A 72089-nucleotide genomic window follows, 5' to 3' on the forward strand; every position below is an offset into this window, starting at 1 on the left:
AACATACCAACTCTATGGCTTTTTCAACTGGGTTTCTATATTGGTATATCAAAGCATCACTATAAGCCGGGTGTGGAAGTGCACACTTTAACCCAGCATTTGGCTGAGACAGGAGGATGGAGGTTCAAGGCTGGCCTCAGCTTCTACTTAGTGAGGCCCTTTGCAACTCAGTGAGACCCTGTTTCAAAATAAAGAATAAAAAAATGGGGCTGGGGTGTAGCTCGGAGGTAGAAAGCCTCTGGGTTCCATCCCCAGTACTGGAAAAAAAAGCATCACTATAGACAGTATCTTTACTTCATTAGAGTGTATCAAACAAAGATTGTTATTGAGTCCTTGGACATGGTAGTGTATCAGACGATGACATTTTAGGAAGGTCTTGTGGGTACAAAACTTTTTTTTTTTTTGTGGTGGTGGTACTGGGGATGGAACCCTTTCTACCTCCGGGCTATACTCCCAGACCTATTTTATATTTTTTATTTGGAAACAGGGTCTCTTAAGCCAGTGAGGCTGGGTTTGAACCTGTGCGATCCTCCTGTTTTCCAGGGATTACAAGCGTGCGCCACCACTCCCGGCCAAAACCTTTTTTGTATGATAGGAATATTCTTTTTTTCCATTCTGCTTTTATATGGTATCCTGGCTTCTTTTAAAAGATTTTTTATATTTTATTATAGCAGAGCCTTTTTATTTTATTGTGATACCAGAGATTGAACCCAGGGACTCCTGCATGCTAAGTTAGTTTTGTAACAAATATTTTAATGCCTGTCTATTATCTTGAAGTAAAGCTAATAGATACATTTTTTCATTTATTTATTTATTTATTTATTTATTTATTTATTTATTGCGGGTCTGGGGATGGAACCCAGGGGCATTGGACCTCCGAGCTATACCCCTGCCCTATTTTTTATTCTTTATTTTGAAACCGGGTCTCACTGAGTTGCGGAGGGCCTCACTAAGTAGCTGAGGCTGTCCATGAACCGCGATCCTCCAGGTCTCAGCCTCCGGGATCACAAGTGTGTGCCACCACACCTGGCTAATAGATACATTTTAAATACCATAGACATTGCAATGAAATAGTTGAATGTGTGCATGTACTTATATCTTTTAAATCTAAATTTATTTATGATAAGAAAAAAGACATACCCTATTAAAAAGTGTGGACAAATAAAAAAGGTATGCTTATGGGTAGATACTAGAATGAAAACTGTTTGAGTAAAGAATGATTTGTATGTAGTAAGAGAAAGGACATCTTCCTTGACATAGGGATAGCATACAGACTGTCAACATAGAGAAATTAACGTAGTCTTACATAGTCAGCCAGTGCATTTGACCTTATTTGTAAGTGTAAAGTCAAAACAATTCCCTTTGAAATGACCTGACATGCGTAAAGAAATCTCACAGAGAACCATTGTCAACCTACATGCAGCTATAATATTTAAAACCTCCTTGAGAGTTCCCCATCCCTTTCCCTTTGGTACTAGGGATTGAACCCAGGGTCATTCTACCCCTGAGTTAAACCCCCAGCCCTTTTATTTTTTATTTTAAAACAGGTCATAAAGCCGGGCGTGGTGGCGCATGCTTGTAATCCTTGTGCTTGGGAGGCTGAGACAGGAGGATCGCACAGGTTCGAAGCCAGCCTCAGAGCTACTTGTTTCCAAATGTAATATAAAATAGGTCTGGGAGTATAGCCTGGAGGTAGAAAGCCCCTGGGTTCCACCCCCAGTACCACCAAAAAATAATAAATAAATAAATAAATAAATGAAACAGGTCATAACTAAGTTGGTCATAACTAACAGGTCATAACTAAGCCAACTGAGGTTGGTTTGAACCTGAGATTCTTCTGTAATCCTGGGATTACAGGCATGCACTGCCGTGCCAGGGTGAGAGCATATCTCTTGATAGGCATTTGGGAGTAGAGGGCGGATTGGAAAAAGGAGTGACAAGTTTGGTAGATGTTAGAGGACATTTTTAGAGTATAAAAGAAAAGTGATAGCAACTCTAAGATGAATAGATTTATAATTTTTACAACATAGATTTCTAATCATTGTGTCACAAGAAAATTAAATATAAATGGGATACATCGTTTTAATTTTTTAATGTTGCAAAATTTTTAGTAATAATCCTGTTTCATAAGTCCCTACTAGTTTAATAATATTTGATAATAAATGTATTCTATAGAGTCTCTGTTACATATTTGGGAGTTTTAATTATAAACATTCTGTATAGGTAATGTAACAGAAACTCAGCTACAACAGCTTTCTCATTGGATTTTTTTTGAATGCTAAATAATCTTTGGTAAGGTTCTAAGTAAAGCCAAACAGCCTTTTTAAATTTTTTATTTATTTATTTATTTATTTTTGCTGTACTGGGGATGGAACCCAGAGGCATTCTACCTCGGAGCTGCAACCCAGTCCTATTTTTATTCTTTATTTTGAAATGGGATCTCACTGAGTTGCAAACGGCCTACCTAAGTAGCTGAGACTGTCTTCAAACTGCGATCCTCCTGTCTCAGCCTCCTGAATGCAGGTATCACAAGTGTGCACCACCTCGCCCAATACAACCTGTTTTTAATTGACCTATAGTGGCTGTCAGTCAGGGTTCTCCAGAGACAGAAGCAGCAGGCTCACACAATGATGCAAGCTGAGATCTACTACAGGCCACCTGCCGGCTGTTGCTGGTAGTGTGGCCCAGTCTGTGTTCAAAGCCTTAGAATCAGGAAAGCCAGTGGTATAATTTACACTCTGAAAGCAAGAGCTTGGGAAATGGGGGCCCTCGTATAAGTTCCAGAGTCTCTAGGCTAGAGTTGTGAAGTCAGGGCAGGAGGAAGCAGAGTATCCCACCCGAAGGGAAGAGGAAATCTCTTTCTGTCTGTTTTTATTCCTACAGACTCCTAGCCAATCAGACGGAGCCCACTCACATCTAGGGATCTTCTTCACTCAGTGGGCTGACTCACAGGCCCATCTCCTCTGGAAACACCCTCACGAGGGCTGGGGGCTAGCTTGCCTAGCGTGTGTGAGGAAGCCCAGGGTTTGCTCTCCAAAAGAAAGAAATACTCATGAACACACTCAGAAATGATGCTCAGACAAGGTCTCTAGGTATTTCTTAATCTAGTCAAGCAGACACCTAAAATTAACCATCACAGTGGCATACCTGGACAGTAAGTGTTTACCAAAACTGCAGATAATGATTTTGTGCTTATGAAAAATGGGATTTGGTATTATGTTTAGATAATTTTTTTTGGTGGTACTGGGGATGGAACTCGGGGGTTTTCTACCTCCGGGCTATACTCCCAGACATATATATATTTTTAGAAACAGGGTCTCACTAAATTGCTGAGAGCCTCACTAAGTAGCTGAGGCTGGCTTTGAACCTGTGTGATCCTCCTGTCTCAGCCTCCCAAGTGCTGTGATTACAAGCGTGCACCACCACACCCGGCATGCTTAGATAATTTTAAAGTTTTGGTGTTTTTTTAATGGGGAGATATCAGGGATTGAACCCATGGGCGTTCTACCTTTGAGATATGCCTCCAGCCCTTTTTATTTTTTATTTTGAGTCAGGATCTTACTGAGTTGTTGAGGCTAGCCTTGAACCTACCATCCTCCTGATTCTACCTCCCAAGTATTGAGATTATAGGTGTTTGCCACCACACACAATTTAAAGTTTTAGTTTTTGGTTTCTTTCTTGAATATTGGGTAGGAGATTTAGAAAATCCTGTGGGATGCAATATGGTTCTTTATAATTTTTATTTAAAATTTTTTTGTATGTGTGCGTGGTACTGCTAGGGATTAGACTCGGGGTTCTGTGCCTATTAGGCAAGGATTCTAACACCAAGCCGTATCTCTAGCCATTGTGGTTTTCTGTATACTAGGCAGACATTCTACCACTTAGCTGCATCCCAGGCCTGGACAGTTCTTACTGCATTTCTTTTGTTCTGCAAGACACCTACCATCTTTGGCATTTTTCCTAACTAATGTTAGGGTCTGCAGTTTTTGTAACTACCCAAAAAGTCCCTGCAGAGTTGCACGATGCCACTTGGGAGTGGTACCTCCAGCTGAGAACTAGTGACTAAATTGATTTCACTACGTCATGGTTTATAGTTTGAAAAACACTGGTAGAAGGCTTTGAAACCCCCTCACATTTGTAGTTGATTGTAACATATATTGCACACGTAAGATTATTAATTTTCTAGTGTTGAGTTATCTGATTTCAGTTAGCTTTTTCTCTGCATTCTGGTTTTTAGACTTAAAGATAAATATTAATGGCTCTAGTAAATTATTTTAGCCTTTCTCTCTCTCTCTCCTTCCTTCCTTCCTTCCTTCCTTCCTTCCTTCCTTCCTTCCTTCCTTTTTGGTGGTACTGAGGGTAGAACTGGAGCCCAGAGCATGCTGTGCCGCCAGCCGTATTTTGCCCCATTTTGTTTTGAGATGGTCTCACTTTGGTGAGGGCCTCAATTTATTGCTCAAGCTGTGAACCCCCAAACCTGCGATCCTCCTCTCAGCCTTCTGAGTGTGGGATTGTAAGTGTGGCCACCACACCGGGCTCTTTGCTGACAGAGCATCTCCCTAGGTTACCGAGAGTGGATGAGTTGCTGAGGCTGTCCTCAAACCTGCAGTCTTCCTGTCTCAGCCTCCCAACTACTGGGATGACAGTGTCTGCCATGGTGTCTGTGTGATCAGTATTTTTTATTTGTGATAGTTGTGTTCTATAAAGATCACTTAATATAGCAAATACTGAACCTCTTGCTTCTAAAGGAAATACAGATTTAGGTTCCTCAGATCCTCTAGTCATACCCTTTATCAGTAGATCAATACATAATCTTGTTTTATGTGTATTTCTGTCAAAAGACACTTTAAAATACATCATTGATTTATTAACATTGAATTCATGGCCAAACAGGCTGTCTATCACTCATGTCTGAAATAAGCTCATCTAGACCATTTTAGAGCAGTGGGCAGCTCTTAATCATCATCGGGGGCTCTGGCCGGTGTGGGAGCAGTGGCACGCCTTGCGTGCGAGCGCACTTCTGTAGCGTGGCAGCAGGCGCGGCAGTGGTGCCCGCGGGTCTACCTGGTGCTGCCGGTGCCCGGGCGCGGCGCGCCGTGTGCGCGTTCGTGAGCAGCGCGGTGAGATGAGTCTGGGGCCGCGGGAGTCGGGAGAGCAGGACATGGGCGGCCCGCTGGGGCAGGCAGTGCTGTACTGATGCGGAGCGGCCGTTACACAGGACGTGTTCACCGTGTGAAAACCAGGCCGTACATGTATCATTTGCCACCCTTCTTTGTTATACTTTAATAAACAGTAGAAAACAACCAGCGACACCCTCCCTCCAGGGGAGTCTGAGCGCCCCTGCCCCGGTGCATGCCTCGTGGATGGCCTGGCACCCACTGCGCCTGCCCTCGCTGTCTCTTGAGCGGCTTCATCTCATCTCGAGCTCCTCCGCCCTCTCTCACTCTTCTGGTAGCACATGCTTCTGTAGTTTCGGAGAAAGGGTCCCTGGGGAGTGATTTTCTCACTTAACACATCTGAAAATGTTCTTACTACTCACATAGTTGACAACTTTCATTATTTCCTAGGTATAGAACTTCTTTTAACTTTTTTTCTCTTTGTGATACTGAGGATTAAATCCAAAGCCAAACTACCTTCAAGTCACACCCCTAACCCATTTTAAAATTTCTTGTTTTGAAACAGGGTCTTGCTAGGTTGCTGAGAGCCTCACTAAGTACTGAGGCTGTCCTTGAACCCGCAGTCCTTTTGCCTTAGCCTCCCAAGTACTGGGATTGGAGGCGTGCGCCACAACACCCAGTTTAGGTATAGACCTTTAATTTGTCAATTCTTTGGAACTTTGGTGGGTGCCATCCCTTTAGTGCCCACTGTTTCTGTTGTAAAAAACTAGGTTCTTGATCTTTGTGTGGGACCTCTACTCCTTTCCCTTGTTTCCTGGAAGCTAATAGAATCTCCTGTTTTGTACTGTTCTTCTGAGACATGATTGGTGTCTGTCCCTTTATTCTTGTGTGGAAGCTCCGTGGGCACTTTCATTCTGGCAATTTATAGCTTCATTTCTTGGGAAGTTTTCTTAAATTGTTGATTATTTTCTTTCTTTCAGAATAATGAAATTCCTAGGCGACTGTCCAGGTTTCTTCTCTTCTATGTTTTATCTTTTCTGCTTGTCTCTCTGTTTCTCTCCTTCCTTCCTTCCCTTCCCTTGCCTTCTTTTTCTTTTCCTTTTTTTAAATAAAGACCCTATCTTTTACTAAAGTATGTACTTTATCCCTTGGTCAGAATCCCTCTGTTTTGTCAACTCTTAAGTGAATAAACTTCTCATTTCCACTTAAAGAGGGGTATAATTTTGTAGAAACAGCTTATAGATTTAACTTTATTAGAGAGCTCTTACCCATCGTCTGTTTTTCAGCAGTTAACACTCTTTCTAGTTCTGATGGTACCCAGTAAGGACATTTTTAGAGATTTCGTTGAATCTGTATTGTTAATTGGGTCATTTCTTATCTGTCTCCTTTGCCCTTACTTGGATTCAGCTTTTTCCATTCATATGCTCATTCATTCCCTCTCCTTCTTGCTCTCTCCAAATGGTACTGGAGAGTGAACCCCCAGGGGCATTCTACCTCCTACCTATACCCGCCGGCTCCCCCCGACCTTTATTTTTGAAACAGGGTCTTGCTAGGTTGCTGAAAGTGTGGCTGTGCTACTGAGACTGTCCTTGAACTTGTGATCCTCCAGTCTCAGCATCCCAAGTACTGGGACTGCAGGTGTGTACACCATGCCTGGCCTTCGTTCTCTTAATTTGCCCAGTTTCACTTTTCATATTCTAAATTTTTGCTGCTGTTTACTTTTATTTTCCTTATCCTTGTGAAATTATCGTTTTCCCCAGTTTCACTAAAAGGTTTTAAGAATTTCAAAAAAGAGCAAGATCAAAGTCTTACCTTGAGCGTATTCTAGGCTTTTTTTTTCTTCTTTTTTACAAAGTTGTGGCTCAGTGTCTCAATTGCCATTCTCCAGTGTATCAGTGTTCAATGCAGTAGCCATTAGCCTCATGAGTACTTAAAATGTGCCCAGTGCAGTGCCAGGCCAGGTGGCACCAGCTTGTAATCCCCCTACTTGGGAGAGTGAGACAGGAGGATCACAGGTTTGAGGACTGCCTCAGCAACTTAGTGAAGCTCTGTGCAACTTTGTGAGACCTTGTTTTGAAATAAAAAATAAGATGGGATGGGGGGAGTAGCTTGGAGATAGAGTGCCCCTGTGGTACAATCCCCAGCATCACACGCACACACATGCACACACACACGCACACATAATGTGCATGTATGTCACTGTGATTCACATTATGATGTGAAACTTTTATAATGCACCAATATACATTCAAAAGTGACTAATGCCATTGAACTAAATTGTAATTTTACATAAGTTTAATAAATAACATTTATTTATTAAACTTGTTTATTTATGGTTGCATAGGGCAGTGGCTGCCATATTGGGCAGCAGGGTTCCAGTTCTAGTAAAGTTGTTGAAACCTGAAGTCCTAGTCGATATATGTTCCATAAGGAAGGGTTTTTTTTTTCATTCTCTCTAATGAATTGACTTTTTCATTTATATCCCATGGAATCATATGTTATTCAGTAGCTTATTCATATATTACCTCTGTTGCTTATTTTGATGCTCTCGTTGTCATCATTTTGGCCAATGAGAACTTTTTCAAGGCTTCTTTCATGTCCTTCTGACATGACCCCCTTCGTCTTTTTGTATCATCTTTGGATAATTCATTCCAGAACTGGATATTTAATGCTCATGCATTGCTCCTGCCCAAGCCCCTGGGATCAGCCATTTCTCCAAGGAACTGAGGTTCCTGCAGGTGGCGGGTGCCGTTTGGATGCGGGAATGCTTACTTGCTGCGCTTTTTGCTACTGGTGGGTCACTGCTTGTAGGCCTCCAGCTGCTGAGGCATTTTACTTGGACGGTGCAGATGTAGACTCTTCCATCATTGTAAAATGGGATGAGATGAGGTTAGTAGGGCTTGGAAGTTCAGAGGCCCGCTGGCTCATTACCACACAGTTGGTACTCGGCCTTCCAAGTGGGTTGCAGCTGTCTGGTGATGGGAGGGTCCAAAGAGGCCGGTGCTAGAGCCCCTGTGCTGATGGAGGAAGGCTGACCTCTGCAGGCTTTCTCTGTCCCTCTGGGCCATTGCTGACAGAACTGAAACCAGAAGACAGCTATTAAGGAGTTGGCAGATTCAAGACCTTGATTTATTCATTCGTTTGTTTATTTGTTTATTTATCTTTTGTGGTACTGGAGATTGAACCCAAGGGCCCTCTACCTCTGATCTACACCCTCAATTCTGTTTTATTTTTTAGTTTGAAACACAGCCTTAGTAAGTTGCTGAGGCTCCTCAAAGATCCTCCTGTTTCAGCCTCCCAAGTACTGGGATTACAGGCACGCACAACCATCCCCAGCAAGACCTTGACTTTTTAAGGTAGCATCACTGACCTTTGGGACCAGGGGGGAGCTTTGTAAGATATTTAGTAATATCTCCTGCCACTACAGAATTAATGCCAGTAGCCTTCCCCCTCCACCCAGTGTGACAACTGAGAATATCTTCTCCCATTGTTAAATGACTGGAGGGCCTGGAAGGGGGACAAAGTGGTGACCGAGCACTGCGAGCAGAATACAGAAGGGGGCTTTGGAGACACAGTCTACCAATAATCAACACCCTGCTCTACTTCAAATGTCCTTGGAAATGAAATTACTGTTAATGTGCCTGTGCAGCCCTGCAGTATAAAGAGCTTGTAATGTTTTTCCTTTTGCTTTTTTCTTTTTAATTGGTGAGGAAAATTAACACCAGTCAGGCAATTTCTTCACATTCTGTGCTCTATGTTAATTATTCCTAGTCCTGTTCAGAGCTTCATGGCTGCTATAGGTCTCTTCAGTTTAAAATCTGTGAACAGACATAAAGAAAAATGAACTAACAGTTGAAGGTAGAATTTTAGAGGTCTTGTTAGATTTTTAAATTGGTTAGCCGAGTAAAAGGCTTCTTGGTTTTGTGTGTGTGTGTGTGTGTGTGTGTGTGTGTGTGTGTGTGTGTGTGTAGTAACAGGAATTGAACCCAGGGCCCTTCTACCTCTGAGTTACACTCCCAGCCATCTTTATTTTTTGTTTTGAAAACAGGGTTTTGCTAGGTTGCTCAGAGTATTGATATTTTGTTGACGCTGTCCTTGAACCTGTGATCCTACTGACTCAGCCTTCCAAGTCCTGGAATCACAGGTGTGCACCACCACCTGTGACCAGATTTAAGCTAACTGCTCTCTGTAGGGAACATGGAACAAAGGGCCCTGGTGATGTGTTTCAGTGTTTGAGAGGTGGTACCAGGAACTGCTCTGTGTGAAGAGCTGTGTCAGGGTGAGTCTGGGACAAGTCAGTGCGTGATGTCTTCCAATATAGATCCAGGACAAATCTGTCTCCACTACAGTAGAAGAAGCTGCCGTGTGCCTCACTGGACTAGGACAAATATGCGTGGAGATATTCCTACTCAGATGTCTTTAAACAGTTATTTTCAAACTGTTTGCTGGTCCCGCTGATAACATTTTATGGTACGTTAAGGGTTTTCACCTATCTTCCTTTTTCCCTTAAGAGGTTGTAGAAACCGGGGGTGGAATCCAGGGGCTTTACTACCTCCGGGCTATCCTCCCAGACCTATTTTATACTAAGTTGCTGAGAGCCTCACTAAGTAGCTGAGGATGGCTTCGAACTTGTGCGATCCTCCTGTCTCAGCCTCCCAAGTGCTAGGATTACAAGCATGTGCTACCACGCCCGGCTAGCAAATCATTTTAAAAGTTTTTAATAGGCCAAGCAGTTTCAGTGTAGAGGGAAACCCCATTAAATGTGTTTCATCTTTAGTTTGAAATGGCATCCTTCCCTGTAGTCTGTCTCTCTACATGGGAAGGCATCGTAAACAGCTCCTAGAGCCACTTGTCAAAGCCCAGTAGTGCAGTCTTCACATGGCCTGTGTGTTGACTAACACATGTAGAGCTTATGTGATACTTTGGAGTCATTCTTTCAGTAGTTAGCTAGAAACTCAGTGACTACTTTATTTAGGAATTAATAGGCATGGGACATGGAATCCAACTCTGGGAGCCAAAAATGGGTTGATTGATTGATTGAGGTATTGAAATTGAAATCAGGGGCTTCTACCTTGGAGCTACATCCCAGCCCTTTTTACTTTTTTGTCTTGAAACAGGGTCTATAGCTCGGTTGCTGAGTCTCATGTGCTGAAGCTGTTCTCTAACCTGTGATCCTCCTGTCTCAGTCTCCCAAATACCGGGATTACAGGTGTGCGCCACCACACCTTGCTCATAAATTTGCTAGGTCAACTCTTTAAGTCGTTTATACCTCACCATAAGTGTTTGGTCACCAGAAGTCATTTTAGCATTCTCAGGGCCCTGGGTTTGGCCCCCAGCACACAAAAAACACTACCTTACATGCTCATTACACTGAGTGGGAATAGGGCTTTATCCACAGTGCTTTACCACTGAGCTACACCCTCAGCCTGAAAAAGACGTGTGTGTGTGTGTGTGTGTGTGTGTGTGTGTGTGTGTGTGTGTGTGTGTGTGTAAAATTTTTTTTGTGTGTGGCATTGAGGATTGAACCCAGGGCCATTCTACCTCTGAGCTATAGCCCAACACTATATTATTTTTATTTTGAAATAGGTTCTTACCAGGTTGATGAGAGAGAGTCTTACTACTTTCTTGGGTCTGGAGATGGAGCCCAGGGGCATTCGACCTCCAAGCTACACCCCCTGCCCTATTTTTTATTCTTTATTTTGAAACAGGGTCTCACTGAATTGCAAAGGTCCTCACTAAGTAGCTGAGGCTGTCCGCGAACCATGATCCTCCAGTCTCAGCCTCCCGAATGCTGGGATTATAAGTGTGCACCACCAAGCCTGCCTTACTACTTTCTTGAAACTGTCCTTGAACCTGCAATCCTCCTGTCTCATGCTTGTGCCACCCACATTACAAGCATGTGCCACAACACCCAGTTTATGTTTGGGGTTTTTCCATATAAAATTATTACAAAACTATGGTTAACAAAGGGTTGGTTTATTAAAAAGCTGTTTTCCCTGTCAACTACCAACCCTATTTCTTACTACCTTGCAACCAAACTCCCTGGACTGCTGCTGCCACCTAGTGTTTGACTTTTAGAAGTACGTGGCTTGGCATTCTTGCCACCTTAGTGTTTTTTCTTCTCCTGTAATTACCTTCGCTCAGCTTTCTTCCCACCTCTGTTTTCATCATTCAGTCATTCTTGTATCAAGTAGTCTGTTACAGACACAAATCAATCCCTTCCTTCTTTTTCTTACTGGTTTGCTGTTCGTTCCATTTACTTCATTGGTTGAACATGTGTGTTGAATTCTGCCTTGTCCCAGGAATTTCTAATGCAGCTTCAGTTGTGAAATATAGCAGTTGATTGAGTAATGCAGACACATACTGCTTCCAGGTGAGAGATCTGACAAGCTGTTCCTAGGCTTGTTCATGAGCAGGGCATTGCCACTAACATAGGCTTCTGTTTGCAAGCCACAGGTACATTTCTAGGAACAAGTTGAGGGTGTAGATGAGTTGTTTAAAATCAAACAAATCAACTTCAGCAACTCAACAAGACTCTGTTTAAAAAACAGAAGGCTGGGGAGGTAGCCTGCAGTTAGAATGCCCCTGGGTTTAGTCCCCAGCCAACAACAACAAGAACACAAAAAATCAAGCATATCAGTTAGTTGTTCCCAAATTAGCCAGGTAATACTTGGGAGGCTGAGACAAGATAATATCAGGTCGAAAGACAGCCTCAGCCACATAGTGGGACTCTCAGCAACCTATCTAGACTGTTTCAAAACAATAAAAAAGGCTAAGGGTTGTAGCTCTGGGGCAGAATGCTCCTGGGTTCAGTAACCACCACCCATGAAATCGACTGTTCATAAAGAACTCCTTAAGTATAATATCCAACCCCTCCCTTTTTTTGTGGTACTGGGGGTGAAACCCAGAGGCTTTCTGCCTCCGGGTTATACTCCCAGACCCATTTTATATTTTATTTGGACACAGGGTCTCACTAAGTTGCTGAGAGCCTCACTAAGTAGCTGAAGCTGGCTTCGAACCTGCACAGTCCTCCTGTCTCCGCTTCCCAAGCGCAGGGATTACAAGCGGGCGCCACCACGCCCAGCCAACCCTTATTTTTGTTCACTATGTTGGGTGATTAGAACTGGTTTTAAATCACCTGTTTATTAAAGTTTTGTCATACTTTCTACCTATTTCCTGATTTTATGAAATAAATTAACATATGTAAATTATCTGGCATACGATAAATAATGAGGTCGCTGCTAATACTGCTAGAGTGTAAGCTTTATGTCGCACAGATTTTCCTTCACTGTTGTATCCCCAGCAAGAACCAGTTTTGTGTGTTGGTGCTGGGATTGAACCCAGAGCCTCCTGTGTGCCAAGCACACATTCTAACACTGAGCTACTCTCGAGCCTCCGTCAGCAAATATTTTTGTTCACTCTTATATCTTGGCACTTAATAAATATTAAGTAAATAATGAAAGGAAGGAAGAATTCTTTTTGTCACATATCACAAAACTTTAAAAGTATAAAAGCTAATTCCTAGTACAGAAAGGGCATTTTATTTTGTTTTTTATTTTTATTTTTAATTTTTGGTGGTACTGGGGTGGAAGCCAGAGGCTTTCTACCTCCGGGCTATACTACCAGACCTATTTTATATTTTATTTGGAAACAGGGTCTCACTGAGTTGCTGAGAGCCTCACTAAGTAGCTGAGGCTGGCTTTGAACCTGTGTGATCCTCCTGTCTCAGCCTCCCAAGCATGGGGATTACAAGCGTGCGCCACCACGCCCGGCTCTTTATTTTTGAAACGGGGTCTCACTGAGTTGCAAAGTGCCTTATTGAGTAGCTGAGGCTATCCACGAACCATGATCCTCCTGTCTCAGCCTCCCAAATGCTGGGATTACAAGCGTGTGCTACCATGCCTGGCTATTTTAGAGTAATTTTTAAAAAAAGAACAAACCCTAAAAATTACTCTTACCTTTGCAAGGCATGACTGTTTATTTTACCAAGCAATAATTACATAGAAAGGGGTAATACTCCCGAATCTTTAAACTCCCAGTTTAGGATTAAGCTCCCAGCGCAGGATCATTATAAAACTTGTCTTAGACCTTCCTGCAGCAATTTCGCTTACGAAAATATCCCTTGACCATCTTTTTCAATTTAATTTTTGGGGGGTGGAGGTACTGGGGATTGAATATGGGGGCATTCTACCTCTGAGCTATACCCCATCCCATTTTATTTTTTATTTTGGATTAAGATCTCACTAATTTGCTGGAGCTGGCCTTGAAGCTATGATTATCCTGTTTCAGCCTACCAAGTATTGGAATTACAGGTGTGCACCACCATGGCCAACATCTTTAAGCAAACAAATTCTGGCTATTTCTGCTTTTTACTATAATTCTTTTCTTTTTTTTCATTGTTGTTGTACTGAGGATGGAACCTCAGGGGTATTCTACCTCCAGGCTATACTCCCAGTCCTATTTTATTTTTTATTTTGAAACAGGCTCTCACTAAGTTGCAGAGAGCCTCACTAAGTTGTTGAGGCTGGCTTCAAACCTGTTATCCTCCTGTCTCAGCCTCCCAAGTACTGAGATTACAGGCGAGTACTACCATACCTGGCTCTAGTTAGTTTCTTTGATTACTTTTGTGTTCATTTGAGGTACTCTTCAAAGGGTTGCATGATTTTTCAACTGCATAAAGGCAAAGAGCTTCTTTTTGGGAATTGTCTTTATCATTGTAGGTTTTTTTTTTTTTTTTTTTTTTTGGTGGTGGTGGTACTGGGGTGGAACCCAGAGGCTTTCTACCTTCAGGCTATACTCCCAGACCTATTTGTTATACTTTATTTGGAAACAGGGTCTCACTAAGTTGCTGAGAGCCTCATTAAGTAGCTGAGGCTGGCTTCGAACCTGTGCAATCCTCCTGTCTCAGCCTCCCAAGCGCGGGGATTACAAGCGTGCGCCACCACGCCCAGCAATTTGTAGTTATTTTAGTAGTATACTTCTCTGCACTGATCTTAATATTAAAGTTACTTTGTTTGTGTGCTTGGTGCTAAACAAATATCAAAACCCCAAATAAGGGATTTTTTTTTTTTTTTAAGAACTAGAGATTGAACTCAGGGGAGTATCTGAGATGTTACGGTTTGAGGATATGTTACAGTTTGGGGAAACTGTCCCCGGGGACCCCTGTTAGGGTCCCGGACACAATTTCCCTCAAAGGACAAAAACAGAAAAACCGCGGGTTCTTGTCCTACACTAAGGATAAATACATATTATCCTGGACTCTTGCTGAAGATTTTAAAGAAGTTTATTAAAAAGATAGAAATATAGAAGACAGTTACAGCCCCATGCCATTCAAGAGTGGCATGGTGGGGGTGGTTCAAACGAATTCACCAAAGATACAACATGTGGACCAGACTTTTTATGCACACGACCTTCATTTTGTTCATGTAATTCTGACGTGGTAAACGTCCCTGTAAGGCTCCTCTTCTTACCTTCCCACCAAGGTGTACTTTCCTGCTTAGGTGTCTCTTTTCAGGAAGGTGGGTTGGTGGAAGGTAGACCCTCTCCTCCCATCCTAGCTAGATTATCCAATTACTATGTATACCTGTCTTTAGTAATGAGGACGAGGAAATCCTAGTTCCCCTCTCCTATAGGCTTGCTAATTACCTTTAGGTTAATTTACATTGGAATAGTTGCCTTTTTTTTTCAGAAACCAAGTCCTTTCACCAATTTTTGAAATAAAATAACCAGAGCTTTCTCAAATCTTCCTAGGCCATTCCCAATACTGGTACATGAGACTGGTCGGGAACTTGTGACCCTCCTATCTTAGCCTTCCAAATAACTGGGATTACAAGCGTGCACCACCATGCCTGGCCCTTTTATTTCTTACTTTGAGGCAGCATTTCACAAAGCTGCCCCGGCTGGCTTTGAACTTGCCACCCTCCTTTCTTTTCTTTCAAGTACCGGGATACAGGCACATGCCATTGTGCCTGGCTCTAACCATGGTGTTTACTCTCCTGCATCTCCGTGCTTAATAGACAACGGGTGGTCCTCCAGCTTGCCTCTCAAGGCAGTGCTTCACTGGACAGTATTTGGACTCTTGTTCGTCATATACTCTTCTTGAGGAACTTTTGTTCTTCGCATCTTGAATATAACTTAGTGATTTGTCATCAGAGGCCACGCTGTTCTTCCTGTCAAGGAACTGGTGGTTTACATGCCACTGCCTTGTTCAGTTCAGCTTTCCCTGGGAGCACCACTGTTGAACAAGAGACGCAGCAAAGAGCTAACTCGCTTTCCCTAATAAAAGCCGCAGATAACCTGTAGTTAACACTAATGGACCAAGTATCGTTAGTGTTTATTATAAAATGATGTAAATTCTGACAAGCTACCTCATTTTGAGTGGGAAATCTCAGGTGCCTCTCTGCTTTCATTTATAGATTTAGAGTTACTTTCAAGTCAGTAGTAGTTTGGGTTTTCTTTTCTTTTTTCTTTTTTTGTGCAGTACTGGGGATGGAATCCAGGGGCATTCTACTTCTGAGCTATTTTTTATACCCCCCTCCTATTTTTTTTCTTCATATATATATATATATATATATATTTTTTTTTTTTTTCCCCCTTTATACTTTTTGAAACAGGGTCTCACTAAGTTGCGGAAGGCCTCACTAAGTAGCTGAGGCTGTCCACGAACTGCGATTCTCCTTTCTCAGCCTCCCGAATGCTGGGATTACAAGCTTGCTCCACCACGCCCGGCTAGTTTGGGTTTTCTATTATGAAGTCTTCTATAAAATTAAACATTAGCCAGGGTCAGTGGCACATGCCTATAATCCCACCTACTTGGAAGACTGAGGAAGGAAGATTGAAAATTGGAGACTAACCTGGACAATTTATTAAATGAAACCTTGTTTCAAAAAAACAAGAGCTGGAAGCAGGGCCTAATAATAAAAAGGGCTGGGGTGTAGCTCACAGGTAGAATGACCCTAAGTTCAATCCCCAGTACTGGCAAAAAGAAAAAAAAATCGTATTAGAAATATCCACTCAAGCTGGGCGTGGTGGCGTATGCTTGTCATCCCAGCATTTGGGAGGCTGAGGCAGGAGGATCGCATAGGTTTGAAGCCAGCCTCAGCTACTTAGTGAGGCTCTCAGCAACTTAGTGAGACCCTAATTCCAAATAAGGTATAAAATAGGGCTGGGAGAATAGCCTGGAGGTAGAAAACCCCTGGGTTCCACCCCCCAGTACTACAAAAAACAAAACAAACAAAACCCACAAAGACCTGTTTGGCTTTTTTTCTGGGCTGCGTGCTGGAGATTGAACCTGGCCTCAACTGAGCACGTCTCAGTCAGGAGCCACACACCAGCCCCAAGCCTCTTCCAAGATGGGAATGTAGCTTAATGGTAGGGTGCTGGCCTAGTGTGCAGGAGGCCCAGGTTCGATCCCCAGCATTTGATCTTGCCCATCCCCTGCCATAGTCCCCTCCCCCCCTTTTTAAGGTTAAAAGTTCCTGGACTCTGGTGGTTGTCATGGAGCCTGAGTCTCCACCGCCCTTGTCTCTTAGCGAATCGTTGAAATAGTTTGGAATTGAATGAGAAAGATGGACTTGGTCAGGGACAGGCATTGCAAGCTTGCTTTACTGACACTGCAGTGTTGGGCATACCTCCACGCATGGCCACCTTTGCTCCTCCGTGTGTGTCAGGTGTCCCCACGGCAGGCCTGCAGGGAACATCAGACGGGCCACGTACCTCACAGCTAGTGTGCACAGCGGGGCTGCCTCCTAGCACCTGAGAATACGTTTGCATTTACCAAGGTTATAGAACCCAGTCCTGTTAAGTAGATATTTACTCCTGTTCGGTATTTTTAAATGTTATGGTTAAAACATGTCACACTTGGAACTAATTTTGAATGAGTAAACTTTGAAATAATTTTGTTTTACTGAAATGTCTTTATTTTGTGTGTGTGGTACTGGGGTTCCTGGAAGCCCTTCTACCTTCGGGCTACACTCCCAGACCTATTTTATTTTTGGAAACAGGGTCTCTTAAGCCAGCATAGCTGGCTTCGAACCTGCGCGATCCTCCTGTCTCCGCCTCCCAAGCACGGGGATTACAAGCGTGCGCCACCACGCCCAGCGAAATGTCATTTTTTTTTAAGTGAAGCTCAGTTTTGTTTTTTAATTTATCTTCTGTAGCACCAACCTTCCAACATGCTCTGTAACTTACTTCTTCATTTTATGCTTGTCTTTACCCAGGGCCAGGGCTTGGTTTTGTTCACCAATGTATCACCACCACTTAGAACATGTTACGTGGTGCCCATGAACACAATATTCCTCAGAGAATTTATGGACGAGTGGAATTTTTATATCGGGGCAGTATCGGTGCTCAGCTTGTTTAAAATGCTTCTGTTGATGTACACTACCACCAGCAGGATCTAAGTGATTTCCGTGGCTCTTTTTTAAAAATTTGCAGTGTTTGCTGGGTGTGGTGGCACACACTTGTAATCCCAGCATTTGGGAGGCTGAGACCTGGAGGATCGTGGTTCGCGGACAGCCTCAGCTACTTAGTGAGGCCCTCTGCAACTCAGTGAGACCCGGTTTCAAAATAAAGAATAAAAAATAGGGCAGGGGGTGTAGCTCGGAGGTAGAATGCCCCTGGGTTCCATCCCCAGATCTGAAAAAAAAATTTTTTTTGCAGGGTTGAGGATTGAACCTAGGGCCTCCTGCCTGGGAGCCAAGGGCTGTACGGCTGAGCTGCACTCCCACCCCACTTCTGTGGCTCTTTATCTTCACCTTTAGTTATATGACCTTTAGTTTTTTGCCAGTTGTAAAAATCACGATTGTGCATGGTGGTTTACATGCATATCCTTGACTAATGAGATCAAGCATCTTGTCTATTTATTGGTAGGAATCGATACATCAGAGTTCTCAATGTATTCTGAATACCAAACTTTGACTGTCACGTATGTTGCATGTATCATTCACGTATGTTGCATGTATCAGTATGTAGACTTGTCCTTTTAGTTGTGTTGGAGTGTTAAAAGATGAAAAGAAAGGCCTTAATTTTAGTGTGATTGAATTTATGTCTTTTTGTGGGTGTTGTACTAAGAGTCAAACCCAGGGACCTTCTATCTCTGAGGTACACCCCAGCCTGATTTTATTTTTATTTTGAAATAGGATCTCTAGGTTGATGAGAGTCTGACTACTTGCTTAGGCTATCATTGAACCTGGTACCCTCCTGCCTCAGCCTCCCAAGTACTAGCTTCCATACCCAGCTATCCCTTCCTTTATAGTTTGGGCCATGCATGAAACTGAGAGACTAAGACGTAAGCAATCATTTCCCACCCTGAGCTCATACATGCCAGGATTGTCTTCTAGAATGTTTTTCCACTTTGCTTTTGCATTTGTTTTAAGTCAATTTGTGGAATTGATTTTTATGCGTGGGAAAAGGTTCATACAGATCCCATTGCTCTATAGTGACCTTGCAGTCAGAAAGCCGCCTTTAATACGCGTGCGCCACCTTAAAGCAGTCTTTAATAAATGTGCGCCATTAACTGTCTTCTGTTCCGTAGACCAGCTCTCTATTCTGTACCAGTGTCATTGTTTCTTACTTTTGTAGTTTTACTATTATTGTATTCATTACCATAGTTCTTTTTCTTTTCTTGGTGGTACTAGGCACTGAACCAAGGGGCATTTCTACCTCTGAGTCTACCCCCAGTTCTTTTTATTTTTTGCTTTTGAAACAGGTTATCACCCAGTTGCTGAGAATCTCACTGTGCTGAGGCTCTCCTAGAACCTGCGATCCTCTGTCTTAGCTTCCCAGAGTACTGAAATTAAAGAAAGGCACCATTACGCCCAGCTTCATTATTGTAATCTGTGATGTGCTAAAGCATGTCCTTTCATCTTTGGGAATCTCTTGACTGTTCTTGGCCCCTGTAACTTGTGTAAAGTCTGAGTTAGCTTATGTGCCACAAAGAGTTCTTTGGTGATTTTAGTTATATTAAATCCACACATCAATTTGGGGAGAATTGACTCGAACCTTTCTGTCCATGATCCTGGTATTTGTTTTGTTTTGTTTTTCTGGTGGTACTAGGGTTCCTGGAAACCCTTCTGCCTCCAGGCTGCACTCCCAGACACCTATCATAGCTTGAAGTGATTTGGTTCATTTGCTGATCTCCCTGTTGCCTCTTCAAGCTTCTTTTATTTCTTTCAATATATTAAAAAATTGTTACTTAATATCAAATTTTGATATAAACTGACCTTTTTTTTTCTTTCTATGGTGTTTGGTTGTTGTATACTTTATTATTTAGAGTATACTGGTTCCTTGAAAGTTTATTCCTGCTAGATGCTTGATGGCAATACTAATTTAAGGCCACTTAAGATTTTGACCCAGGTCTCTTGAACTGTTTGATAGAATTCGGGCTGTAACCTTGAAAGGACTGCTCTGTGGTTGTGGCTTTTCGGACTTTTTGAATGACTGTTCTCCACCTGCCTCTCACTTCCGGGTGGGGCTGGAGCTCACTGGGGGAGGTGTGGTGCTCCATCCAGGGAGGGTTGGAAGACTGTTGAGATGCCGCCGTGGCAGGCTTTGGTCCTTGCTCCCGGTGCTCTGTTGTGCCGTGCTAGGAAAACTAAGCTGAGATTTTACCTACTTTGGCAGATGCCCCTGGACTGAAGCCCCTGAAGGGCTTTCAGTTTCCTCTCTCCCTTGAATTTTGACCCACTCGCTAACGTATCGGTCATTTTAAGTGGAGGTTTTACACTGCATCAAACATGTTATTGGGAATATAAATTCACTAGATTGAAGCGCCCATATCATTTTACTATGTTGTTCCTTGTCTTTCTGGGAAAGGATATATGGGGTTAAGTGGACCTTGAACGTTTATAAAAGTGAGATGGAAAGTAGCCTTTACAGCTGCTAATGAAAGACATGTCTCTTTTTTATAGGTGTCAGCTGTGATGCATGTTTAAAAGGCAATTTTCGAGGCCGCAGATACAAGTGTTTAATTTGCTACGATTACGATCTTTGCGCATCTTGTTATGAAAGTGGTGCGACGACAACAAGGCATACGACTGATCACCCGATGCAGTGCATATTAACAAGGGTAGATTTTGGTAAGTATCGACACTTAACAAGCTGCCACGTGACTTATGTGGACCTGCATGAAGAACAGGCAGAGTGCCCCAGCCCTGTCCTCGGTGCCATGCACGAGGCTCCGTCTGTTAAAATAAAGCTGACCTCACTTTTATCTTCTAAATATTTCTCTCTAAATCATGATTATTTTAGTGAAAGCCTTCCAAAATATACACAACTAATAAGGTATGAAATAGAAGAGTGCTTTAATAAAGTAAACGTTTTGTCAGCCGCACATTCTAGCTGTGCTGTAGTGCTCAGAGAGCAGATCATTTCTGCAATTTATTAGAGAACATTGTCAGACTATAAGAAGAGCGCTCTCATTTCTTTTTTTTTTCTTTTTTTTTTTTTTTTTTGGTGGTACTGGGGTGCATTCCTGGAAATCCTTCTACCTCCGGGCTATACTCCCAGACCTCTTTTATATTTTTTTATGTGGAAACAGGGTCTCTTAAGCCAGCGCTGCTGGCTTCGAACCTGCGTGATCCTCCTATCTCCGCCTCCCAAGTATGGGGATTCCAAGTGTGCACCACTATGCCCTGCTGCAGCTGTCATTTCTTGACTAGCTAATATTGTTTAGATTGCAGCCATCGTAGAAGATATGAAGTGGTATATTAGGTAGTTTTTGTTGTTATTGTTGTTGCTTTTTGAGGTACTGGGGATGGGACCCAGGGGCATTCTACCTCTGAGCTACTCCCCAAGTCCTATTTTTTATTCTTTATTTTTTGGTAGTACTAGGGGTGGAACCCAGAGGCTTTCTATCTCCAGGCTATACTCCCAGACCTTTTTTAAAATATATATATATTTTATTTGGAAACAGGGTCTCACTAAGTTGCTGAAAGCCTCACTAAGTAGCTGAGGCTGGCTTCGAACCCATGCGATCCTCCTGTCTCCGCCTCCCAAGTGCAGGGGATTACAAGTGTGCGCCACCACGCCCGGCTTATTCTTTATTTTGAAACAGGGTCTCATTGAGTTGCAAAGGGCCTCACTAAGTAGCTAAGGCTGGTTGTGAACCTTGATCCATCTGTCTCAGCCTCCCAAATGCTGCTGGGATTATAATCCTGTATCACCACACCCAGCTTATCAGGTAGGCAGTTTTTGATTTGCATTTTGCTGATTGTTAGTGATATAAGCATCTCTCTCTTTTATTTATTTATTTATTTATTTATTTATTTATTTATTTTTTGAGGTATTGGAGACTGAACCCAGGGGCATTCTACCTCTGAGCTACACGTACCCCAGCCCCATTTGGTATACTTTATTTTTGAAACAGGGTCTCACTAAGTTGTGGACGGCCTTACTATGTAGCTGAGGCTGGCCACAAACCTATGATCCTCTTGTCTCATCCTCCCAAGAACTGGGATTACAAGTGTGCACCACCATGCCTGGCTTGTATATCTTCTTTAAAGAAATGTCAATTTAGAATCTTTGCCTGTTTTTTAAAGTTACATAACATGCCTTTGTTATTAGGTTGTAATCTTTCTTTTTTCTTCTTTCTTTGGTGGTGGTACTGGTGACCAAACCCAGGGTCTCACACTTGTTAGGCGCTCTACCACGGAGCTACATTCCCGGTACCCCACCGCCTTTAAGATTTTATTTGATTACAGTTGTATGCCACCTTGACCTACGTGACAGTGTTATATATTCTTACAAGTTCCTTATCAGATGGGTGATTTGCAAAAATTGACTGTCACTCTGTTTTCACTTTCTGGGTGGTGTGATTTGAAGCAAAAATGTTTTATTTTGGTAATGTCCAGTTTATAATTATTTTTATATATTGTGTGCTTTTAGTGTCCTATCTAGAAGCCTAACCTAAAGTCACAAAGATTTATACCTATTTCTTCTAAGAGTTTTAGATTTACACTTAGGTCTTTCATTCATTTAGAATTGTTTGTTGGCTTTTTCTTTTGTAGTGGTAGAGATGGAATCCAGAGCCTTGTTCATGCTAGGCAATGACTCTACCACTGAGTTCTGTCCCCAGCCCATGCATTTTAATTTGTGATAAGATATCACTAAGTTGCCGAGGCTGGCCTCAGCCTCTTGAGTAGTTGGATATACCACTGCCTGGCAGAATTAATTGTTGTGTATGGAGTGGTACAGGATCAGCCTCGTTCTTTTCCATATCCAGTTGTCTCAGCTATCAGTAGCTAAAATAATTTTTTTTTTTTTTTTGGTGCTAGGGATTGAACCCACAGGCAGTCTACCTCTGAGCTATCCCCAATCCTATTTTTTTTTATTCTTTATTATTGAAACAGGGTCTCACTGAGTTGTAAAGGGCCTCATTAAGTAGCTGAAGCTGTCTGCAAACCACGATTCTCCTGTCTCAGCCTCCCGAATGCTGAGATAAAAGCGTGCGCCACCATGCCTGGCTAAAAGAAACCTATCATCTTAAATTTGGCATTTGTTTTTATGTTAAAGAACCAAATAGAGGGTTGGGAGTGTAGCTTATTGGCAGAACACTTGCCTAGGATGCACAAGGCCTTTGGTTCGATTTCCAGTACTATGGGGGAAAATATCAAATAGTGTTTTGTAGCGAAGTGGCATAACATACTAAATATACTTTGATTTTGTGTTACCAGTGGAGAAAAATAGGCTTACTCCTGAGATACACTGATGAGGTGAAAAGATTGTTCTCCCACACTCTCTCTGGTTAGGTCTTCAGTAACTCATTTGGGCAGAGTTTATTGTGGTATACAGTGCCTTGTTTAAGTTTGCATCCACAGGAATTGAATGTCCAGTATCCTCTGTGCTCCAGGAACTGTGTGTTCTATAGACAAGCACTGCATCTGGGGGCTGGTTGGCTTATTAATCAGAGTTGTATGTCTTCTCTGAGCACTTATATATGGTACACCCTCACCTTGATGATTCTTTTTGTTGATATCAGTGTTGCCACAGTATATAAAGAGATAGGGAAAAAGTTAATGGCAATTAAGCTAGATCCAGATGTGGAATGAACAGTTTCAAAATTAAATAAAGGGTGGGTATGGGTGGGTATGTTATTCAGTTCTCCATCTCTGTGCAAGATCCATGAGATTATGGACTCACTTTTCAAAGGGCTCAGTCCTGGCTACTTGGCCCTGTCCTTGGGAACGTGCTGTACAGTACCATGGGCGGGCATATTTACTTCAGGGAGGCTGGGAAGCAGAAAGAAAGGAGCCGGGATTCCACATCATCCCGCCAAGGGCACATGCCCACTGACCTGCCTTCCTCCAGCCATGCTCGGCCTCTTCACATTTCTACCACCTTCCAACAGTGCCACAGCCCGGGGACTAAGCCTTTAACATGGGGGCATTTGGGGCACGCTTCATACTGTAGAAGAGGGGAAATTGTATGTTTTGTTTTCTCTTAAGGCTATAGTAGCAATCGAGGGAAGGAATTTTGGAAGAATAGTATGGGGCCCTTGTGAGACTTAGGAAGTTTCAAATGTCAGCAGAGAGGCGTCTAAGCACTCCTTGACAGAGTGAAGAGCGTATTTTAGGTCCTTTTTTTATACTATATGATTACATTTTTGTATATTAGAAAACTAATCACAGTTATTTCTCAATGCAATTCTCTTGTTTAGATTTGTACTATGGTGGAGAAGCTTTCTCTGTAGAGCAGCCACAGTCTTTTACTTGTCCCTATTGTGGAAAAATGGGCTATACGGAGACATCTCTTCAAGAACATGTTACTTCTGAACATGCAGAAACATCAACAGAAGTGGTACGTAAAGCAGCCTTGTATCTAAAATGCTGTTGTAAAGTATGATATTCCTAACATGTTAAAGCTAGGTCAGTATCATCGACCTCATTTTGTATGCTGATGCTGTTTGCATGATACTTTACAATCTCAGGAAGCTGCAGTGTACAAGATACTTGTTCATATTAACCTTTCTTTGCCCTATTGCTAACAGTATAGCATGAAGGCTTGACCAAATTCAGGACTATTTTATCAAATGCATGTGAGAAGGTTGAATGGACCCTAACCAGCCTTCAACACCTCTTTTCAAGTATTGTTGATGTACTACATGCTTAATTTTTCTTTGCAAGGAATTTTTCACAAGGAAACTAAGAAAGCTTTGGTTTTATATGAAGCAGTACCCATTGCCACAACTTATGGAGCATGTTGCTTAACCTTTCTTGATTTTTCAGCAGATCAAATCTCTTACTTCCTTTGTTAGAACTCTGGGGCCCCAGAAAAATCTTCCTTTCTCATCTTTTCTAACAGCTAAAAGCCAGGGACACAGAATAATACACAAAGCCTTACCTTGAAGGCTTTTTGAGTATTTTACTTGACATCTAAGCTGGTATACATTCAACTTCCAGAAATGATAAATATGTCCAAAAGAGTCTTTTCCCTACTTCTAAAATGAAGGCTCTGTATGGAACTATAAATACTGAATTTGGTGAATTTGGGCACAAACCGTTGCACATGCCTCAACTAATAAGCCAGTACCCAAAACAAATAAACTGAAATTCAGAGAAGTAACATAGGCCCACCTGGAGGCCCTCTGGGTTCTGGAATCCCTGCTTAGCTCTGCTACAGTTCTGCTGCATGCATAATCCAGGTTTCCTTTTAGTGCAGAGCCCAAAGCAGTCTTCATTCTACTTTTTCATATTGGTTTTTGTGAAATATTTTAAGGATTTCTCTTTCCTTATTAACTTTAATCTTGGTGTAAAGTGTCACATCTACCTCTGAAGCCTCCCAGAATATACCTAGATATTTCAAAGTGAAAGTGGCCTGTCTAACCCTAAAATCAAAGCTTAGTAACGAAACACTAGAGAAAAATTACCTGACTTGAAGTTGTGTTTTATCTTTCTTTGTCTATGGGTTGGGGGAAAAAAGGAAATGCGCGAAAAATGACAAAATAGGCCATGCTTTCCAGATGACATTCGGGTTGTGCGGTGGGTGAATTCTTTATTGTGCCTTAATTTTGCTTCAGAACTCTTGACTCCTTTGATAAGAGCAATGCTTCCTAAACTGTTGGGCCTTGATTAACATTATAATTTGATTCTAACAGATTAACAGGGGAGGAGGAATGGGTGAGAAGGGGAAGGAATTTTCAAATGACTGAATAGAAGAGGAAACGCAGGACAGCGCTTCAAACGGGTTGTGTGTGAACACAGGGCGGGTGGGGGTCTGAGCAAGAATAACTCAGTTTTGGCTATAAAAAGGGTGAGGGGAACAAAGCACCATTTTAGCCTCAGAAGAATAAGATCCAAAAGACAGCTTGGAAAGGGAAACGTTTACTGGCCTTTCTAAGGCAGACATTCATAGATTCTCAAGATATCGTTTCAGGCATATATGTAATGCCTGGAGTTATATTAGCATGTTATTAATAAATGTAAATTGTGAGGTACTGCTTTCTAAAATTGTGGAGTTGAATTCTTGGATAGGATGCAATGGTTATAAGCATGATGAATTTAAAGCCAGGCTTCTGTGCACACACACCTTCTGAAGGCCAAACTAGCTCATTCGACACAACTAGACACATTACTCTCAGAGGTAGGGAGGGCATTGGGACTTAAGCTGGGCCCTGAAAAGTGGCTGTGATTTCTAAAAGTGGGAAGAAACAAAAACCAAAATCCTGTGTTAAGAAAGCGTAGTGAGGCATTGGTTGTGTTGCGAAATGCTGGGAAACAAAACTGAATGGGTTGAGTAAGAGCATCTTCATACCAGAAACTTTGACCTCTTGACTTAGCGTTTAGCACGTATATAGAGGAAGGACATTGCTTTCTTCACCATCGTGCCGCCAAGGCTGCTGCCTGAGAAAGGACGGCCAAGTCGGTGTGATTCTGTAGTTGTTTTGAGACAGGATGGGCATAGCCCTACAGTCCCGTGGATGAGCACAGGTCATAGGAAGGGCAGAAAACACAAAAGCTGTCCTGCCCTTTAGAAGACCGTGGTTGCCAGAGAGGTATATCTTCGTGTTGCCAAAAGTAACAGAAGAAAGTGCTGCCGAGAAATCATAGCTTTTGAACAATTCTCAAAAGGAAACATTTTCTGTGACTCTAAAATTAATTGATTTAAAGAGAGAAATACATTTTTCACACTTGTAATGCAGAAACCTAGTCAAGAAATGCCAAATGAAGAAGGAACAATATGTTTTATATACTTCTGAGAAGTCTGTTAAATCCCAGAATCCCAATTCAGGGGCTCTTCAAATAGTCTGTGAGGAAGATTCATCAGAGTGGTTCTGTCTTGGTGGTGAAGAGCCCACTGAATTCCCAGCATGTGCTCAGTCTCCTTACCATGCTGCAGTCCATCTTCATGGGAAGCCAGGTTTTGTGCTGGGTCAGAAAGGAAGTTTTAAATGATTTTTGTAGCAGTGAACATAGTGGTCAAGAAACTTCTTGTGAAGTCTACCCAAAAATGGGAAACAACTCATTGCATCACGGAACTCGACTTATCTCTTGTTGTTTTTGAAGTTGTGCACTGTATACCATGAGAGAACACATCTGATGTGGTGCTATTCATTGAGGAAGGAGACAGGCCAGGCATAGTGGTGCACGCTGCAGCCCTAGCGACATGGGAGACTGAGGCAGGAGGGCTGTAAGGTGGAAGCCAGGCCGGGAACTTAGCAAGACCTGTGTCAAAAAAGAAAAAGGGGGGAAAAAAAGTAAAATAAAATGGCTGGGGAAATAGTGGCCAAGTGCCTCTTGATATGGTTCCCAGCACTGCAACCCTCCAAAAAACAAAGCAGAGAGATTGAGGGAATTTGAACTTGAACTTGTGTCACGCTGGTCAGTTACTGTAGGAGAAGGAATGTTTGTTTAAAAACAAACACTGCTAATTTCAGATGGCTTTCTAATAGATGGTCTGTCACGGGTAAGGGAGATCCGTGTACGTTTAGTAGTAACATGGTATTTATACGTGGCGAAATGACTTCAGAAGATGTGTTCTAGGCATTGCTAACAACCTGTATTAAAGTGTGCACTGGAGGGCCACTGGCGATCATACCCTGGGGCCACGTGGGGAAATGGACGCTCCCTTGTGCTCTTGTAAAGGAGCCCCAAAGGCTCAGATGGGAAGCAGGACTGATGGTGGCCCTCAGTGGCAAGACGAGCGCAAGAGGAAGACTAGAGCAGCAGTAGACACAAGGCCAGGATGGCAAGGACGTTTGTCACTAAGAGTATTTTTGGTCCTGTAAGTACCAGTAACAGTTGGTGTTTCACATAACAGGGAAATGCTTTGTAAGTGTTCAGTAGCATTGTATACTCAAGCTACATTTGTCACACTTAGCCAGTTATAAGAATCACCTGGAACACTTGTCAAAAGCATACATTTTCAAGTACACCCCATACACTTCCTAGGCCTCAGAAACTGTATTTTTAACAAGTGCTATAGGTGACTTATATTCTTAGCCAAATTTAGGGAATACCAACTTAATTCAGTAAGCTTTAATGTTGACAGGCTGTCATAATTTTAAGCTAATGGGCTATATGGAATTTTCCTGTATGAGCAGTAGTTAGTACTATAGTGTGTGACAGGAAGTATGATAAATATGTATGTTGACAGGCTGTTACATTTTAGAGTTGATAGCTTACTGTTTGTGTAGAATCTTGTTCTATAAAGTATTAGATACCATGATGTGGAAATAAAAATACTCTTAAAACTAGCTTTATTCATGCCCCTAAGAAGCAAAGTGGATATGTTTCCCATCTCCATCCCCCAGCTCCACCTCCAACTTTTGTTTATTTATTTTATTTATCTTTAGTATTGGGGATTGAACCCAGGGGCATTCTACCCCCGAGTTATACCCCCAGTCCTATTTTTTATTCTTCATTTTGGAACAGGATCTCACGAAATTGAAGAAGTCCTCACTAAGTAGCCATGGCTGGTTGTAAACCTACGATCCTCCTATCTCAGCCTCCCAAGTACTGGGATTACAGCCCCCACACCTCTTTTCTCTCCTGCCTCACTTTGCTGTTATTTTTCTTTCTTCCTCTTGTTCCTTTTATTACCCCTCAGAAAATACAACCTTGAATGAACTGAGGCCTCACACATGCTAGAATAATTGTGTGTATAGGAGGGTGCTTGGGATTAAAGCTAGCGGAATTCTGTCAACCTCTGGGCTGTACCCCCAGTTCCTTTTAAGTTTTTTTGTTTTGAAATGGGTTCTCGCTAGAAAGCTGAGAGTCTGGCTTAGTTGCTGAGACTGATCTCAAACTTGAGATCCTCCTATGTCAGCGTCACAAGTACTTGGGATTACAGGTGTGCAACACCATGCCAGGCTCAGAATTTTTATTCTTAAACATTAATTCACCTGCTAAGTATAAAGTGTAAAACCTGAAAATGGCCAGGCTTCTGGTTCCATCCATCAGCTCTGGTTTGGTTTTTCTTTCCAGGCTTGAGTTAGTAACTTCATGTGGCCCAGACAGTGGCTACATCTTCCACTTGGTTTTGATTCCAGTCTCTTGATTTTCTCTGCCAGCTGCCAAACTAGGGTATTCTCACTCTGTAGTAATTCCCTGTCCCTAGTAATTCTTTATCCCTAGTCATTGTGGGTGTTGGAAGGTAGATGCTTTTCTATTGTTTGACTGTGAGCACCTTTATCCTGTTATTATAGCACTGCTATTGCAATGCAGTAAAAAAAGATTTTGAGTATATAACTGAAGAGGAGGCTAGGGGTGTCGCTCAGTAGGAGAGTGCCAGCCTGGTATGGTCAAGGCCCTGGGTTCAATCCCAGTCCCTCCCCCAAACCCCTTCATAATGTTCAGAGTTTGATGCCAGCCTCAGCAATTTAGTAAGATGCTATCTCAGAAATAAAAAGAGCTGAGGTCATAGCTGTGGTAGAGTGCTTCCAGATTTAGTCCCCAGCGCTCCCTTCTCCATGCCACACCCCAGCATTAGGATTGAGCTCAGGGGCATTCTATCTCTCAGCTATACCCCTAGTCTTATTTTTCTATTTTGGAACAAGGTATTACTAAGTTGCAAAGGGCCTACTAAGTAGGTGAGACTGGCTGCCAACCTGTGATCCTCCGGTCTCAGCCTCATAAGTGCTAGGACTATAAGCCAGAGGCACTCTACTGCCAAGCTGCACTCCCAGTTGCTGCTGCTGCTGCTGCTGCTGCTGCTGCTGCTGCTGCTGCTGCTGCTGCTGCTGCTGCATCTTTTTAATACTGAAACAGGGTGACAGGGTTTCATTAAGTTGCTAAGGCTGGCCTTGAATCTGTCGTCCTTCTGTCTCAGACTTCCAAGGTCTGGTATTATAGGCATACACCACCATGCCCAGCTACGTATCCTGTCTTTAACTCTTTGCCCATGAAAGGCACAATCATCAACTTTGACTGCATTTCTGGGTCTCCTGTGATCGGGTCTCTGCACCAGGCCTTACTTCTGGTGAAGACTGATGTTTTTCCTACTTCAAGGCGTGGCCATGACTGTTACCCCATCATCTGCCCATTTCAATTTCCAAAAGAATAAATTAGGGCCTTTCCTCTCTAAGTTTCTCCTTTCTGTCCTTTCCGTCTCTTGCTCCCTTCCACTAACTCTTGATGAAACTTACTGTTTTAGAAATTGTCCTCAAGCCTCTTCTGAACTCTGCCTGTGCACATACTATTTAATTCTTTTTCCATCTCTTTCTTGTCATAAGGCCTACAGGGAAATTTATTTTCTGTTCCTTGAACTTGGCTTGGTTTTATGCTTCTACTACATTGCCCATCCCTGTGGCAAATAAGGTTTGTTTTCTTTTTTGTTGTTGTTGTTGTTTTTGGTGGTACTGGGGGTGGAACCCAGAGGCTTTCTACCTCCGGGCTCTACTCCCGGACCTTTTTTATATTTTATTTGGAAACAGGGTCTCACTAAGTTGCTGAAAGCCTCACTAAGTAGCTGAGGCTGGCTTCGAACCTGTACTATCCTCCTGTCTCAGCCTCCCAAGCACAGGGATTACAAGCATGCGCCACCAGGCCTGGCTGCAAATAAGGTTTTAAAAGGGGCTTTCATCCTGTTTCCCCCCGAGAAGACCCATTTGTAAATTTGCAGAGCATGTTTGTATGTTATCAGTAACCATTTTTATCTTATTCTATCACATTGGATGAATATTAGTTTGTGCAAAGTTACATTTTTATCAGACCTCTGCTATTTTATTTGAGAATTGGCCCTTAAGACTACTTAGTTTAGAGAATATGTTATAGGTTGTCTTTACTATTCAAGATTGGACTTAGAGAAAGTCATTGCTGAAGAGCATGTTTTTACATTTTTTAATGAAAACCTGTTATTGCCAGACAATGCAGATATGAATTGAGCAGTCTATAGAAGGCCTGGTCAGAGTTCAAGTCGTAAGTGTATGTTTAGAAGTATTGTGTGTCACTCTGAGAGATGGTGTTTTAGTTGTGAGTCATAGCACTGATGTATACCAGTTCTTGCTTAGGCCTCTACATCCCTTCATTAGTTCAGGATCTACTGTGTTTTTGCTGGTTGAACTTAATAAAAGTAAAATTTATAGCTAAAATAGTGGTCCAGAAAGATGTCTGTTCAGTGTCCATTTATTAAACCTGCTTTCTTTACTTTCAGATTTGTCCAATATGTGCAGCGTTACCTGGAGGCGATCCTAATCATGTCACGGATGACTTTGCAGCTCATCTTACACTTGAACACAGAGCCCCTAGAGATTTAATATCCTTTTAAGTGGCAACGAAGGCAGGAATTGTTTGTAACATTTATCATTTTGACTATTTTTAAGACAATATCCCCAAGGAGAAAAAAACTAGTCCCTATATGACCTTTTTATAAAAGTGACTCAGTGTCGAAAGGCAAGTTCTTATTTATATTTTTATATATTTGTGATTATTGTGTGAACCATATTGGTTAAGTGAAAGTGGACTCTGATCATCTCTAGTTCATTACAATCAAGATTTTTAAACACAGTTTGACCAGGTGATGAATCTCGCAGGAAGGTGATTGCATACAAGAGACGGAAATGGTAATCCAAATGAAAATTAACTAAATTCAATGAGGCTTGACTTGCTTCCTCTCTCTCCCTCTGCTGCCTCACCAGTTATGGGTGTGATGCAGTGGGTGGTGGGCAGGTGGAGCTCCTTTCTTTTTGGGGTCCCCTCCTCCAGAGAGAGAGCCATTTCTTCCTCAGTCTCTGAGTAGATAGCGTAGGTCAAGTGTACCTCCAACTTGCTTTTCTCCGTCCCGTCTCCTGTCTCTTGGTAGCTCCTAGTGTTCCCTTAGTCACTGGTCTGCCAGAGCATTTAGTTTTGTAGACATAATGCATCTGTTTTCCAGTTATGAGTTCTTTTTCTAAAACTGTCCTGCCTCAGGATTGTGTCCTGCCTCAGGATTGTGTTCTCATGCAGAAGTTTCAGTGTTTGTTGTAGTTTGAAGCGATGTAAGAGCTAACCAGAGCTGGTCTCTGCCAGACTTCCTTCTGGTTCCTTTGATTGTCCCCTGGTGGTCATACTCTAACCTTAGGCCGGCTGGGAATACACTGGTGTTTTCTCATTCTACAGCTGCCTTGCTCGCAGTTCCTAATTTCTAGTTGGAATTATGGTGTTTTCGACTTTGGGAACGAGAAAGGGAAACTAATGGGAAGGCAAAGAAATAGAAGCAGCCTGTGAAATTAGAAACCCGAGTGAGTCTAGAAACTGATAGTCATTGAACAAAGGAAACCAGAGAGAACCTCCTCTCTTCTGCATGCAGGGGACACTGAGCTCAGCACGAAGAAAGCAGGACGATTATTTATTTATTTATAGAATGGATAATGGGCTGAGAATATGTAAGTCTTTGAGTCATCACTACATTTTGTATAAAAGGATCCTTCATAATTCCCAAGAGGATTATGTTTGATCCACATTTTATTCCATCTTCATAGACTATGCAAATTATTAAAAACCAAGTTGAAATTCTGAAGCCTCTAAAGATAAGGTTAACCCTTCATTGGAATTTCTCCATCATCTATGCGCATTTTCACAACATTTTTGTAAATGTCTCTAGTTTCCAAGAAAAGATTAAGTAAGTATGTATGTATGTATGTATGTATGTATGTATGTATGTATTTTCACTCCAGTACTGGGGCTTGAACCCAAGGGCATTCTACCTTGAAGCTACACTTAACCCTATTTTTTACATTTTTATTTTGGAACAAGGTCTCCCTAAAGTTTCTGAGGCTGGCCTCCAGCTATAGTTTTTGATTTCTGACTATTAAGTTCTAGAAAAATAAAATGTTACTATGGCAGTTATCTTGAAACTGCTCACTTTTCGGTTACTTCCAGTATTAACAACTGGGTAGTGAGTTTACTTGCTAGAAATCAGGAGATGAGCGGGGCATGGTGGCACATGCATATAATCCCAGAGCTTGGGAGGCTGAGACAGGATAGCACAGGTTCGAAGCCAGCCTCAGCTACTGAGTGAGGCTCTCAGCAACTTAGTGAGACCCTGTTTCCAAATAAAGTAAAACAAAGAAATCAGAAGATGTGTTCTGTATATGCCTCTTAAGTACCAGACTCTTTTTTTTTTTTTTCTTTTCACTATTTTGTGGGATATCTTTCTAAAGTACACTCCATACCCAACTACTTCTAGTTGGTTGTCTGGGGATTGAACACAGGGCCTCACACATGCTAGACAATACCACTGAATTTTATACCTAGCTTTTTAAATTTTTATTTTGAGACAGTGTCTTGCTAAGTTGTCCAGGCTGGCCTTGAACTTGTGATTCTCCTTCCTCAGCCTCCTGGGAGCTGGTATTACAGGTATGTGTCACCATAGCTGGCCAGCTACTTCTTAAAAACACAACATACTGATCATAACATCCCTTACTCTAGAGCCCCAACCATCATCATGAATGACCCCACTAAACTGCATATTAAGGCCCTGGAGAGCCTTAAGTGACTCTAAAACCATCAGCTGGAAAGCTAGGAATCCAGTTTCTCTGTGCTAGAAAGCCACTCTGCCTGCTACTTTGAAAGAACAGTTTCTTCCTCAGTATGTGCTCCACTCTCCCAACACACATTTGCCTGTGCGGAAATGCAAGGTTGTCTTCATGAGTTTTAACAGCTGTTTGTGACTCGAGCCCTTTTTCAGTTTGGCTCACACTTAACTATGAGAGATGAATTAGGCTGCTAGAAATCTGATTTCTGGATAAATATCATACCAGTCTATTTGTCCACTGACAAAAAGAAATTCAGATTCTTAGCAGAATTAGAACCCACGAAGATAAAGATCAAAGCTAATAATTAAGGAGTTTTTTTTTTTTCTACTGTATTTAAAGCATTCAGCATTCATACTGTTTCTTTTTCATGTTGATAATAATGGAAATTTCATTAGCTGCATATTAATACCAATCCTCATAAATAAAACTTGACATGAATGTGGTTACTTAGATATAAACAGATGTGAAATTCAGTGTAGATGAGCACAAGGGAATGTTCACCTTGGGTGTCCTGCCAGGCAGTCTCTTTGACCTCATCTGTCATTTTTATTCTGCAAACTGGAAGAGATCCTTTTCTCAGAGAAACTTTTTTTTTTTTTTTTTTTTTTTTGTAGTACTGGGGATGGAACCCTTCTACCTCTGGGCTACATTCCCAGACCTATTTTTTAATATTTTTATTTGGAAACAGGGTCTCTTAAGCTAGCGAGGCTGGCTTTGAGCCTGCGTGATCCACCTCCCAAGTGCGGGGATTACAAGCATGCACCACCACGCCCGGCTTCCAGAGAAACTTTTAACCTTGCATAAACATGGTTGTACACACACACACACACACATACACAGCTTTATATTTGAGTATTTTTTTTAGTGTTAATAGGACCCATAAATAGAGTTGAGACATTTCTCTTTACTTTGAGACAAGGTCTGGCTAAGTAGCCTAAGCTGTCTGTAAGAACTTCCAGTTCTTTCTCAGCCTCCTGGATAGCAGGGATAGAAGACTTGTACTCACATGCTCAGCTATTACATTCTAAATTTAGTGTGCAGTTTTAGCCAGGTGTGGTAGTGCACATCTGTAATCTCAGTACTTGGGAGGCTGAGGCAGGAGAATCCTAAGTTTGAAACCAACCTCAAGCAACTTAAGGAGACCCTCAGCAACTTAGTAAAAATCTTGTTGCAAAATAAAAAATAAAAAGAGAGCTGGGCGCGGTGGCGCACACTTGTCATCCCAGCATTCGGGAGGCCGAGTCTGGAGGATCAGTTCACAGGCAGCCTCAGCTACTTAGTGAGGCCCTCCGTAACTCAGTGAGGCCCTGTTTCAAAATAAAGAATAAAAAATAGGGCAGGGGGTGTAGCTCGGAGGTAGAATGTCCCTGGGTTCCATCCCCAGACCTGCAAAATCAGTCAATCAATCAATCAAAACTGGGCGTATTACACGAGGTAGATTGTCCCTGGCTCAATTCCCAGTACAAAAAAAGTGCTATTTTTAAATGATTATAACAAAGGAATTCTGTGTCTACCTAGCAAGAGCTCAAATGATCTTTTTCCCTTTCTGTGAAATACTTGTTTTTTTCCTTAACTTTTGTGCTATGATGAATCGAGTGGTGTTCGACATGTACGTAGAATGTTTCACCCTGGCCGGGGCCTAGGAGGGCCTCGTGCTCGTAGATCAAACATGCACTTTACTAGCAGTTCTACTGGTGGACTTTCTTCCTCTCAGAGTTCATATTCTCCAAGCAATAGGGAAGCCATGGATCCCATAGCTGGTAAGTCCACGCGCCTTCATAAGGGAAGTGGCGGGGGAGGAAGCGCTTTAAAATGTCTGTCCACTTGTCTTGCCTTAGTCTTACTTCTCTGATCCTATGGCATTGTTCCTTCACAGTATTCCTAAATATTTTAACAAGTATGTATGTATGTATGTATGATTTCAGTGCTGGGAATTAAATTAAACCCAGGATTTTATGTATGCAAGGCAAGCACTCTACCACTGAACCCCTAAGTGTAAAATATTTTCAAAGTAGACAGTTAATGTAAAGTAGTTCACATTGCTCTGCATTTCCCTTAAATACCTAGGGGCTTAAGATGAAACTGAAAAGCTTTATGTCATTCCTGTGCCCTCCATTAAAGCCCAAGAAAATCATAGAAGGTTTCAGAGTGGAACATCTCCAAAATTTCATGGTTCAACCTCCAAAAGTACACAGATCCAAAAGCTCATTGCCAAGAATTAAGCTCTTTTCATGGAAGAAAGTAGGGATTTGAGAACCATATTGTACTGGAACATGGTGAAGGGGGCATGTTTAATAGCTTGGGGAGATTTACTAAAAAGAACAGTATGGGACTTCAGTTCCTGACCACTGTACTGAATCTAGTGCATGACAAAGCACAGCAGAGCACAAAGGTTACAAGAGAACGGCAGACGCACTGTAGCCTGAGAGTTTGCAAGAAGCCCAGGCACACACATGGGCAGGGTTCCCAGAAGTATCTGCAGGTTTAAAGCAGCAATGCTACCGTAGATTCACAAGGTGGACTGTGCTCTTGGAAGCCTTGAGAAGTCTAAATAGTTGATACACACATAGAACGGTTTTACTTATAACATTCTTTTTTTTTTTTTTTTTTTGGTGGTACTGGGGATGGAACCCAGGGGCCTTCTACCTCTGGGCTACACTTCCAGACCTATTTTATATTTTATTTGGAAACAGGGTCTCTTAAGCCAGCTGAGACTGGCTTCGAACCTGCGCGATTCTCCTGTCGCAGCCTCCCAAGCGCAGGGATTACAAGCGTGCGCCACCACGCCCGGCTCACTTATATTCTTAAAAATGTAAGATGTGAGCCGGGCGTGGTGGCGCACGCTTGTAATCCTAGTACTTGGGAGGTTGAGACAGGACAGGAGTATCACACAGGTTCAAAGCCAGCCTTAGCTACTTAGATAGATCTCAGCAACTTAGACCCTGTTTCCAAATAAAAAATAAAATAGTACTGGGAATATAGCCTGGAGATAGGAAGCCCGTGGGTTCCATTCCCAGTACCACCAAAAAAAAAATGTATAGAATTTAATTCCAAAGATATTTTGGTCATTTGGATTTGCTTAAAACCAAAAAGAATTGTAAACACTAATATTATTTTGCATTCCCCATGCATAGTAATTCCTGCCTCCAAGAGACATTCTAAAGATATTAGAGGGCTCTTAGCTGAACTACATGTTTCTGGGTACTTGTCTTCAAAGCTTGATATTCTTCCTACAAGAGTGGCCTGTGGCGTTGATCATTTTTATTTCCATTGGCAGAGCTCTTATCTCAGTTATCAGGAGTGAGACGTTCTGCAGGAGGACAGCTGAATTCTTCAGGCCCGTCTGCTTCTCAGTTGCAACAACTGCAGATGCAGCTGCAGCTAGAACGGCAGCACGCCCAGGCCGCGCGGCAACAGCTGGAGACTGCACGCAACGCCACCCGGCGCACGAATGCAAGCAGCGTCACCACTACAGTCACACAGTCCACAGCAACAACCAACACAGCGAATACGGAAAGCAGTCAGCAGACGCTCCAGAATTCCCAGTTTCTTTTAACAAGGTAGCTCGTTTACAGAATTTTGTTGACGAATCAGTGTCTTATTGACAATGAGCAATCTATAGTAACGTTTTCTTTGTTGTGTGTGTATATGTCTGGGTGTTCCCCGCCCTTTTGGTGGAACTGGAGATTGAACCCAGGCTATTCTACCTCCAAGCTACACCCCAGCACTATTTTTTATTCTTTATCTTGAAACAAGGTCTCACAAAGTTGGGGAGGGCCTCACTAAGTAACTGAGGCTGGCCCCAAACCTGCAATCCTCCTAACTCAGCCTCCCAATACAACCCCATGCTTGTCCTTGGATTACAAGCGTGCGCCACCTCACAAAGCTTGTATGTGTTGTTTACTGTTTTTTTTTTCTTTTTGTGGTACTGAGGATTTAGAGTGATGAGTTGTCTTAGGTTCATTAGATCACAAACCTGGACTAGTTTAGGCTTCTAAGATGTAACAGAGAGGAATATAAAGTGAAAACCATCTGATGAGGAAAATTGGTATAATATCTCCAAGGTACAAGATGTGTGACGATACATTAAGATGTCTGAAAAAACTATCACAATTTTTATGTAAATAATTTTCCATGTCCCACTCAAAAAGATCTCCGCCAGTGCAGTGGTACCTGTAGAATTATAAACAAATATGTTCGAGGACCCTGCCCGGGAATCTGGCTATGGCACTTAGTAGATCTGGGCCTTAGGCAAATCATTTTACTTCTTCTAATGTTGGGTTTTTGTTTCTCTTTTTGTGGTTCTGAGGATTGAGCCCAGAGGCATTCTACGTCTGATCTACACCCCAACACTTTCTTGTTTGTTTGTTTTGAAAGGATCTCAGTAGGTTACCAAGAGGGTTGCTAAATTGCCGAGGCTGGTCTTGAACCTGCAATCCTCCTGTCTCATCCTCCCAAGTACTGGGATTATAAGTTTAGGATATTGCTCCTTGCCAAACTTTGGTTTTATCATAGTATTCCAGTGTTTTACACATGAGAATCATTTATTAATTAACTAAGAAGGAAGTTTCTAGTGAGGAATTTACTTTTGAATTATCTCTGCTAGGCCAGTAATTGCCTGCTTATTACCAGAAACATTGCTTTGATGTAAAGAAATTAGAACCACAGGTGGATCTCCTGCTGCCGTGTCTTCATACCTGTAGGGACTGACCAAGAACAAGCCAGCCTAACACAGCCAAGTCCTTACCTCAAAAAGGAGACTAACCAGTATCTATATTTACTGGGAGTTCACCCAACTATGGGTAGAATGCCTTCCTATTGCCCTTTTTATAAGACATCTTCTAGCCGGTGTGGTGACACACGCTTGTAATCCCAGCATTTGGGAGGCTGAGACAGGAGGATTTCAGTTTGCAGATAGCCTCAGCTACTTAAAGTGAGGTCTTCTGCAACTTAGTGAGATCTTGTTTCGAAATAAAGAATAAAAAAGTAGGGGTGTATTTCGGAGGTAGAATGCCCCTGGGTTCCATCCCCAATACCACCAAAAAAAGAAAAAATAAGAAAAAGATACCTTCTTCCCGCCCTCCCTTCCCTTTTCTCTTTTTCTGTTTAGCCCCGAACTCCTAAGTGGGCTTGATCTGGGAGTTGAAAAACAATTATTCTACTAGGTGCCTTGTCCCCAGGCAGTAGGTGGTATGGATGGCCTCTGAATGGTATTCTGTTGTTTCTGTGGATTCAGATTATAGCTTCTGGAAGGTTCCTCCTGTCATCTGAAGCTGTGCATTGCACAAGTCCTTACAATTTATAGATCATTTTCCATACCTCTGATTGGACTCACATGATTGATCTAAGGCAGTATTTCCCCAAAAATATTTCCTAAAATATATAGTGAGAAATATAGAATGGCTTGTGTCCATCTTTTTTCCCTATTGAATAAGTTAAGGGAAAACTAAAATAAAAAATGTTTATATACGTTTGGGCTCCTCAGAACATCATATTTTAAGTTTTAAGGCAAGAAAAGAGCTGCAGTGTTCACAGGGGAAATTCTAGTCTCTAGGTCGCACAGCTCTTACGTGGCATATGTAGGGCTTTATCTTTGGTCTCTTCTTTGACCAACCAGGGACGGCTCCTATTTTTCTGAAACTGATGGTGGGGACACAATTTTTTTTGAGGGGGGATCCCAAATAATTGACCTTTTAGAAAGTGATTAAAAGTGTAAGTCGAGTCGAGGCTTTGGTAATGAGTCAGTTAGTCTTTTGCTGTCCTTGTCTGAAGAGCCCAGTAAGCTTTGTATTTACTTTTAGGTCTGGAATGAAGCTGCTCCATTGAGAGCAACTCCTGACACCAGATCTTATCAGCCTCTAAAGAATGAGGCATTTCCTCAGTGAGCGCCCTAAAAACCAAAACAGTATACTAGAATCAAGTGCTCTCCGGTGTGGTGAAGGCCTCAGCCTGTGCGTCTCCAGTTTCCTTGACAGAATATAGGTAGTCTTGCCAGGCATGGTGGCGCACGCTTGTAATCCCAGCATTCGGGAGGCTGAGACTTGGAGGATCGCGGTTCGCGGACAGCCTCAGCTACTTAGTGAGGCCCTCTGAGACTCAGTGAGACCCGGTTTCAAAATAAAGAATAAGCTGGGCATGGTGGCGCACTCTTGTAATCCCCACGCTTGGGAGGCGGAGACAGGAGGATCGCGCTGGTTCGAAGCCAGCCTCGCTGGCTTAAGGGACCCTGTTTCCAAATTTAAAAAGTTAAAAAAATAGGTCTGGGAGTGTAGCCTGTGGGAGTGTATCCAGGAAGCAGAAGGGCTTCTAGGAACCCCGGTACCACCAAAAAAAAAAATAAAATAAAATAAAAAATAAATAAATAAATAAATAAATAAAGCTCAGAGGTCAAATGCCCCTGAGTTCCATCCCCCAGAGCCGCAAAAAAAAAAAAAAAAAAAAAAGAATATAGGTAGTCTTTTTCTTTTTCTATAGTTGACTTTCTATAATTGCCAGGTTTGTTTTTTTAACCAAAGAACTTTTCAAAGTTGAGAACATAGAATGCATTTCTAAAGACTTTCATAGTTTTGGATTGAGAATATGTCATCTGCTTAGCCTCGGCCCATTAGCTATTCCCTTGACACATTAGTTTGATTTTAACCATGAGTGTTGCCACATTTCCTTTCATTGCGGCTTAATAGCTTAGTATGCAATGATTGTCCAGATATTTTTGCTTGCTTTAAGTTTTGAAATTCAGATCTTTTCTTTTTTGAGCTATAGATCTAATCATTCATTGATGATTTTTTACTTAATAGCTTGATATTTTGGAACAAGTTATTTAATCTCTACTTTGGTTTCTTTTTCTTGCAAAATGTTGAAAACAGGCCTTAATTGATAGGAATTAAAAGAGCTAATAGACGCATGAAAAGACACTCAGCGCAGAGCCTTACTCATCATTAGTGTCCAGTACATACAGTCTGTCCCTTCCCTCAGGTTGGCGAATGGCCTGGGGGGGCCTTTCCCAGTACCACCAAAAAAAAAAAAAGTAAAAGAACTAGATCAGTAATGAAGCAACATTTCACTTGCTTTTTGGAGAATTGACATTTGTAAGTCATTTTAATAAGTTAATAGTGAGCGTCAACTAGAATTGTCAGCTCTTAACTTCCCAGTGGGCCCTGTGCAAAATGGTTACACGTTCCTGCATAGCCTAGCTCTCCGTGGTGCCCGGTCAGCCGAGTGCCACAGCAAGGGCCTCGGGTCTGCCCTTCCACTGGTGGTATTTGTGAGGGAAGTGAGGACAGCATGTTTTCTTGCCCTCTGGAAATTCTGGAAATACTTTTACTTCCAGAAGAATTAGGTGGGAGTAATCGAGGAAAGTTGAGAGAAATTTTAGGATCATTTTCCATTGAATAGTCTGGTCACTACACATTTCATTTTCATTTTCCTCTTCCAACAACCTGTACATGAAATTCTGGCTGGGGAAATCATTATTTTCCAAACATATATGCTGTTAGAATTACTGTTTTCTCAGAAAAATATTCACTGTGGTTTTCTCTAGAGGAAGAAGTAGGTGTCTTAATGGGTTTGTTGGTACTTTTCTCATTGTACCTGATTAGGGCCTAAATTTATACCTTAGGGTGATAGTGTTACTACAGGTGTGGGCAGTTATGTGAACATAAATAAAACGATAACTTAGAGCAAAGTGTTCTGAGAATGAGTGTAGATTTTGAGGCCACTGCCTGTAAAGCCAGCACAGTGGAGGACTTTGGAAAAATCGGCTGTGTCACTGTTTGTTGACTTCTACCAACCAGGTGTTTTCTTTTTAACTTTCACAGGTTGAATGATCCTAAAATGTCTGAAACAGAGCGCCAGTCTATGGAGAGCGAGCGCGCAGACCGCAGCCTGTTTGTCCAGGAGCTCCTTCTGTCCACCTTGGTGCGCGAGGAGAGCTCGTCCTCAGACGAGGACGAACGGGGGGAGATGGCAGATTTTGGTGCTATGGGCTGTGTAGATATTATGCCTTTAGATGTTGCTTTAGAGAACCTAAATTTAAAAGAGAGTAATAAAGGAAATGAGCCTCCACCACCTCCTCTTTGATGACATCCCAATTCGCAGACAATGTCCTCTGTGCTGTATTTGCCAATGAAAGTGGACAACAGCTATCTTGGGTTTGTTTGGTGATTGTAATTTCAGGTCTGTCACTCTTGTTACATTGTGTACATTCAAAAGGAAGAGAGAAAATATATATGATAATCATTTCCACTTAACTAATTTTTACTTCTAGCAGGTAATGTAGGTAGCAGTGCAGGGGTGGTCTCTGCTTCCTGTACCTTGACATGCAAAAGGCTCTCCTAATACTCCACATTCAAACTGAAGAGGAAAATGGAAATCTCTAATGAAGCTGCTGTGTGTATTTATGAATATTAATGAATAAAAACTGCTTGGATGGTTTACCTTAAATACTGCATGAGGTTTTTTGCAGCGTGCATGAGTTTTAGTGACCTTGTTATTTAAAAAATTAAATACAAGGAGTAAAACTTAAAAAAAAAAAAAACAAAGCCCAAAGCTTCCCCAAACATTATTCAGTGGTTACGGGACGAAGTAGCTTTTGAATAATGTCTGCCTGAATCACCTTTCTCTGTGTGCCTCCTGCACAAAGCCAGCTCTGCAGTGGATCGGGTCCTGGGGCCAGGTGCGGCGCTCACCCCTTGTGACTGTCTGTCGCCCTGTTAGTCGTCCTGCCTGTGTGCGCACAGCCTGGCTCGAGCTCATCTGTAGAAGACACACCAGTAAAGCTACTGTTGGAATCTGCTGCAGGGGCCTTTGTGTGCCCTAAAAACAAATCCTGTTCATGTTTGTTCAAAGTTTTTACTTTTTGTAGATGTTTAAAATTTTTTTGATTGTTAAGTATGTTTCATTCAGGTGTAGATGAATTTCATTTATTCACTGTTCAACAAAGTTAACCTGAATTATGTTGTCTTTGTTTTTAAAAATCTCACATTCTTGATCATATTTTGCGTTATTTATGTATCTGCTTTGTAGTTTGCTGAGACAGATCAGTATCAGAGGAGCTTTGAGGATTTGCCTTCCCAGATTTTGTCATGATATTACAACCAAATTCTTAATGCTAACTTTAGCACCTTTTATTTATTGGGGTTTTTTTTGGCATAAAAAGTAAAGCCTTTTAATTGAATCATGCCACCTATATGCCTATATTATTAATCCTATGTGTAAAAAAATTGTACAGCTTTTGGGGTTTGTTTTGGGGTTTGGAGGGCTGGTTACTTTTTATTACTGGTTTCCGTTTTTGTGCATAGACTTTCACAATAGCTCCAAGGCAGGGACAGTGGGCTTGGGAGAAATGGGGGCAGTTTTTGGAATGTAAATTTAGGACTTTTAAAAAAAGGTGCGCACAGCTTCTGATAAATTTATAACTAGACTTAACCTAATCATGTCTCCTTCCAGTTCTCTTTTCTCTGAGCCCTTTTCTTGGTCTCCTTCCTCTCTCTCCCGCCATCCTGTCCTTTTCTGTCTGTTTCTCATTTCTTCAACGTGAGAATATATAGACTCGAGCACCCATTCGGTGTTCTTCCGAGAACTGTGAAGTCCACGTTCATCCAATTGTACCAAAAAAGAAGTCACCCGACATGTCTAAAACTGTTGCTTCTCCTCCAGAACTTCAGACTCCAGCGACTCCCAAATACGATAGCTTTGTTTTCTTTCGTTTCTGTAATAGAAAATGTTTTGAAGAGAAATTTTACACCAGGCTTCTAGATACACTAGAAGTCACAACTAGTAGGGACTTTTCTTCTTTTCGATTGGTTGTTGAGAAGTTGCAAACACCAGTTTTCCAGCTGTGGTCGTTTCACACACATCTGCACATAAATCACACATTTCAATAAAGCATTTTCAAGACTGTTGACCACTTGAATTTCTTTGGTGTTGGTGAATTAGCCTAACCATTACTCAGAGATTTTATATCTCTAGTCCAGTATTCTCCTCTTTTTTATACTAAACATGGAGATCCGGGTTTTGTGTGAATGCATTACTTTGAATGTGAGAAATAGAAATGGCCAATTATGTGCTTTCCCTTCTCTGCGCAAGTTCTGGGAGAATGTAAGATTCTTCATTTCTAACATGGTTTTAGGGAACAACTGTAAGTCCATTCAGGGCAGTTTAATTTAGATGATCAATTTAACACTTGAGAAAACCTAGAGGTTCGTAAGATTCCATCTCATGTAGAATACTGTGTATTAATTATTTTTATCAGATATTTTACAAATACCTCACCTCATCCTGTATGTAATCAATAATAATGTATTATTTTAGAGTAGAAAGACACAGACTATCAATATAAAAATATATTTAAGCCCTTCAAATTCTCGTGTCCTATTTCTTTAGTTTCTGAATCAACATCATAATACTGGATGTACTATTGAGTAATAAAAATAAATTGCAGAGATTTGGATGGAAGGAAGACACAATGGAAATACACCATCTATTTTGGCTTCACCTCCTCCCACCTTCTAAGGACCAGACTGAGTGTGAGAGGTTTTGTTTGGTTGAGTTTGTGTCTTAGGACATGAGCTGCTTGTGAATGTTCTGCAGTGCCTATCTTTGCTTCCTGTTGGGAAAGAATTCATGATGTTCTGGAAGTAGTTTAATTTCTTGACTGAGAGAACCCCAACATTTTATACTGTAGGTAGGACCTACAGAGAATGTTACTTACATATTTCTATTTTTGTGTAATTTTTATAATGGTATATGCAGTATGTTTAAGAATCTCAAAATATTCCCCACTAAACTCTGTGCGAAGATGATCTATGGGCCATCACAGAGAACAGTATAATTTGGAACTTGACTGAAATAGTTGAATCTGTCTCATAACTTTCTTAAATTCTTTTATTCATTTACTTTCCTAAACTTTTCCAACTCTAACAATTAGCTGTGCCTGTTTTTAATGACCAAAATTATAAAATTTCTGTGGTTGGCTACCAAGAAATCTTTGGGTTTGGATTTAGTTTGCTTCATTGTCTTATTTTAATATGCAGAATTAGACCAGGTTTGCAGCTAGCGAAGTGGTAGATCCTTACCTATTACTAGACTCAGGAAAAATAAAAGATTTTGTCACTGTGGCCCTAGCTGCTGTTTAGGATAGCGGATGATACTGCTAGAAGTAACACACAAATTAATTAATATTGGAGATTGAACTCAAGTGCACTCTACCACCGAACTCCCCAGCCTTTTCTGTTTTTTTTTTTTTTTTTTTTTTTTTTTAACTTTTGGGTTTCTTAAGTTATCACACACTGCCCTCAAACCTATGGGGTTTTTTTGTTGTTGTTTGTTTGGGGGGGATTTTTTTTTTCCGGGTCTGGGAATGGAACCCAAGGACATTCAAACTCCAAGCTACACCCCTTACCCCATTTTTTTAAATTTTATTTTGAAACAGGGTCTCCTAAGTTGCAGAGGGCCTCACTGGGTAGCTGAGGCAGTCCTTGAACTTTACTCCTCAGTCCTCCAGTCTCAGCCTCCTGAATGCTGGGATTCCAAGCCTGTGCCGCCACGCCCGGCAGACCTGTTTTTTCTTCCTCAGGCTCCTGAAAAAATCTGGGGTTGCAGGCATGTACCACTGTGCATGGCTTTGTTTTCCCATTTTATTTTATTATTATTTGTGGGACTAGGGGACCCTGGGACATTCTACTTGTGAGCTCTACTCTAGTCCTCATTTTTGGTCTTGAAATGGTCTCACCATTGTAAGAGTCTTCCGGAGGCTGGTTTTGAACCTATGATCTTCCTGCCTGCCTCAGCTTCCCAAATGCTAAGATTATAGTTATGTGCCACCACACTGGACTTCATTTTTGCTATTTTTCAGTAACATTTTCATAGGTCACCAAGCCTATTGTATTTCTTTGGGTCTGTGCCACAATTACAAACCAAAAAGCAGGTAAGGGGTCCCGGGAGTCCTCTCAATACATCTAGCTTTAGTGCCCAGAAAAAAGTCTCACAGCGAATACTCCTTTGTGCATTATATACTTCATGGCTATTGGGATAGGCTCAATTCAGTCCTTCATAGTGCTATTTAAGGGTAAATGAAGTGGAGTGAGGTTAGCGATGGGGATGGTGTGGAGGGGGTAAGAGGAGAGGGTTTTTGGGGGGTGGTGGGAATGAATCCAGTGACCTAGGGCCTCACACAGGTAGGAGACGAGAAGAGGTTCATCTAAAGGAGATCCCTGAACTGAAGGAGTCCACTATGAATACATGTTCATGTAACTGCAGTCACATGGTTATTACGCTCCTGTGATACAGGTGTGTATAAACAGCTATCCAAGCTGGGCATTTTGGAACACACGTGGAATCCCAGTACTTGGGAGACTGCAACAGGATCATCACTGGTCCGTGGCCAGCCTCAGCAACTTGGTAAGGCCTTCCTAAATTTAGTGAGACTCTGTTTCTAAATAAAATAGGACTGGGGATGTAGTTGAGAGGTAGAAAGTCCTTGTACCACATACACACAAATCTAATTGTGTGCCAATTAGCTTCAAGCATGCCGACGTAGAGTTCCTTTCTGACCAATACCATGGGAACACTGGCTCCTAGTCTTCATCCCATCTCTGTCAAACAGTCCTCTATAAATACCTGGCCTGCAGATGCCTCATCTAAGGAACCCTGCAGTGTCCTCCATGTAGAGATGTGCTGTTCAGGCTGGAGGTGTAGCTCTGGGGGAAAACGTGTGCTCAGCATATGTGGTCCCTCGTTTCTACCACTAGCACCACACACACACACACACACACACAAAAAAAAAAAAAAAGCTTTAAAAAAGATGAGATGTTTGTTGCCATTTCCTCAACTTGTTAGCAGTTTCAAATTTGGGAAGATGATTGATCCTCTAAAGAGGCCTCTGGACCTCAAGTGCCCATCACATTTTAGCTAGGTGCTATCAGATAGTGGGACCCAGCTTGGATCCTTAGTCTACAAAGGAGGTGCCTCTCAGGTCATCAGCTCTTATGCAGTCAAAGTTTACAACAGCTAGTAAAATGATCAGTGGAAAAGAACCGACTTCGCCCGGTCTGTCTTCTGGCCGAGCTGCTGAAGTGCAGGCACTGACTGTTACGTGCGTCTGTTGGGAGGAACCCTTGTGAGCATGTGTGTGTAGTCTGACTGCTTTCCCCCAGCCAGATGATTTTTTTTTTCTCCTAAGAAATGTTTGCACGCCCTTTTCTAGCCACAGGGATCTGATCTCTAGACTGACCTTGTCAGAGGATGTGACTCCTCTGTGTTCACAAACTACCATCATTCACCCCTGCTGTGTGTGTGTGTGTGTATGTGTGTGTGTGAGTGTGTGTGAGAGAGAGAGAGAGAGAGAGAGAGAGAGAGAGAGAGAGAGAGAGAGAGAGAGACTTGTATTTAAACCAAGGGCAGTCTACCTCTGAGCTGCACCCCCAGCCCTTTTTAAAAAAATTTTTTTGGTATTGAAACAGGGTCTCACTATTTGGTGAGAGTCTCATAAAGTTGCTGAGGCTGGTCTCGAACCTGAGATTCTCCTGTCTCAGCCTCTTAAAGGAGACTTTATCCCTTCACAGGTCACCAAGCCTACTGCCTATGGTAGGTCAGATGACTGATCTGGTAAGAGAGCAATTCCTTTAAATCTCCCTGGTGAGAATGACACTGGAATTTGACTTCCCAAGTGAGGAGCCAGGACCGGTTGATGCTGGAGCTGGAGCTGGAGCAGGAGGTACCTTTCACTGTGAACTGGATGGAGCTGAGCCTCTAGGTATGCCGACTCACCCTGTCTTATTATAAAGCTTATGGAGGCCGGAAGCAACTGTAAGTAACCTGAGCTAAGATTCTGTAGTCCTGCGTTGGCAACTGAACTGGGCCAAGGAAGCAGCAGCCCTCAGCCACTGTCCCCAAGACTGAGCGAGACTTCTCAGATTCTCACATCCTGGTCCATGTAAACTGACTCAGCTAATCTAGAATGTATTTTTAATTTGGTGTGTGTGTGTGTGTGTGTGTGTATGTGTGTGTGTGTGTGTGTGTGTGTGTGTGTGTGTGTGTATGTGGCTCTGGGGATGAAACCTAGGTCCATCTTTGAAGCTAAACCCCCAGCCCTATTTATTTATTTTTGGGGGGCAGGTCTGAGGATGGAACCCAGTGGCATTCAACCTCTGAGCTACACCCCCTGCCCTGCGATCCTCCAGTCTCAGCCTCCCGAATGCTGGGATTACAAGCGTGTGCCACCATGTCTGGCTATTGTTTATTTTTTGAAACAGGGTCTCACTGAGTTGCAAAGGGCCTCAGTAAATAGCTGAGGCTGTCCACAAACCATGATCCTCCTGTCTCAGCCTCCCAAATGCTGGGATTACAAGCGTGCCCTACCACACCCGACTAGAATGTATTTAACTTTGCCTATGAGAGTCTCTCATGACAGTAGGGTGCTAGTTCCACCAAACAAATATAATTTTTCTCTGCAGTATGTGAATTAGTCACATGCTGAATTTCAGAAGAGTTTTAGCTACCTCTGGAGCGTGGCCCTATTAGATGGCAGCCTTCACCACTGCTTACCTCTTTTAGGATTAAAACTTAACCTCAAGGTTAAAGCTCTTGCCTGGAGTCCCAGCTACTTGGGATACTGAGGCAGGCAGCATGCTTGAGCCCACAAATTCAAGGACAACCTGGGCAACATAGTGAAGACCCCTCTCAAAAAAGAAAAAGCCAGGCGTGGTGGCACATCCCTCTAGTCCCAGTATTTGGGAGTCTGAGATAGGAGGATCCTAGGTTTGATACTAGTTTCAGCATCTTAGTGAGACTCTCAGCAACCTAGGAACACCCCATTTCAAAACAAAAAACAAAAGGGGTTGGGAGTGTACCTCAGAGATAGAATGCCCTGGTTTCAATCCCCAGTACCACAAAAACAAAAACTTGGAGAACAGTACACTGACTGTATTGTACTATTTCTAAATAAATGACACACTGGAACAGAGCCCCATATAATTTATACTGGGTTCTATAGATCATCTATGGTATCAACAGTTGCTCACCCTATATTTATGACTATTCTTGGGCATATCATCTATAGACAAACTGTTACTCATGTCAATTTTTGTTTCATTCACTAGAATGATGGTGTCTGATTTCAGTAGCATGTCCTGTCATCTTAAAAGTAATGGTCAGCCACAGACTTTGCCTACTGTGCCACTGGAGGCCTGGCCTTTCCATAGGAAATTCATATAGTGCTAGATGCCTCCTGAATACCTTCTTCCTCCTGCTGCTTCTCCACCTGTTTCATGTGCTTTCATTACTGCTTCCTGTAATGCCTGTAGCCTTAGCTCCATTTGTCTACAGAATTTTCAGGATACAGCCTGGTTACCCTCAGCCCCATTGCAGGTGTCTGTGGCATGAATCTATGCTGGGCCTGAGGGGTGAAGCTGTGGTCTCAGGGCTCAGTACACAATAAGACTCTGCAATACTGACTCTACTTACAGTTTCACAGGGCAGGTGAGGTAGAAAGACGGACTAGAAGCCCCTGGACTTCATCAGCATGGATATGAGTCCCACTCAGGTAGGGCCAGACCTGGCAAAGGTTACTCCTGAGCACCCCCACCCCATTCATATCACCTATTCTCTTTCTGGGAGTGGTTTTTCATGGCCTCCACAGTTGAGAATTCTGTCTGTTCTGCTACTTTAAGAGCAATAGAGCATTACTTGGGGAGACACTTGTCCTCCTGAACATTCCCAAAGTCAGAGGGCTGAGCACACTGAGCCAGGTTTTCCAACATCTCAGCAGCCTCCACCCTCCACTGTGATCCCACCCAAGCCAACAGGGACCAAGCCGGTGCAGCAAAGCACTTTTCCAAGGGCTTGAAAATGCTGGGGCCTCACGTGGAGCAGCCATTCGCAACACTTGCAGCTGCCCTGGAAGCTCACTCATTATGGCGAAGTCATGAGGATGATGGAGGCCCCCCCATTGTAGAGGAGGAAGCTGATCGTGACAGCACCACAGTTCATGCTCATTGGTTAAAAGACAAGATACAAGCTGGGCATGGTGGCACACACTTGTATCCCAGCATCTGGGAGGCTGATGAGACAGGAGGATTGTGGTCAGACAGCCTCAGCTACTTAGGCCCTTTGCAACTCAGTGAGACCCTGTTTCAAAAATAAAGAATAAAGCTGAGCACACCTGTAACCCCAGCATTTGGGAGGTGGAAACCGGAGGATCACAGTTCGCGGCCAGCCTCAGCTACTTAGTGAGGCCCTTCGCAACTTAGTGAGACCCTGTTTCAAAATAAAGAATAAAAATTAGGGCAGGGGGTATAGCTCAGAGGTCGAATGCCCCTGGGTTCTATCCCCAGACCCACCAAAAAATAAAAAATAAAAATAAACTAATGAAGAATAAAATAGGGCTGGGGGTGTAGCTTGGAGGTAGAATGTCCCTGGGTTCTAGCCCCAGTACCTCAAAAAAAAAAAAAAAAAGTACAATGAGCAATGATAGAAGAGATCAAATCACGAAAATAATAATAGTAATAATAATGGGAGGCTGTTGGAGTGCATTGGTAGTAGCACGCTGAGTCCTAGGTCAGCAAACCCAAGTCCAGTCAGTGTGAATGGTCCTGCTCTAAAGCCAGTGAGTGACCCCAACCAACCTTAAAGAGAAACTCCCCCAAAGAGGTCGCAGCCCCGCTTTCATGGGTTAATTTCTTGGCCTTATTTCTGTGATGACCTCACAAAGCCTCCCATGATGCTCCTGCTCTCAGCCCTGAGCCACTATGGTCTGGCTCAGCCCAATTCATGAATCCTTAACCACGCAATTAATCTGATATTTTAGGAACCATCAGTTGTCCTCTCAGGGCTATAAACAAAATGGACAAGGATAACCTAAATAAAACTATACACGTCTATATTTAAAAACTTCAGGGGCAGCCGTTGTGGTGACGTGTGCCTGTGATCGCAATCCTTGGGAGTCAGGGCAGAGGATCCCAGGCTGCTGAGGCAGGAGCCACATCCCGCTGGTCACAGGAGCTGGAGCTGGTGCTGGTACTGAGCTCTGAGTCGGGCCTGGCGGCTGGAAGGAAAGACCAGCTGATTCGAGAGTATTCCATAGCATGGGTCCACCCTTGACCCCTCGTGCTCTGCACTGAAGTCTCAGCAATAGATGCTCTGAGCGCACCAAGACCCCATATGCCTTGGCATTCTCAAAGGTCATTTAATATCACCCAATTCAGAGAGGAGGCACTGAGATCCAGACACAGGTCTGCTGAGCCATGCGCTAGGATCCCAGTAGCAGTCTGCCGGGTCCCTTGAGCCCAAGCCCAGCTAGAAACTTCTCTGGCTCCTACCCACCCGATCTCAGGCACTTCCTAGCACCAGTGTTTGATAACGGCTGTAGTTTTTCCAGTATGGTGGGCACTCCTGGCTGGTGCAGATGCAGGCCCCAGCACCCTTGACGGGGCAGCTACATGCACAAAGGCAACTGTGAGGCTACCAGGAGCCCCTCTTGGGCCGCTCTCCCAGGGCCTGCGCAGAAGCTGGTGCCCGGGGGCCCCAGACTTGACCTGGTCTCGGGATTCGACCAGGTCAGATTTTGTGTTAGTGCAGCACAGTCCAGACGGGAGAAGACTGGCTCAAAATGGCTCAGACCTCATGGCTAAGTTCTTCCATTTCTTGGACTCAGCATTTGAAAGGACATCCGGAGAGATGATGCAAACTACAGCTGGGGCATTGATGGAGTCAGAGGGCACGCTGAGCAGCCTCTTGTCTTTCCTGGCCCCTTCTGCCCTGCCTCTCAGCTCTGGGAAGCCGTGAGCTGAGCTGAGCTCTTTCCTCTACCCGCCTGCAGCCGTGATGCTCTGGCCATCCTCAGCCCGTGCGGTGGAGCCTGCCACACATGGACGAGACTCTGAAATTTGAGCAGAGACTGTTCCTTTGCTGAGTGGGTTGTGATTTTGTTCACAGGAACAAATTGCTGACAGATACCAGACAACATGTCCAGTGCGGATCTCAGGATCAGGATCCAAGCTGTTTGGAGACAGTCCCAACTATGGCCTGCCTGTACTCCATGGCCAAGGGTGATCTAAATAAAACTAAACAAGTTTTTTCTGGGCATGGTGGCGCACACTTGTAATCCTCGTGCTTGGGAGATGGAAACGAGGATTGCGCAGGTTCGAAGCCAGCCTTTCTGGCTTAAGAGACCCTGTTTCCAAATTATTATTATTTTTAAAAATATTTTTTAAATATTTTTTTTTATTTTGAAACAGGGTGTCACAAAGTTACTGAGAGCCCCACTAAGTAGCTGAGGCTGTCTTTCCAGCCTCCCAGCGTGCGCCACCACGCCTGGCAAGAATGACACTTTCCAAATTTAAAAAAAAGTATAAAATAGGTCTGGGGGTATAGCCCGGAGGTAGAAGGGTTTCCAGGAACCCCAGTACCACAAAAAACAAAAACAAACAAACAAACAAAACAAAACAAAACTATACAAGTTTTTATTTAAAAACTTCAGGGACAGCTGAAGTTCCTGCTTACCCTCAACTCTCAGGCTCACTGGACCCCTCCATGGTCGCAGCCAGGCTCCAGTGAGCTCCGCGGCAGGTCACCAAAGGTGTTGCAGGCCCCAGAAGCATCCTCCACAGCACTATCATTGGGAATTCCTGGACCAGAATGAGGACGGGGTGGTAACAGGCCAGGGTGGGGTAGGACCCGACCTCTGGGTCTTTGCTCTGGGGATCCTTCTTCCCATAGACCTCCCACCCCAAGAGCTTCCATATGTTTAAAACTGGGCGCAAACATCATCCTGGAAGCCACCCTGGATCCTAGCTTTTCCCACTTCCTCTCCCTTTTCTAAATATTCTCTCTTTTCTAAATATTGCCAGAAAGAAAGGGACAAAGCCCTAGTGTGCTCCCCAGGCCGCCCCTCCTCACCCCTGAGGACAGCAGCTGCTCACCTTCCTCCTGCTGTCGTCATCCATCAGTCTCCCCTAGAAGGCAGAGGGCCAAAGGGAATCAGAAAGTTGCCTTCCAAGATGGCCGTGGGGGCGCATACTTGTAATCCCAGCATATGGGAGGCTAAGATGGGAGGATCATGGTTTGCAGCCAGCCTCAGCTACTTAGGGAGGCCCTTTGCAACTCAGTGAGACCCTGTTTCAAAATAAAGAATTAAAACCGGGTGTGGTGGCACATGCTTGTAATCCCCGTGCTTGGGAGGCGGAGACAGGAGGATCGCACAGGTTTGAAGTCCCTGTTTCCAAATAAAAAGTATAAAATAGGTCTGGGAGTGTAGCCCAGAGGTAGAAGGGCTTCCAGGAACCCCAGTACCACACACACACACACAAAAAAAAAAGAATTAAAAAAATAGAGCTGGGGGTGTAGATCGGAGGTAAAAGGTCCCAGGGTTCCATCCCCATTACTGAAAACAAAACAAAACTATAAACTAAACTGCCCTTCCAACCAGAAGGGCCTCAGCTTCATGCTGCACTGCTAGAAGTGGCCACGAGGGGGCAGGGCTCTCCCATGCACCTGCACCTGAGCAGCCTCTGGATGCCAGGGGAGGAAGAGCTGCCGAACCTTCTTGCCCAACTCTACAGACAGTAGAGAGTCTGAGACTTCGGGAGACCAGGCCTTGCCAGTGTGCCCCGCTCAGCCAGACCTTCCCAGGCTCTAGAGAGAGCTAACTCTAAGGCTCCGGTAGGATGGGCACGGGGTTCTTCCTAGATCTACACGGCAGAGGCTAGCGCAGGGCTCTCTCCACCCCGGCGTCAGGATCCAGGCTCCAATCCCAGCCCTGTTATGACCTGTCCCCTGCCCTGGCCTATTCACATTTAGAGCACCTTTCAGGACAGTGTCCAGAGTCACTAGGTGGGAGACAGGGTCCTGACTGCTTCCCAGGGGCGCTGAGTGAGCAGCCATAGCAAGGCTGAGGTCCCCACCCTGGGCGTTTTCAGCGCGGCCTGAGCCCCTCTGGCCTTCCACTGGAGCAGCTGGCACTTTGAGCTCTCCGTCTCCTGAGCATTCCTGGCCTCCTTGCCCTCAAATTCCCAGGTAAACTTGGTAGATCCACATGGTTCTGTGACTCCTGCTCAGAATCCCTCTCCCAAGGGCTCCGTCAACCCTGACCCTGCTGGCCACAAGCTCATTCACAGATGCTGGAAGAATCTTCCTCTCCTGTGTCCAGCAGCCCAGCCCCTCCCTGACTTGGGGCATGGACTCACCATCTCCAGTGGCCATCTGTGGGCTTGGTGACAGTTAATCTTCAAGCTAGCCATCATGGCGGTCCCCTCCTGCCAGGGTTGAGAAGGGGGAGTTGGCAACAGAGCTCAGCCCTCAGCCTGCAGCAGCCCTGGCCTCAGGCTCCAGATGGGACTCAGTTCTGCAGCCACCCACAGTGTAGGGCCAGCTATGGATCTCACTGGTAGGGTACTGGGCAGGGCAGCTGCCTGCTTCTGTTTCCTCATATGCAAAGTGCCAACTAGATGCACCAGCCTCATGGGCAGCCAGGACTCCCTGCGTGACCCTGCCACAGCTACCGCCTGCACTTGGGCCTCTAACACCTTGCTCAGAGCTCCTACCCACCCCTCACACCTCGCAGCTCTCCGCCAGTGAGGTCAGTGTCCCGCTCATCAATCCTCCATTGGAAGATGAGAACTCTGAGCCCCAGAGAGGGGCCGCGACTTGCCCAGGTCCAATGGACACTCAGGAGTTTAACGCATTAGCCCCAATCTGACCTGTGAATGGCGTCCTGTCCTCCACTCTCCTGCTGTGTGCTAGGGTTCCCCGCAGAACTGAGCCCCAGGCAGAGAGGGACAAGATATTCTGGGCTCCCACCTGCCCCCAGAGCCCCCAGAACCTCCACCTCCAGTGTGTTGCTACGCCACGCCTAAGGCCTCCCATCCCCACTGAGATCCTGGCCGTGTTCCCTGCAGAGAACTCTGCCTCGGTCACTCGGACCCAGGAGTTGCCCAGGGACCATCTCGGACTGACCAGGACCCCAGGTTGGTGGGGACGTCACACTTTGCTTCTTCCTTTGCATGGAAGATTTTCAGGTGGGTCAGGAAGTACTCACCATGCACTTATGGGTCCCTGATGCTTCCAAGTCCCCAGGGCCCTGGCCCTGGCTTTCTGTCAAGGGATGGTGCCTGTAGGTTCTCTAAGCCCCTCTGGGAACAGAGCTTACAGCCTCCTGGTACACCCAGGTTGGCCTCTCACATCTAGAAATTAGGCTGTTTGTCCTGCTGACCCCGGGAATCACCTGTAGTGGCCATCCCAGGCGGACCTCGCTCCTGGCATGTGCAGGCCACAGAGACTGGCCCCCGAGCCCTGGATTCCTGGAAAGGTTCAGGAAGGGTGTGAGGGCAACTCCCTTTCAGGAGGGAACCCCAAACTATCTGGATTAGTGATTTGCAGCAGGGTTGCCCTGAGCCCTAGAACCCTACAACCTGGGGAGTGGACCCTTCATGCGGCAGCAAGGGGGACCAGCCCTCTTTATGCCAGGCAGCTAGCTGTGGACCAGGGTTGGGTTCCACTGGACAAGGAATTCTGTGATTACATTATTTATTTATTTATTTATTTGTGGTACTAGGGATGGAACTCAGGGGCATTCTACCTCCGAGCTACACCTTCAGCCCTATTTTTTATTCTTTTATTTGAAACAGGGTCTCACTGAGTTGCAGAGGGCCTCACTAAGTAGCTGAGGCTGGCGGAGAACTGTGATCCTCCGGTCTCAGCCTCCCGAATGCTGATTACAAGAGTGGGCCATCACGCCCGGCTATAAAATCCCCCCCCCCGCATCAGCTGACGGGGCAGCTATGCTCAGATGCAGATCTGCTGACAAGGTCCTTGGACACCACCCATCAGGGGCCCCTGCCCTCCGGGTGAGGTGACCCTACCTGCAATGACTCTGGAGAGCAGAGCAGATGGCCCAGAAAGAGGAGAAGATCCCATGGTCCTGGGGGACAAGGACTCTGTGAGCTATGGATGGAGCTCCCGTTGACTCCCAGAAGCCTGGGGAACCAACCCCAAAGGGCCTGCTGTGGACCCAGGGGTGAAGGGCGGGAGTGTAGCTCAATCAGGGTAGAAAGGCAGAAAGGAGTGACTATCCAGACAGTGGAACGAGAGACTCCAGGCCTTTGTAGACCCGGGAATGAGGGACCCCAGCCGGCGGTCTTTGGGTTAAGACACTTGATCTAGTCACAGGGTTTGCAATGGTGGAGCTGGGATGCAGACAGGAGCAGGCTCTGGACCAGGGAAGGCAAGCTCGCCATCCCCAGAGGCCAGTGGGGAGGCGGCAGCCGCTGCCCAGCCCAGCCGAGCTACTCACCACGTCCACGATGATGAACAGCTCCTGCCCCGGGGCAGGACGAATCACCACCAAGGCAGGCTTCTGCTCACTGGGCCCATGCACTGTGACCCTCAGTGACAGCTGGCCCGGCTTCAGAGATGAAAAGGACACAAGGGCCGACTCCAGTGCCAGGGGAGGTGCCAGAGCCCGCTCCAGAACCGGCTCTGGGTCAGGTGTGGCAACTGGCTCCTGCTCTGTGGCTGGCCCTGGGTCTGGCTGTGAGGCCTCAGCGGGGGCCAGAGCTGATGTTGGATGCACAGCTGGTGCCGGAGCTGCAGGAGGGTTGAGATTTAGCTCTGGACCAGGTGCTACATCTACAGGAGAGGAGACCCCAACCAGGTGGCCTTTCCGGAGACAGAGAACTCCCCTGCCTGCCAGAGAAATACCTTCCCCAGAGCCCACAATAGAAAGACGTCCCAGAATGCAGTCCCCTGCCTGATGGGCCCAGGGTTGGTTATCCTTGTCTCAGCCAATGAGAGCCTTGGAGCCTCCTGCTGAACCAGGCCTTGGGCAGGTGCTTCTAGATACCCACCACAGGCACAAGCCTCCTGCTCCTCCTCCTCCTCCTCCTCCTCCTCCTCCTCCTCCTCCTCCTCCTCCTCTTCAGGCTCCTCCTCACTGGACTCCAGGTCCTCCAGCACCTTCAGCTGATGCAGAAGCAACTGAGCTTGGTGCTCCAGGTCGGAGCCGGGGAAGTTGAACTGTACATAGCCCAGGAGGAGCTTGAGCCCGGGAAAGTTGGGGGGCTGGAAAAAGTGATCTGCATACTGGTCCAGCCAGGTCCACAGGATGCCGTGCATGGCGCTGTGGACAGGTGGGCTGCGGTCAGAGGCCCGGCCTCTCCTTCCCGGGCCTCTCATGCCACCTCTGTGGGGCTGGGCTCTTGTACCACTCCTGTCCATTCGAAGGCCAGTCCAGCCCAGCACAAGCCGCTTGGGCCACTCAGACGCTGGCAGGCCAGGCCACTAAACCCTAGGTAGGGTTTGATGTGCTAGCACAGAAGCCCCAGAATGCGGGCTCTGTACTCACAACGATGGGAGCAGCTCTCCCCTTCTCAAGGAAAGCCCGCCCCGTCCACTCTTCACCCCCAGCCCCTCCCAAGCGCTAGGTAGATTCCAGGAGGTCGCACCTCCCTGCCCAGCATTCACCGGAGCCTGGTGTCCCCTCAACTGGGGGCTCTTGCTGTCTTGTGGCTTCATCCTCCGTGGCTCCTATCCTGACACCATCCTGCTGAAGGGGGTGGTCTCCGCCTGCACTCACCGAGTCCCCTGACAGCCAGCTGGGCAACATGACCAAGCGGTGGAGCCGGAAGGAGCCCACTGCTCCCCACACATTGTGGCCAGGTGGACAGGAGGGCCGGCTTGCCAGGGGTGGGTTCTCCCAGGGACCCATTCTGAGTCCCCATCTCTCCTCAGGATGCCCAGGACTGGCCTACAGCACTCAGCCTTCCCTGCTGCAGGTGGAGCTCTAGATCTCAGCCAGCCTGCGGCAATCTAACATACAGCAGCCCTGGTTTGCCCCCCACCCCACTCCCCGAGTTCGGTCCCCTACATGGCCCCACTATGGGGACACTCACATTTTAAGTTGCTCCTTCGTTCCTCCAGCCTCCCCACAGTGGGGCACGAAGCAGCCGTATCTAGGGGGCCAGCAGAGCGTCAAACCCACTGTTATACCTCCTTGAGAAGCTAGGGGCCAGCTGACGCCTTTTTGGGAAGGGCATGATGGCAGGGACTTTCCTGCCTTTCCACATAATTATGCTAAGTGGCTTGAAATGTGCCTGAATACGGTAGTCACATCATATATGTTCAGCTTATATGTTCAGGACTCCAACCAACTTCTTCCCAGGTAGCTCAGGGTCCTGGCACTGTCTGCCAGTCTGGAGAGTTCATAAGACAAGTGCTTACTTGAAACCTCAGAGGAGTTGGGCCCCTGGCAGACAGAGTCTTAATGACCCAAAGCAATCCCACACCAGAACCCACAGCCCTGGCAGAGACTGTTTAGGACCCAACGAGGGCAGGCATTGCCAGTAATCATCCCACTCGGTCCCATCCAAAACCTGTGAGGGTGGTCCCTGAGCACCCCAGTATCCTCCTAGGACCCTGGGCTCAGGGAGGTGCAGGGCATCCCCAAGGCCCAGCCAGGAGGTCAACACCTGCCCCTCAGTTGGAAGTCAGAGCTCACCTTATGAAGAACATCGTCAGCACCTCCTCGGTGCACTCAAATACCTGGTATTTGCGCAGAAAGTCGTGAAGGAAACCAGTGTCCCCTCTATACTGGGCGGGCACCAAGGCCTCTATCATCTGCTGTAGCCTGTAGGAGTCCAGGGTCTCTGAACTAGAGGAGTCATCCAGGATGAAGGTTGACCTACTCTCACCCTGGGTTGGGACCAAGAAGGGAGTGTGGGGTTGAAATGTGGAAACAGGAGCAAAGTACAGAAGTGTTTGTTATTCAGGGATATGAAAACTGCACAGAAAGATTTTCACACATGCGCACACACACATACACACACGCACACACACCCCTGGGGGATTGGCGCTGCTCGTGGGAGGGTTACAGGGTGAGTTTGCCTAGGCTGACCTGCCCTGGACGAACCTGTGACACACTGGGGGTCCTCTGTAAAAACGCCCAGAAGTGTCGGGGGCCAGGGTGGAGCCAGTGTCTCCAGATATGAGCCAAGCCCTTACTGCATGACTTCCTGAGGCCTAAGCCTCGAGGAGTTGGGAGACAGTCCCAGAACATGCTGCTCTGACCAGAGTCTCCAGGCCAGTGAGCCGGCCGGCTCTGGGTGCCTGGATACTAGGGTTCCGCCTTCTGTGTGGTCATCATCAGGCAAGCGAGGTCACTTCTTGGGGTTCAATTGCTGACCATCTTTCTTTCACAGGACCCCTCCAAATGTCCCAGGGGCTGTGGTCCCTCCTGTGCTCCCATGCCATTGGTACAGTTGGACACAATTCCACCAAAACACCCAGTTTTATCCTCGTCTGTCTGGCCTGGGTGTTGCCGCCGCCCAGGCTTTTACATATAGAGCTGGATTCAGACCCCGATCCTCATTCTTTCTGGGTGTGTGACCCGGAACCAGTTGCTGCACCTCTCGGAGCCTTCCCAGTCTCCCTGCTGCTTCTTGGGGTCATTCTGGTTTTGACCTCTTAGCTGGTCCTCAGGTATACTTGTCCAGAAGTACCTATGTTCTCTGTGAAACCCATAGGCTGGAGTCACCACTGATGCACAAACACAGAGAAGGGACAACGAGAAGAAGGAGAAAATGAAGCTCAACCCAGAGCTGGGGCCACTCGGGAGCCAGCAGTCGTTGCTCCTGTGTTGGCTGTCTTCCCCTTTCAGAGCCAGGAGAAGGCAGCCTTGAGAGAGATTCAGATTGTCCTCCTCTGCAAAGGCCTCCAGTGACTTCCTGTGAGGTTTAAACTCTGCAGGGAGCCGGGCTTGGTGGCATATGCTTGTAATCCCAGTGCTTGAGAGGCTGAGACAGGATTGCGTAGGTTCAAAGCCATCCTCAGCTACTTAGTGAATCTCTCACAACTTAGTGAGACCCTGTTTCCAAATAAATTATTTTTTTTAAAAAAGGGGGCTGGGGGTATAGCCCGGAGGCAGAAAGCCCCTGGGTTCCATCCCCTAGTACCACATACACTCACACAAAATCTGCAGGGAGCCTGTTATCAGCCACAAGGCAGGCATCCGCCATACACAGACTCACAGGAGCTGCAGCCTCCTGGTCACCAAGACCTATGGTCCCCTCCAGATGAGATGGATCCCAATGTCATCTGGATTCTAAAGAGGATAATTTGGCAAAGTGATGGTATGTCACTTTCATGTTTGAAAGGTGGGAATTTGGTGACTTCTGTCCCTTCTCCTTTGTGTTGTCTGTCTGTCTGTCTGTCTATCTATCTATCTATCATCTATCTAATCTATTTATCTTCTGTCTATTCTCCATCATCATCATCATGATTACCATCATCAATCTCTCTGTCTCTCTCATCCTTGTTCCAGCAATTCACATCTGACATCATGCACTGCCCTGTAGACAGGCCTCAGGGGCAAAGATCTGACTGGGGAGAGAGGGCTATGACCCCAGTTCTCAGGGGAGCCCAAGGAGCCAGGAAAGAGCCCCAAGGTCACACATGAGAGCCCCACCTGCCACCCAGGTATGACCGGCCACTGCTATCATCCCTGTGCACAACAGGCGCTGCTCAGAAATGGGCGGGGCCCCAGCATCCTCTTCCGGGGCCCCAGCATCTTCCTTCATTCCGACCCCTGGCTTAGCATTAGCCCCAAACAGGGACCTCGATGGGCCCCCCTGTGGCTGTGAAAGCCACTGCCCTGGGCCTTGCTTCTAGGGGCTGTCAGAATGCAGGTGGAGTGTCTGTGTTTACTACTTCTACTTTTAACCTCTCAGGCACTTACAAAGACTAGATATTTCTACAAAGTATTTACCAACATCTGTACACAGTCATCCGAATAAAATACACACACAAGGCAATCGGCCTAATAAAAGAATGTCTTTCACACATGCCCAGTGTGGCACGGGGCCGTCTTCTTGTCTTCTCCTGGTCTTCTGCCCCATGTCTTCTGAACAATTCTGGGTGAATGTCTCCCCTCATGTCTCTTCTAGAGTTGAGCTAACAACTCCATTTCAAAAAGGCACTCTTCTCCCAGAAGTCATTTCTTTTCTGACTTTTTAATTTTATTTTTATTTTTTAATTTTTTTTGGTGGTACTGTAGGTGGAACCCAGAGGCTTTCTACCTCCGGGCTATACGCCCAGACCTACTTTATATTTTTTTATTTAGAAACAGGGTCTCACTTAAGTTGCCGAGAGCCTCACTAAGTAGCTGAGGCTGGCTTCGAACCTGCGCCATCCTCCTGTCTCAGCCTCCCAAGCGCGGGGATTACAAGCGTACGCCACCACGCCCGGCCAACAACTCCATTTAAAAAAGGCACTCCTCTCCCAGAAGCCATTTCTTATCTGACTTTTTTAAACAAGTGAGCATTTACAAGATGAGCCATTTCCCAACTGCACCACCATCCAGCCAACATCTCTTCACAACCAGGGCATCCTGATGGAGACACGGTTTCCTTCCAAAGGTTGGAGGGTGGTGGAGTTGAGCACTTGTTTTTTCATATTCTATACACTTTCCTTCTGGAAACGGCCAGGACATCTTCCCCAAGGGTGGACCACACTTCCAGTTGGCCATCATGGTCTGGCGCTCCGAGCCTCTGTGTTGGGTAGAAGGAGGAGCGGTTCCGATGGTGCTCCACTGACCCTTCTACCCGTCCTCCACTCCGGCTTCCCTCAACTTTTAGATCCACCAAGGCCCCATTTGTTCTTGTCTGGATGAGGTAAGGTCTGGTCTACCTGGCACAGAACTGTCTCCCCAGGACCCATATCTATAGTGGGGTGGAGCTTTCAGTATAGACCTGCCCTCTCAGACCCTTGAAATTCCTACAAGCCTCAGAGGAGGGCATGGACACCATTCTCCGATCCCCTTCTGCCACTGCCACCCAAAGGTGCTGAGTCCTTGGCTGTCCAGGGGAATTCAACAGGGCTGGTGTGGTCGACTGGGCATTAATGGGCTGGGCTAGGAGACCTGGTCTGGCTCCAGCTGGCTGCTGAGGCCATCAGGCCATGGAAGAAGTCCAGGAAAGAGGCTGAAGGTGCTTCAAGTCCTGGCCCGGCCAGTGCATGGCCACAGGAGGGTGCAGGTATCTACAGGGCAGAGGCTGGGAGTGTACCTGGCCAGTTCTTCTGCAGGATAGGTACTCAGTAGAAAAGACTGAAGGAAAATATATCAAGACTGCATAAAAGTTGTTTCTGGGATGTACCTAATCTTTTCCTGTTCTTTCTATAAATCTGGGTTTTCTTAATGTTCAAGGTTAGGTACCGCTTTGGTATCCAAAAAGAAATTAAGCCAACAAGAAGAGCTAGCCAGCCAGGCGTGGTGGCGCACGCTTGTAATCCCAGCATTTGGGAGGCCGAGACGGGAGGACCACAGTTCACGTATAGCCTCAGCTACTTACTGAGGCCCTTTGCAACTCAGTGAGACCCTGTTTCAAAATAAAGAATAGAAAAAAAAAAAAATAGGGCTGAGAGTGTGGCTTGGAGGTAGAATGCCCCTGGGTTCCATCCCCAGTACTGCAAAAAAAGAAGATGAAGAAGAAGAGGAGGAGGAGGAGGAAGAGGAGAGGAGGAAAGGAAGGGGAGGAGGAAGAGGAGGAGGAGGAAGAAGAAGAGGAGGAGGAAAGAAGGAAGAAGGGAAAAGAAGGAGTAGGAGCAGGAGGAAGAGGAAGAGGAAGAGGAAGAAGGGCTAGCCTTCTCCCCATATATAGACTATAGCTTTGCAAATCACTGCAATTTCTTGCAGCTCTTTTATGCAATTACGTGATGTTTCTTGTTTCTCCCTGGGACCCCTTAGTTGGCTTAAGGTGAGACAGCATGTCCTAGGGCTGCCCTACACACAGGGACCAGTCATGCTCTGTCAGGGCCCAGCAGAGCCGCAGGCACAGTTTGCCTTGCCGATTTCCCAGGCGGACCCAGGCTGGAGCAGATTTCCTTTGTCTCTGTTCTCATCTTCTGCCTTGTGATCCTAATGACATGGTCATTATCTTGGTCTCCTGCCCGGCCCCTGCCTCCACTTGCCCAGGTACATTCTCCTACTAACTTGTCCCTGCTGGCTCTCGGCTTTCCAATCAGTTCCTTCCCCGAGGTGCGGTCCAGTCGTAGCCTACGCCCATCTCCCCGCAGTCTGCAAACCCATCACTCTCTGGTCCGTGTGCACCCGGCTCTGCTGGAAGCGGGTGTCTGTGGCCTGGAGGATGGACTCCTCAACTTTCTGGTGAAGTCTCTGGTGTCTGTGGAGCCGCCTGCCTCTGGGCGAGGTCAGCAAAGTCCCTCCTGTAGCTGACCTAGACTTCACCTCTGTGGACGATAGTGCCTGTGGAGAGCGCTGCTCCGGTCTTCTCAGGGTTTTCGTGTTGTTAGTAAAAATCGTCCTGGTACCCAGTCCCTAACCCTCATCACTTAGAGCAACTTTTCCCGGTGGTGTTGAAAATCCAGAAGCCTGAGGGAAGAAGGAGGAGGCTTTCAAGACCGGTGGGTCCTACCTCACTCGAGGTTCTTGTATGATGGGAATATTTTCTATTTGTATACACATCCAGGAAATCCTTCACAGGACCAAGGGGAATTCTTACCCTCTTCCATAACTCAGTGTCCCATGTTAAGCCCGGTCATCTACACTCAGAGGAATGAGGACATAAAGGGTGTGCTGGAGGTCTAGACAAGAAGATAAAATGACTTAGGAAAAGACTGATTTTTTTTTATTCATTGAACAGAGATAAGGCGTTCTTAAAGTGACTCTTTAAAATTCACTTAAAGATGGGCGTGGTGGCACACGCATGTAATCCCCGCGCTTGGGAGGCTGAGACAGGAGGATCGCACAGGTTCGAAGCCAGCCTCAGCTACTTAGTGACACCCTGTTTCCAAATAAAATATAAAATGGGTCTGGGAGTATAGCCTGGAGGTAGAAAGCCCCTGGGTTCCACCCCCAGTACCACAAAAATAACTAAATAAAATTCACTTAAATATTTTTATCTACCCTATATAAAATCTCAGGTGAGGGGCCTGGGAATATAAAGCCAGAAACGTGATGCTGATGATCAGCTCGACTTAAGCAACGTGAAAATCATAGAGAATCTTTTTGCTAGCCAGGTGCAGGCGCGCATACTTGTAATCCCAGTACTTGAGAGGCTGAGCCAGGAGGATCAGAGGTTCAAGACCAGCCTCAGCAACGCGGGGAGACTCTCGGCAACCTAGTGAGCCACTGTTACCAAAAAAAAAAAAAAAAGGGCTGGGGGTAGTCAAGAGTGGTAGTGCATGCCTGTAATTACAGGATTGCAGGTTTGAAGACAGCCTCTGCTATGTAGTGAGACTCCCAGCAACCTTGTGAGATACTGTTTCAAAATAAATATACAAATAAATAATTAAATAAATAGGGCTTAGCTGGGCGTGGTGGCGCAAGCTTGTAATCCCACTATGTGGAAGGCTGAGACAGGAAGATCCCGGTTCAAGGCCAGCCTCAGCTATTTAGTGAGGCTCTCAGCAACTTAATGAGACCTTGTTTCCAAATAAAATATAAAATAGGTCTGGGAGTGTAGCCCAGGGGTAGAAAAGCCCCTGGGTTCCATCTCCAGTATCACTAAATAAATAAATAAATAAATAAGGCTCTCTAAATGGTAAGGATCTTTATAAATCATGACATCTATAATATAAAAAATAGTTCTTTAATGTAAAATATAGTCAGGGATCAAAATTTTAGTTGTCTACAGGTCATAATTTCTTTGCATTTTATTTTCTACCTATTATTAGTGTGGCCAAATACATATAACCTACTGCTTTTTATTTCAACCAACCACTTATAAGTATCCATTTTAAGGACACTAAACACATTCATATTGTTATATAATCATCGTCAGTATCTGTACCCCCAATTTTTTTGTGGTACTGGGGTTCCTGGAAGCCCTTCTACCTCTGGGCTACACTCCCAGACACCTATTTTTCTATTTTTATTTGGAAGCAGGGTCTCTTAAGCCAGCGAGGCTGGCTTCAAACCTGTGTGATCCTCCTGTCTCCGCCTCCCAAGGCGGGGATTACAAGAGTGGGCCACCACGCCTAGCACCCCAAAAATTTTTACAGTCTTCGACTTAAACTATGTGCCTTTTAACCAATAACTCCTTTCTCCATTCTCCCTAGCCCTTGGTAACATCTATTCTACACTCTATGTCTATAAACTGGCCTATGTAAGTACCTCATATAAATAGAATCATGTAACTGGGTGTGGTAGTGCACGCTTGTAATCCCAGCATTCGGGAGGCGGAGACTGGAGGATCGCGGTTCACGGACAGCCTCAGCTACTTAGTGAGGCCCTCTGCAACTCAGTGAGACCCGGTTTCAAAATTAAGAATAAAAAATAGGGCAGGGGGTGTAGCTCAGAGTTCAAATGCCCCTGGGTTTCATCGCCAGACCCACAAAAATAAATAAATAAATAATAAATAAATAAATAAATAAACAGAATCCTGCAATCTTTTTCCTGTGCCTGGCTTATTTCCATATGCATCATGTTTTTAAAATCACCCATTCTATAGCACGTGTCAATGTGTCGTTCCTGCGTGTGACTGAGTAGCGTTCCACTGCACGGCTATGCCACACGTTACTCATCCGTTTACCTGTTGATATTGCTTTGTTTTACTTCTGTCATTTGCCTATTCTCTGTTTCTTGAATCAGCTTAGGTAAGTTGTCTTAAGAAGTTTCCCATTTACTCTAGATGGTCTAATTCTTCATACGTGATTGATCATGGCATTCTCGTGTAATCCTTTTATCTCTCCCGTTGTTCGCTGTATCCCAGGCCTGTCTTCCCCAGCTGGATGCAATGGCAGCTCAGTGCTCTCTCCCTCGCCCAGTGGCCAGGCAGGGCTGGTCCTGGCATCTTCCCAGGTTCTTCCTGCAAGCTCCACGTCCTCTCTGCCTGCCTCCAGGCCCAAACCTCAGCTAGCCTGGGCCCTTGCTCTCATCTTGTCTGTGTCTTTCCGTGTGTTCAGACTCCTCGCCCATCAAACCACACCTCTGTGTCCCAAGCTTGACTCAGAGCCAGGGCCAAGCAGCCTGGAGTGGGGAGGCTGAGAATCACTTCCCCTGGCGCCTCCATTGGAAGCCTGTCCTCCATCAGGGCCATCAGACCACACACCTTCCATCGCTCTACTCAGAGTCCAGAAGCCCCCCAGGCCCTCAGATACCCAATGTCCTGGTTGGTTTCCTGGGCTCAACTGAGAGCAGGACTTCCATGTCCTTCTGGATCTGAACAGCAGATGGCACCAGAGGCAGGGTCCCACTGTGAACAAAACAGGCCTGGGCCCCCTTGGTTCATCTCAGTACCTGGGCATGTATTGATTGATTCTCAATCGCCTCAAAATCCATATTTACCTAAAGATCCATATTTAGAAAGAACTTTGGTTCCTTTTTCAGGGACCCATTCAAGTTAAAAAGATACCCATTTCAACCGGGTGTGGTGGCACACACTTGTAATCTCTGCAAGTGGGAGGCTGGGACAGGAGGATCGAATAGCTTCGAAGCCAGCCTCAGCTACTTAATGAGGCTCTTGGCAACTTGATGAGACCTTGTTTCTAATAAAATATAAAAATAGGTCTGGAAGTGTCGTCTAGAGGTAGAAAGCCCCTGAGTTCCATTCCCAGTACCACCAAAAAAAAAAAAAAAAAAAAAAAAAAGATACCCAATTCACATAGGTTGATTCAATTCATCACCTCTGTCTGCAGCAACTGTATTAATATTTATGATGGCCGAGCAGGTGGTGCACACTTGTAATCTCAGTGCTTGGGAGGCTGAGACAGGACGATTGCACAGATTCAAAGCCAGCCTCAGCTACTTAGTGAGGCTCTTAGCAACTTAGTGAGACCCTGTTTCCAAAAATAGGTGTGGGAGTATAAAATATATAAAAAATATAAAATATATAAAAATATAAAAAATATAAATATATTTACATTTATAAATATATAAATATAATATAAATATAAATATATAAAATATATAAAAATATATAAAATATAAATATATAAATATATAAATATATAAAAATATTTAAAATATATAAAAAATATAAAATAGGTGTGGGGGTATAGCCCAGAGGTAGAAAAGCCCCTGGTTTCCACCCCCAGTACCACCAAAAATAAAGAAAAATTTACGATGAACAATTTCCTCCAAGAGCAGGAGATGGGTGGTCTCTAAGCCCCTCCCACTTTTTCCCTTGGTCATAGTAGAGATTCTTCCAAAAGATGGTCGTTGGCACGAGTGATCAATGTCTCTCAGTTTCAAACCCAGATCGCTGCCCATGGTGGAGGACATGGCAGTTCCCTCACGGAATGAGGGGTGTCTCCCAGGAGCACTGCTCAAGGCTTCAATGACAATGCGCACCAGCTGTGCCCGAGGGGACCCAACTCCCCAGGTGTTGGGGAGATGAACAGGTGACTCGCCTCTCAGGGCCTCATCCCACGGCAGGTGCACAGCTCACTGTAGGGCTCCGGCTAGCTTGGGAGAGACACAGACACACCTCTGGGACTTGGTGTTTTACAGTGTCCTCGGGGTTATTTTTTTCTGCCTATTTGCCTCCCATGCTGAGAGCAATTATACCCAACAAGAAGGACTATGAGAGTTGGGCATGGTGGTGCACGCTTGCAATCCCAGCATTCAGGAGGCTGAGACAGGAGGATCGTGGTTCGCGGCCAGCCTCAGCTACTTAGTGAGGCCCATTGCAACTCAGTGAGACTCTGTTTCAAGATAAAGAATAAAAAATAGGGCTGGGGGTGTCACTCAGAGGTAGAATGCCCCCCTGGGTTCACTCATCAGTACTTAAAAAAAAAAAAAAAAAAGGATTATGGGAATGTGTGGCCCTTGGGACCAGTATGGAGGTAGGAGAGGATTTAGGATCCCTGGAGGACATATGACCTTGAGCGGGAGCACAGAGACGTGTCTGGAGGTTGAGGCAGGAGGATCACTAGAACCCATGAGTTGAGGCCAGCCTGGGCAACATAATGAGAAGAGAAATCAGGTTTGATCTGATAGGACTTTAGTCGGCCAGACTCTTGTCCCCTCTACACACACACATGTGCACACACACACACACACACACACACACACACACCGATATTGCTGTAAGATTTGACCTTGAGCAACAGGACTTCCTGTGTCCCCTCAAAACTCAATGTGTTGGCTAGATCCCAGAAGAGCTAAGTCACTCAGCTTGGGGTTGGATGGGGGCACGTGACCGAGTTGCTCCCCTAGAGAAGGGCACCATCAGGGACCGGCAAATTGATGGCCTCCTCTGGAGGATAGACGCAGGCTGGCTGCCTGCTGAGGAGACTCCTGGACTTAGGACAGCCCAAGTGCTCTGCATCCTGGGCTTCTTCTGGGATGTATCTGAGATGCCCTTGCAAAGCTCCCGCCTTGCAGGTCTGGGTCTGGTCCCTGATGAACAGTGTTCAGGAGGAGGTCTCCAGGAGGTGGTCGGATTGCGAGCTCTGACCTCATCAATAGATTAATCCATTTATGGGTCCATAAGGGGCTTGGGGGAGGTTCTTCATTATAAACAAGAATTCTCTCTCTCTCTCTCTCTCTCTCTCTCTCTCACTCTCGCTCTCTCATGCTCTTTTCTCTTCTCTCCTCTCCTTTCTTCTCTCTCCTCCTCTCGCCTCTCTTCTCCTCCCTTCCCTTCACTCCCCTTCTCCTTCTCTCTCCTCTTCTTTCCTTTCTCTCTCCTCTTCTCCCTCTACTTCTTCTTCTTCTCTCTGCTCCATCTCTCTCTTTTCTCTTCTCTCCTCTCTTCTCTCTCTCCTCTCCTCCCCTTCCCTCCCCTTTTCTTTCTCTCACCTTTTCTCTCCTCTCTCTCCTCTTCTCCTTCTTCCTCTCCTTCTCCTCTCTCTCTCCTCTCCTCCTCCCTCCTCCTCCTCCTCCTCCTCCTCCTTCTTCTCCTTCTTTCTTCCTCTCCTTCCCTCTCCCCCTCCTCCTCCTCCTCCTCCTCCTCCTCCTCCTCTTCTTCTTCTTCTTCTTCTTCTTCTTCTTCTTCTTCTTCTTCTTCTTCTTCTTCTTCTTCTTCTTCTTCTCCTCCTCCTTCCCCTTCCTCTCCTTCTTCTCTCTCTTTTTCCCTCTCCCTCTCTTTCTCCTTCTCCTTCTCCCCCCCCCTCCTTCCTGGCTGCCACCAGGTGAATGGCTTCGCCGCACACGTGCTCCCACCACGACGTTCTGCCTCGCCACAGGCCAAAAATAAAGAAGCCAATGACCACAGATTAGAACAGTGAGCCCGGGACCCTCCCTCCATTTAGGTTCTTTATCTCCAGTATTCAGAAAGCTAACTCAGGGCCGCGAAAGCTCTCTATGACTGGAGGGCACCACCAGGCATATGATACACGTTGCAAACATTGAAAATAAAGAGGTGGGTTTATTAGTGAAGCAAACACGGGGCGCGAGGCCCCAGTCACCAGGGACACCTGCTCACCTTTTTATCCCGGTTCTGGGTCCAGCTTTGTGGTCTTGGCAATCCGTCCTGTTTTTCATCTCTGGGTCTTAAATGGACGAGAAAAAGTGCCCTCGGAGCAAATTCCAGTGGCTCATTCTGTGATTTAATCTTCGCTGTAGTACCTGCCTGCTGAGGTAAGCCTGCCCTTGTTATTTATTACGAACACCCAGCATGTTTCTGCACAATCCTCGCTTTTATGAGTCTGCTGCTTTGGAAACAAATCACACGTTTCAGGTTCCCTAAACCCCACCGGTGTGGAATTTCTGGTCTGGCAGCACTTAGCTTCTGAAAGAACATGTTGGGCTTTGCCTCTTTGGGAGGGGGGGACAAAGAGGAAAAACGCTGAGTGAGCCCAGGAGAGGAAGCTCGGGCTCTGCGGCTGGCCGGCCAGGGGCTTGCGAGGGCCCTCCAGCGTCCTCTGACTCGCTCTCGTGAAGAAGCCCGTAGTAATGAGTCGGTTCACGCTTCGGCGGGCATCCAATCTGCAGTTTGATTTTTCCCTTTCTGGTTTGGAGCAGCTGGTATTCGGATCAAAGTGGCAAATTTTGTGCAGTCTTATTAGAGCTCTGGCAGTCCCGTGGACCAGTGTGAGTGAGCTGGTGGATCTTACCAAGTGTGAACAAGGTCTCAGAGGTGGGGGAAGTGTAGCTAGAAAGGCAGCCCCGTTCTACACTGCCCTGGACCAGCCTCCTTCCTCTGGGGCCGGGCCAGTGTCAATCCAGGACAGGAGAGGGGCTTTGCCAGGGCACGGTGCCCTGCTTCAGGGTCCCAGCCCAAGGAAACTCCCAGAGCTTCTGTGCACTAGGGCAAACTCAGGTAACCTTGCCAGAAGCCCTCATCTTTGGAGCTATTTACTGTTTCCATAACTAAGGAGATTGGATTAAATGATGGATTAGGTCCTATCAGAACTATAAACAATGACAGTGTTATTTAGTGCCTGGATCCCTGGCTTGAGAACTTACATTTGAGATGCCAAATTCTTTTTTTTTTTTTTTTTTTTTTGGTACTGGGACTTGAACCCAAGGGCAATCTACCTGTAAGCTACACCCCTAAACCTATTTTCTATTCTTTTATTTTGAAACAAGGTCTCTCTTAAGTTGCTGAGGTTGCCCTCAACCTAAGATCTTCTATCTCAGCTTCCCAAATACTGGGATTACAGGCAGGAGCCATTGTTCCCAGCTGGGATGCCAAATTCTTAAAGACCTTCCCTTTATTAAGGGAGCCACTGTTGTTACCACCTATTTTCCGACTCCATGGTATGTTAGAATCACCTGTGGGGCTTTATTTATTTATTTGTGGTACTGGGGATGGAACCCAGGGGCATCCTACCTCTGTGCTACATCCCCAGCCCTATTTTTATTCTTTATTTTGAAACAGGGTCTCACTTAGTTGTCTGCAAACCCGGATCCTCCTGTCTCAGCCTCCTGAATGCTGGGGTTACAAGCATGCACCACCACATCTGGCGCAACCGGTGGGTCTTTAAAAGACACCTGGAGCTGGGCGTGGTGGCGCACGCTTGTAATCCCCTCGCTTGGGAGGCGGAGACAGGAGGATCGTGCAGGTTTGAAGCCAGCCTCGCTGGCTGAAGAGACCCTGTTTCCAAATAAAAAAGTATAAAAATGGGTCTGGAAGTGTAGCCCAGAGGTAGAAGGGTTTCCAGGAACCCCAGTACCACCAAAAAATAAAAATAAAAATAAAAAAATAAAAGACACTGGGAGCCGGGCGTGGTGGCACACACTTGTAATCCCAGCATTTGGGAGGCTGAGACTGGAGGATCGTGGTTCGCAGACAGCCTCATCTACTTAGTGAGGGCCTCTGCAACTCAGTGAGACCCGGTTTCAAAATAAAGAATTAAATAGGGCAGGGGGTGTAGCTCGGAGATCGAATGCCCCTGGGTTCCATCCCCAGACCTGCAAAAAAAAAAAAAAAAAAAAAAAAAGAGACACACCTGTGTTCTAGACTTTGGATTTCAATTGCTCCCCAAAGGCTTATGTGTTCAGGGACCTGTGCCCAGGATAGCACTATTGTGACACGGTGGAACTTTAAGGGGCAGGGCCTTGTGGGAGGAGGCTAGGTTTTGGGGGTGTCTTCGAAGGTAATGGTGGGCCCCTGGCCCCTTCTTCCTCTCTTTCGCTTCCTGGTTGTGAGAGGAGCATCTTTGCCCAACCTTTTACCCCCACCGTGTGGTGCTGCTTGGCCCAAAGCAAAAAGGCCCATCAGTCATGGACTAGACCCTTCAAAACTGCCAAAATATTTTCTCTCTCCAAGTTGCCTGTTGTTCTGGTTTGGATCTTAAATACCCCCCACCAAGCCACGTGTTGAAGGCTTGGTCCCCAGCTGGGGGCGCTATGGGAAGGTGGTAGAGCCTTTCCGAGGTGGAGCTATCCAGAAGGAAGTTAGATCGTTGGGGTGCACTCTTAAAGGAGCTATGGGAACCCCAACCCCTCGTTCCCTTTCTGAGCAGCTCTGTCTCCCTACCAGCTCATTGCCACGAGATTCTGCCTGCCGAAGACCCAATACCATGGTGCCAAGAACTGAAACTGTGAACCAATATAGCTCCTTCCTCCTTTTCAGTTTTTTTAAATCTCAGGTATTCTGTCATGGCAACAGAAAGCTGACTAATACAATGACCTCAGGCATCTTGTTATAGTGACAGAAAGCTAACGAACACACTGAGCCTTACCCCCCAAAATGGAAGTTTCCATTTTTCTGGGGATGGAGCCCACACATTACTATTTTTTAAAAACTCCTTCAGGGGATTCTACAATGTCCTCAGGGCTGAGAACCACTGGCAGATTTCAAGTCGGCTATTGCGAAGTTTACAAAGATGATGCTGCATTGCTGGGGAGGTTTATTATTTAGAAATAGAAATCAGAATATCTGTGGGGAGCCATTCAGGTTTTCCCCTAAAAGAATACTTCTGACTGTCCTTTGCCCAGAGTCAATAAGGTTTGGGATCATGGAAAGTTCAAAGTAAAAGGTCTGAGAGAAGCTCAGGTGGTGATGGCACGAGGGATTGATTGACCTGGAACTGTATAAATAGTAGAGCTATCGACCCGGGAGTGGACTGGCGATCCTTCCATGCTAGAATTAAATATTCTTTGAATCAAATTCCTAGAATTGAATTCTTTCATCCTCACTCCTCTCTTTGGAACCCGTACTTTTGCCAGCCGGCTCCGGCAAATATCAAACTCGGGCTTGGGAGAGGGTAGGGCAAAGTATTTCAGTATTTCATACTGGTCTCCTTGTGACTCATTCTGTTGCCAAAGAAATGTGAAGTTAGTAAAAATGTCCAATGAAATTTATGTCAGCCACAAATAGCTCTTGATGCTACCAGGGCAAAGCTGGCTGGTGAGTGAGCAGAGAGGTTGGCTAGATCCCGGCCAGGCACAAGTCCTTAGTCCTCAGGCTGAAGCAATTTCTGGACTTAATCATTCCTAGCTCAAGGACTGATATCATCAAAGGTCTGTCTAGAAAGAGGAGCACAGTAGTTTCTGCTAAAAAGAAAAATCAAAAGAAAGCATCTTGGTGGCCTAAAATTAATGATATGCCATGAACCTCTGCCTAGGTTATTGAGTCTGGAATGGTCTTTTTTGAACAGCAGAATCACATGTAGTTATTTATAGACACTGC

General features: G+C 45.0%; 1 protein-coding gene across 1 annotated transcript; it reads left to right on the forward strand.

Annotated features, from left to right (window-relative positions):
* Positions 1-20113: 20113 nt before the first annotated feature.
* KCMF1 (potassium channel modulatory factor 1) lies at positions 20114-41142 on the forward strand (the record flags this gene model as incomplete). Its single annotated transcript, XM_080711582.1, has 6 exons — positions 20114-20194; positions 23773-23912; positions 30705-30806; positions 34652-34826; positions 36344-36626; positions 40881-41142. The coding sequence occupies exons 1-6, from the start codon at positions 20164-20166 to the stop codon at positions 41140-41142; spliced, it is 993 nt and encodes a 330-aa protein (XP_080567708.1). The 5' UTR covers positions 20114-20163.
* Positions 41143-72089: the final 30947 nt, after the last annotated feature.

Source organism: Muscardinus avellanarius (genome assembly GCF_963383645.1).
Source record: "Muscardinus avellanarius genome assembly, chromosome: 15".
Taxonomy (NCBI): Eukaryota; Metazoa; Chordata; class Mammalia; order Rodentia; family Gliridae; genus Muscardinus; species Muscardinus avellanarius.